Source organism: Chaetodon auriga, chromosome 16 (assembly GCF_051107435.1).
Source record: "Chaetodon auriga isolate fChaAug3 chromosome 16, fChaAug3.hap1, whole genome shotgun sequence".
Classification (NCBI taxonomy): domain Eukaryota; kingdom Metazoa; phylum Chordata; class Actinopteri; order Chaetodontiformes; family Chaetodontidae; genus Chaetodon; species Chaetodon auriga.
Window position 1 is genome coordinate 3272817 of NC_135089.1, and position 56502 is coordinate 3329318.

Below are 56502 nucleotides of genomic sequence, written 5' to 3' on the forward strand. Positions count from 1 at the left end.
TGTGAAAAGTTAACTGAGCTCTGATATATCATTAACAAAGCCCCTCTAAACACAACCCAAACAGTGTGTTGTGCAGTGGAAACACACCAAGAATTTATCCCTCATTCTACTAGCTTCCTCTGTGATTTGGGAGAGGCCTTGGCCTATTTGGAGCGCAGGCTGTGTTGATGCGAGCTGGAAGACAAAAGGAAATGAATGGAAAGCTGAAGTGGATGACAGCTTAATACGGTATTTAAAGCCGCCTTTGTTCACCAAACGCCACAGATTCCTCATCCCTAAATTAGAGTTGCATTTAGCAATTGTTTTCTTACGTCGAGGCTGCTTTATTCACATAATAACGATTCATTCAAATTATCAGCAAAGTTTACAGCAGTGCCATAAAATCTAATCTTAGTTTCGCACCCCTTTCATTCCTCTTCCAACCCTATTACCAAATCTTTCCCTTTCTCCTGCCGTGTTCATCCATAAATCTTCATCCTCGCATGTGGCAGAGAGGAGAGGGGAAGCGGGGGAGAGAGACATCACTGGTGGAATCCAAACAAGTCATAATTCTTATCATCATCTCTATAACCCAGTGTTATATACAGCCGTCCCATCCCCTCACATTCCCTCCACAGGCTTGCCTGTCTAATCCCTCAGTCCTCACCCACAGCAGGCTAAATGCATGACCGTTACAGCATGTATACAGAATAAATAACACGGGAATGTCGGCGCCTTTAAAGGTTTATCAACTTGACTGAGTGGGAGAAACACTGTTAGTGACCTTTTTCCTCTGAAGAAAGGTCTCTGCAGAGCTCAATGCATGCCTGTGAGGTCAAGATGAAACACAATGGAATAGTATCATGTACAGTTTGGATTGTGTCGCTCCTTCAACAACAAAATAAACACAAAATTATCACTAAATATATGAGTTTCTGAAAAAAATATCATCTAGAGACAGAATCTCTGATCAAAACAACAATAACAGACAGTTTGATGTGATGAGGTCTTTAAAATCTAGCTGCCCAAAATCCCCAGTTTCTATCATAGAAAGCTAAAAGAAGCAGCAAATAGACACATTTATGGAGCTCAAAGTGGCCAATTTTGGAGCATTTTTCCTTGAAGGACCACTGTGTAGGATTTAGTGGCATCTAGTGGTGAGGTTGCAGATTGCAACCAACTGAACACCCTTCGCCTCATCCTCCTCTTCCAAGCGTGTAGGAGAAGCTGTGAAACACTTGAAAAATGCAAAAGGTCCTCTTTAGAACCAGTGATCGGTTTGTCCGTTGTGGGCTACTGTACAAACAGGGTGGTGCAACATGACAGATGTTCACCAACCCTGACCTCAAAACCCAAGATGGCTGTAATGTTGCGATTAACTGTGCGTCGTGTCGTAGTTGCACCTTGAAATGGTTTGAATCGATCGATTTACGAGAATCTTAGCTTTCTAGCAGCGTGCTTGCTAACTGTGTGTAATATGAGTATAAACGTGAACGTAGCATTTTTGTCAACAGACGGGTAGAAAAATAGACAGTAATACATTTTCCTGTGGCCCACGGAGGGGACTGTTGGAATGGTAAGGGGTTTAGCTTTAAGGGTAGTTACACAGAGTTTCTAAATGAGATCACGATCGTTGTTTTTGTGCTTGTTTTCAGGTGATTATACAATAATTGAAACATAATTATGAGCCAACAGATCCCCCTAAATCCTTCACACTGGTCCTTAAAAAATGACTTCAGGTTGATTCTCAAAATAATTGGCGATTAACTTTCAGTCAATTGATCGCTTGCGTAAATGCTTCAGCTCTTTTTCTCTGACCAAACCGAACAGCAATTATGATATGAGCTTGTTTTTCTGACATCTTCACATTTTGTCACCTCATTCCAATAAATCCTTCAAAAAAAAAAGTCTGAGATGACAGATTTGACCAATGACTGCAGCTTTCTGTTCACTATCTGTAATTAATTTTTGGAAAGCAATTATGATCATAAGCCAAACCACAAATTTAATAAGAAGGATCTATTTCATCAAAAACAGTTGAATCCTCACAGGACAGGATAAACAGGCTGTATGGGAATGTTATACCATTGTCTTCTGGAGCTTAAACACCTTTTAACAAGCTCTCATAGAGGTTCATGAGAAAAGAAATCCTCTAAAATATTTAGAATATTAAAAATATTCCCTTTTCCCCCTTTTACTCGCTGAAGCTCAGCAGCCAAAAACAAAAAGTAGGTCATCCAAATATGCAAACATCTCTGCTGCTTCATTCCTGGTCAGTGTTCTTAAAACTGGGAGCTCTCACAGAATTAGAAGAGAAGAAAATCCAGCAATAATCTGGTTTCTGGGAAAATCGATCTGCTGTTTTTCTTTTGGAAGCATGTTCCAATAATTCTGCTTATTCATAAATCAGTCTAATCAGTAAAACGCTCCTAATTGGGTCTAAGTTTTGAGATCACCTGATTTTTAAATTATGCTTTAATACAATAATCAAACCGCACTTTTATTTTTGAATTGCAACCATGACAGTTACTGGAATCGCTGGAATATCTGCCCTCTGACGCTGGTTTTACAACAGCCATTACTAATCTGCATGTCAAGCTGCTATTTAATCTTCCTCCGACTTGATCCCCTTACCTTCTCCTCCCACAAGAGGTGATGCTCTATTCAGTACATGATGCAGCTGTAAGTCAGATCATCAGGACTGTCAAATCAGACTGGCAGATGATTAAGCGATAGGGAGGGCAGAGGCTTAAGTGTACTCCGATTCTGCCGACAGCATCGCTCTGCATCCTCATCGTAAAACGGTGAAACTCCATCAGTCACGCTCTGCCCCCAGCATGGATGCCAGCCAAGAGCCAATAATACCATTGATACTCATCCACACATTCAGGTTTATAAATAGATTGAATATTAATCTTCTTTTTATTCTCCACTGCCAATATTCTGCCGTATTTGAATATTATGCAAATTCAAAAAACACATCTCAGTCACACCATCATGTGGTTGAAGTACAGTAGCAGCAGCTTGGCCACGTGTGATCGTGGGGCACAATGATGGAATGAGTTGCTTTTAAAGAGGGATAAAGGTGCTTTTGAGGCATTGAGGGATTCTCCGTTGAACAGCGCTGGCAAATATGCGTAGAAATTGGAGCGGATTGAAGTTTTAGTTACTAGAAACATCACTCAGAAGCAAAGCTGGTCTTAAAGGAGTAATCTGATTGGCTGAGTCCAATCCAAGTCGACGGAGGCGAGGCCCACAGTCTCCCGCTCCGAAATTCATTATTAAATTTTTAATTAAATACCATTAGAAAAATCTGCAAATCCAACCAGTTTATGGCTAAATTGTTTTCTCCAAGGCAGCCAGGCTTAAAGCTGCATTCCAGCAATGTGCTATTGCTCCTCCATGAGGCCTGTTAAAAATATTCTGTGGCTAAACCCAAGCCGCGATAACCTGATGACACCAAATGTTAAAAAGCTTGCTCCAGAGAAATCGAAGACGTTTTACAACCGTTTTTACGGCCTGTGTGGTACGCAACACTAATCTTGATGCGTAAAATCGGTGCAGCGGCCCTTTAAAAATAATCCTCTCTTGTGCCTTTTCTGTTTCATCAGACTTGAGTTTTTTTGATTTTTGTGGAAAGTGATCTTCCAAAGTTAAACTGTAGGTAAGCTCTCAGAGAATGTCGGCACAGACCGAGATGAGCTTTAGAGATGTTTTTTCTTGGTGTTGTTCAGTCAGTTGAGATGCACAGATGTTACAATCTTATGAAACAGATTTTCTTGCGATATACCTTCACCATCTGCTGACAAACACCATCTAAAGGAAACAGATACGTCTTGCTGATGGCGCAAGTAATACAAGGATGATTCATGAGAAATATCCTGTGGTCGTTTGGCTCCGGCCTTTGAGGTTTAACTCAAACATTTTGCCTCCAGAGCAGGTCTGACTCCAAGAAGTCACTTATAACTGCAACCTGCTACTTGTTGGATCTGCATGTAGCTACAGTCTGACACACGCGGTAACACGAGCTTATAGTTTCACCAATGACTGACACGCTTGTTCAGCGTAGAGGGGTGCAACTGGGGTGCTGTGTAAAAGAGCACCGAGCAGCATTAAGGAAGTATGAGCCGGGGGAATATGTTACCACCAATTGGTGTTGTGCTCAGCCGGAGAGGCGGCCGCGTGGGCCCCACTCTCTAGTTAACACGTCTGCTGCTGCCATAGCTCACGGTTGTAGACTCGCTTCAGTGACTTAATGTATTCAGCAGTCCTCCGACATCAAGATCCAGCAGAAACAAAACTACTTAAGAGGTGCATTGCTCTGCAGCAGCAGCAGCATCAGATGATTCAGTCTCCTCAAGAGACATCTGCTCAGTATCTGGCATCAAAACACGCATCCAAACAAATGCATATGAGGAATTTGTGCCCTTTTTGGCTTTGTTCGTCCGCGAGAGGGAAAGATTTCAACATTCAAATGTTTGGCTTGGCCTGACTCCTCTGGCTTAACCGACTGAACAAGAGAGGAGACGTACGCAGCAAAGGAAGACAGGGAAATGTCAAGAGAGATTAACGAAGCACATTCCACAGAGGTTACCCTTCAAAAGCAAAACGGGAGGAGAGCGCTCGGAGAGAGAGAGAGAGAGAGGGAGAGAGATTATACAGAGGATGAGCGCAGCAATGTTTCTAATCTACTGTTATTATATTAAGTGTTGCTGATATTTTGTTTTTGATGTGTGATAAATAAGTCCATAAAACCATGAAACAGGTTGCTGGTTCTCATTGTACTAATCTCTGAGTGTTCGTTTGTGTTCGACGGTGTATAATATGATATGTTTACGATTAGAGTGTGATGAGATCAATGAAAGCCGGCTGGAGAGACGTTGTGTCTTTGCGTCTGGTGCGGAGGGTCTTAGAGCACCACGTCCATCCCACCTATGGAAGCTCCAAAATCCAGAGAAAATGCTTGACAGAGCACATCTCGACTCCTCAAATGTCAGAAATAATGGACGATATGTTGTTTGTCAAATGAACCAGCTGTAAAAACTGTCAATATAATTTACGGCACATTAACGATGGATCAGTGATTACTTGTTTGTGAAAGTGGTCACAGATTAAACCAAAGAGAATTTGAACTCTGCTGCCCCCCTCAGATCTGCTGCGCTCTTTAGACTCTATCAGCTCATTGTTTCGGTTCAGTCTACTGCTCTCATGGCGTTGTTTTCAATCGCAGCAGGCGAAAAAGATGTAAAAATAGACAGACAGACAGACAGACAGACAGACAGGTAGATACTTTATTCATCCCTGGGGAGAAATTCTCATGTCACGGCAGCAGTACGTGTGTGAACCTCACCGTACAAAGAATAGAACAAAAACCACATATCAAAAACGAGCACTGACGTAAGAGTTAAAAGCGAAGGTAAAAGAAAGCATGTCCTTTAAACGTGTGCACGCTCACGGCGTGCAGGTTGCTGTGATGTGTTTAAAAGCCCTCTTTATGCTGCACACTCTGCACCGAACAGCAGACAGCAAAGCTAGCGACTAGCTGGTGGAGTGTTTAGCAGCTAATGAGCCTGATACGTCATCAAAAAGAGAGTGAATACAGACTTATATTCATCAGCTGGACACAAACAGGACTCTGAATGGACAGTGATGGTGCTTCATGTCTCCTGGGCGGTTAAATAGGCAACTGTTTTCAAACAAGCATCAACTTAAAAGGTGGTAAAATGTCGGTGTGTTAGTTCTACATCCTGACCCGTTTAAAGTCAATCAAACACGCTGTTTTAAAATTCTCAATAAAATATGTAGAACAATTCAGTGAAATATATATAGAGTGTATATATATAGAACATTTCATGGCATTAAGTGGATGCCTTTATCTTAAGTACCTTGAAGATTGAAGAATACATACATGTTTTAGTATCTCTGTTCGAGACTAATCCCCAACCCCGTCTGTGTTACTGCTCTGCTCGAACAACCGAGCTTTAAAACCAACACGTACTTATTTCACACGCTCGACTTCGGTGCCATTGCTTAATCAGTTTATGGCCAGCGTCACATTGTATGGCATTAAATGATCTTAGCGATAAGCTTTTGGCAGTGAAAGCCGTCTATAATTATGATGCACAGAGCATCACGTAAGTGTATATTTAAAGGAAGTATTGACAGTGTTTGGGTCAGCGGAACCGAGAAAGTAAAATCCTCTTTCAGCATCTCACATGATATTTGTTAAATATAAACGGTGTATATCTCATCTGCAAAGAAGTGAAGAACCCAATCCTCAGGCTCTTAACGTGAGGCTTCATGCCATCCTTGACCCCCGTTGGCCCGGCTCATTCTTCTTTTACTTTCCACCTCTTTGCTCTCCATATTGCTTAACTCCTTTTCCCCCCTCCTTCAGAACAAAGTGGAATTAGATTAAAGTAGGACAAAGAAACGGTGGGACAAAAAAGTGCTGAGAGTAGGGATTTGCATTAAGTGAAAAGGAAGAAGGAATGGAGATCGCAAGAGACATTATCCATTTAACAGATACCTGGAAGACAGGGAGGCAGACGGCTGGAGAGTGAAATTATCTAGGCCAGAGAGGATCGTCGATGAAGCGTGGACGGTAATGAGAGCGGCGATGGATCCACGCGGACGGAGTGTTCATCAGCTGTGCATTACCTTCAGCATTAGCGCCGAGGGTTCAGCGGTCACAGGCGTCCTGGCTGTGACTTAGCGGTTTGCTCACAGCTTTTCCCGTGAAGCAGGACAGACAGGTCCATGATGGAGGAAGAGCTGACAGCCAACAGAGAGAGAGCGGACGTCATGAAGTGAGCTGAAGGAGAAACAGGTCACTGAGGGATAATTAGACGAAAGAAAATACGTTTTTTAAAAGCTGCACTATAGGCAAGATTTTCCCTTTTTTTTTTTTTTTTTTTCAAAAATACACCAATCTTATCAACTTGAATCACAAAGTGGAGCTACAGTAGAGAACAACGTCACACTTCATTAATTGAGATGCTGTAGATTTGCCCTATAATTAAATGTGAGTGTTGGTTGTGGAACTGATGAAACTTAAAACACCTTCTTCTGACCCGGACCGTAGCTTCCCATCATCCCCTGACGCGCTGCTCATTGGTGACGTGGCTCTGACGTAAATATCCTGACAGCTATCGGGTGGATTTCCATGACATTTTTCATGGACATTCATGCTCCTCAGAGGATGAATCCTATTGGTTTCGGTGAACTCCTCCTCCAGCACCACCAGCTGATTGACAGGTCGGTCTGTCAGTGATCCCTTGATGTTTCCACGAGCACAACCAGAGGGTCAAAACCTTCACAAACTCACTCAAATATCTCCACCACCAATTGAGTGCAGACATTCATGGTTCCCAGATGATGAACTGGGATATTGACATTGGTGGTCTTGAGTGAAATTCCCAGAAGATCTCAGTTTAAATACAGTGTAAACTGCTGGGTTGCTTAATCTATAACAATATATCATGATTTATTAATTGATTTCTATTTTGTATAAAAAGTCTAAATCTGCAAATTAATTCATAATTTCCTGTCGACCTGGAGTAGAAGTGTGAAGTAGCACATAATGGAAATACTCCAGTAAAGCACCTCAAAACTGTAATTAAGTGTCGTACTTGAGTAAATGCAAAGCAGCTTCACCACATCTGAAGAACTGTTGGATGGATGGCCGTGAAATTTGATCCAGATGTTCACGTCTCCCTCGGCACGAACTGTAATCACTTTGATGAACCCTCACTTTGCCTTTAGCTCCTTCATCAGGTCAAATTTTCATTCGTCCAGTACTTTAGTTTCTGGCCAAGTGCCTGCAGCGCCGATGACACTCCTAACTGTGATGTGTTCAGTGCTGATTAGCAAACGTTAGCATGCTATCATGCTAAATTATGACAGTGGACAAAGTAAACATTATACCTGATTACACTGTCAGCATGTTAGCATGCTGATGTTAGCATTGCTCTGCTCTCAACACTAAAGGTCAAACGCCACAGGCACTGAAATCACGCTGTTTTCAACGTGTTCCTAACGTGCACAGATGGAAACTTTCCGTTTAAGAGCAACAGCAGCTCAGAGACAGAAGGACTCACCATTGTTGGACTTTTATCCCTTTGCCATCCTGAAGCGAACATTAGGTGTTCTGTGTGTTTAGCATCACATCCCATCCTTGTTATTTCTGCATATTCAAATCCATTTTTTTTTTCAAACACTTACCTCTCATTGCCACTTGGAGCTGCCAGCATAAAATGTGCCTCCAATAGCTTTAAATATTTTCACTGTGTGGCATTTTTGATGTTGCGTAATCATTTGCATTTTCTTTTCTGGTCATCTGCATAAAATCTTTCACGTGGGACGTGCAGAGAAGTCCAAACCTCACACTGTAAACAATCTGAGCGGCAGAGACAGGCGATGCTGAGCAGCGAGAAAGTATAAATTAGATTTGAGAGGATGATCCTGATAACATGTATAAAATCCCTGTGTAATCATCCGCAGAGGAAGTCGCAGTGACATTGACGGTCTAAAAATTGTCTTGTGGAAACTCAACGTACTGCACGCAGAATGTTGCTGGAAGGAAAAGAGGAAAATGCATCGTGATCGCTGAGTCTCACCATCTCTCCTGCTTACAGTAAGACAGCACCGAAGGGTAAAAAGATCATATATCTTGTGCTCGTTGCAGCCAGCCGGTGACGTTTTGTCATCACATGTTTTTAAGTCCTGATGTAAAGACAAAGTTTGTCAGCTGGAATATGAATTAGGCTGTTTTTTTTATCCAGCTCTCAGAAATTAGCAAGTCTAATCTCCTCCAGCTCTTCAAGGTGTTTATTGTTTTGTTCATATATTGTTAAGGAGAGCGTGCACACATTTCGGCTCACGGTGACGGCTTTAATAAAACTGAATAAAATGTCACCCTACATGTGCCGCTCTTGAGGCTGAAGACAGTCAAGTCACAGTTTCGTCAGTAACTTTCTCTCAAATCTTGACGCCTGTGAACCAAAACTCTCATTTCAGGTCTTATATTGATCTGCAGCTGCTCCACTGACAATAAATGAGGCCATAAATGGTTATTCATGCAGTGACAATTGGGACCTTTGCATCTAAACAAGCTTTATATAACCAGTTTATGACATTTATTCAACACCCCAGTTGTCTCTCAGGGTGACGGCTGTTTCTCAAAAACAACCCCTCCTCCCGCCTTCTGCTCTGTCATGATGAGCCAGATCAAATCCTGCTTGTAAACACATCAAGGTAAAACAGTCAGGAAGACCCGAGGACCAGAAGAAACAGAAAGAAATCTGAATTTCAGTGACCGACTTCTCTCATTCGCAGAGGGGTGCTGGGATAGATGCCTCAGCAGGAAACTAAAGAAAGTTTTTACTGCCTTGTGCATCACAGATCCCCTCTTGGATTGAAGTGCTGAGAGAGACATTAACAGATTGCTGCCTGAAAAACAAACCATATCCAAAATAGATGTGTTGCCCCCCCCAACCAGTGTGCCAAACATAGTGTGCCAGCCTTGAGCACGAGCAGAGTGCCAAGGCCGAACCTTGATATCTTAGACCCACTGTTAAGCAGCCTCACAGGACACTCGCTCTGCAGTGCCAGTTGTGGCTTGTTGTTGGTAGTTTGGAGAGACGATAGCTGTCGAGACGATGTCCTCCTTCACTTCTGTGGCCGGGCCCTTTAAAACACTTTGCTACGTCCACAGCACCTCAGCAAAGTAAGGCACTGAAACCTCTTTTAACATTTAAACACGGGCCCAAACGAGGGCACAGACCTGCGAAATTATTGAATAGTTGGTTAAGATGTGAATGCTGCTAAAGCTGAATTATTGCTGTGCAGCTGTGTGCTTTATTTTGTCTGGCAGACAGAAACTCATGCCTAATCTGCCATCTCATTAGACACCCTTGAGCTTCTAAAGTAACCTAGATCTGGGATCCTGGAACTTTGATGTACTTATCCTATCAAAAGCATTTTTGTCTTTAGGCCGTCCCTTTCAGAATTTTTTAAGCCCAATTATTCCTCATGATCTCTGAAAAATGTACTTATATTTATCCCAGCCTCACTGTTTCTGTAAACCATGCCTCATTTGAATCGTGCACTATTCCCCTGTTGAAATCCAATATTCTCTCTTTTGCCAGAGGCAAACCCTACAGAAATCAAGAAGAGGTGCATAAAGCAAGGTTGCCTGAATGTAGTTCCCTGAGCGGGTACTTGTGAATGTGTGTTTATGTTCTTAAAATGAAACTGTTTATTTAAATGTCTTTATTTTGTGCAGTTTTTTTTGTATATTTAGAGGGGACCGTTATAAAGGAGTATTCATCTGCAGTGTGCGCTGTGCACACATTGCAGAGCAGAGCGTTCATGCACACATATATGATTAACAGAAATTATTATTAGTTATCGTCTCCTGAGGATTCAGATCACAAGATGCGGCTCTTTAAACAGTTTACTGAGTCTCACCTCTGAAAGCCGTGACTATCCGAACGCCGTGCTGCTGGTGTTGTATGATATGAAATAATGAGGATGTACAAATTAATTTACATAATTGTTGTTTAATTGCAGCAGCCAAGGGCGATAAGGCTGCAGCAGCCCCTGCTGGTAAGTGTCTTCATGACATCTAATCTTAGCCCACAAGCTGTGCTTCAGAAATCCAATTTATTTTTGAGTTACGCATACAGTAATCAGCTATTATACATTTAAACTGCAATAACCACTGAAAAGCAAATATTTTATTAAAGGCTTCTCATAAAGATAGTTTAATTTTCTCATAAATTTTCTTCTTTCTCTCCTTTTCAGACAACAAGGGTAAGAAAAACACACTGCATTCAGCGTTTTGTTGATGTAACCGTCCATACATCATCATCATCATCACTGTCATCATCATCATCATCATCATCATCATCATCATCATCATCACTGTCATCCTCATCCACAAATGATGTGTGTCTCTCCCCTCATTCAGAGAAGCCAGTGGAGGAGGAGGGTAAGACTCGCAGATGAAACAAACACAGAAGCACTGAGCTTCTGTGGTGATGGGACTGAGTGTGGAGATGCATGATGCTACACACACACACACACACACACACACACACACACATTATATACATACATACATAATATTCTTTTATTAGCTCTGAGGACTTGTTAAGAGTTTATTTTAAGCACTAGAGATGCTAATTAAATCATGTGTTAGGAACAAAATAGAAGGTGTTTAATTTATGGGTCACATGATAAGTATATGTGTGTATAATGTGTGTGTGTGTGTGTGTTTGTGTGTGTGTGTGTGTGTGTGTTTGACTTTCCTCTTTCAGCTTGGACATAATTCAACCTGAGAATACGTACAGGACATGCAAATTAGTCTTTCACATTTGTCCTTCAGCTACCATTGTAAAAGTGTCTCGTTAGCATTGTTAGCATTCCTCATGTAAACCTTATGGGTGCTGGCTAAACAGCTCAGTAATTACAATTAAAGAAGTTGTTGGTGACATTGAGGCAACGCCGCATGCACTGGATGGAAAAAAAACTTCTTTTTAACTATCTATTTATTCATAGAGTGTGTTTTTTTCTTTATAACCAAAGGAATGAATTCACTAAAATACTTTAATCACCTTAAAGAATGAATTAAAGAATAGACCATAATGCAATGCAGGGCACATTTTCATTGGTGATGTTTTTGTTCAGTAAATACATGTTTAGATAGGTGAGCTCAAGTGTGTCTCTCTTTGGGAACTCATTATTTTACAGGATTGTAATTCTAAAATAATTTCCTAAAAGCTTTCCTGGAAGAAACTATGAAATTTGGTACTAATTATGGGCAATACAGCGTACAGTGTTCACTCGCTGTGGCCCCGAATGATTAACCGAAATGAACTGCATCAGCACACATCAGGTCAGCTGAACATGCAAAAATGTGTGATTTCTCCAAAGAAAAGTAAACAATTCAACATGATGCAGATTGAAAATGTGTCAGACATCAATGTGAAACCATGTGACGGTGTGAACGGGGTCGCTCGCAGCGTCGAACCTACGGGGAATTACCAGCTGACCCTGCCGCCCCCCCCGGCTTCACAGAGCTTTACACGAAAATTCAGCTCATTCTTCGGTTTTCTGTTTCGGTTCGCTCTCACTGCTCTCACAGTGTTTTCAGCCACAGCAGGCGGCTGTTTAGAGACTAGCTGGTGAACGTAGTCGAGTATTAAGCAGCTACTGAGCCACAAATTTCCCTCAAGAGTTCAGAGTTAAAGAGAGCGAATATTGGACTTAAATTCATCAGGTGGCAGAAACAAGCCTCCAAATGAACAGTGACGTTCATCTGTAACTGCTGGATGTGTAATTCAGCGACTGTTTGCTCACAAGTTGCTGTACTGTATTAACTGTAAAAGGTGATCTCAGTGTTTGTTTACAGCTCGTTTCTGCTTCCCCTAAATGGCCTAAACACAAACAAGTAACACCCCAAACAGTTATTGCAGGTTTAATTTCGCTGAAAGTCAACAAATTTGACTAAATCCATAACCAAAAGAGCCTTGTCTCATTTCCCTGTAATTAGCACCAAATTACATAGTTATTTCCAGGAAAATGTGGTATTACAGACCCGTATAATTAAGCTTTCACATTTATTCAGTGATGGGGAGTTTTAAAACATTGTGATGCAGTGATGTGTAGGACGCTGCTGCAGCTCCAGTGATCCACAGTCAGCACAGTGCAGGGGACACAGTCAACTCACATGCAAACACTGCAGAGTTTTGAGTGACAGCCGTCAGTGATTTGTCGTTTGATTGTCATCGCGGCCACTTCATGACGACCGGCTGTGGGTCGCAAGATGACACTGTTTTGTATGTGTGAGGAAGAAGTCTGATGGCAGATTTGTGCTCTCATTTCAGTCAGCGCGCCTGGAAATCCTGACCTTTCAAGTCCAAACCAAAGTTGAGGGTAATGCATTTGGCTAAATATGCGAAATAATTGCGAGTGGGCGCAGTAGCCCACAGCAGAGCCACTGCACCTTATGTGAGATGTATGTACTGTATACAGATCAGGTAGGATCATGTTCTGTGCTGCAACACTGCAGCTTTTTAGTTGCGGAGCAGCCGCATGCAGAATGTATACGTGCTGTATGCTAACGGAGACTTCCTGTGCTCGTAGCTCGTAATAATTGATGAGTCCCCTGAGAGTAAAACGTACTTTGTTGTACATTTATGTGCCGAGTCTGTTTGTGAATGTGTACAGTTTCAGTTCACCTTGTTGGATTGAATGTCAGTTCATATTATGGAGCAGCTCAAACACAGGAAGGAAGCAGGAAGTTGTGCAGTGCGTGTTTCTGTGTGTGTGTGTATGCAGGCGCTATCATTCATGATGAATTATTGCATAAACTTTCTGTGGCTCGTTGAAGGTGATTAAATGTGTGTGTGTCTGCAGGTGCAATGACAAGGTAGAGCAGTGTTATACTAATACTGCGACTGGTTTCTGCTCAGGTGCTGTTTTTGAAGGGGAACACTGGCCAACCTGCAGTGATATCCCACAGACTTTATCATAAGCAACATAACATTTGACCTGAAGGAACACGGCTGACATGAGTTCAGTCTGTTCTTAACTCTCTGACCTTTTGTTTAACCTGCCATAACTTATTGACCTTAAAGGGCTTAAAGGGTCAATCCACTGATTTTCCACATCAGTGTTTCCAGGTGTTTGCAGTACTGTTGCATACATGCTGATGAAGTTGTATGAGGAATTGTGTGTCTCCAGAAGGAGCCGCGTGAAGAGAAATGTCCTCCTCGTGTGATTTGGCCTGAGTCAGCGCTGGTTGGGCTGAGTACAAGTTTGAAAATAAAAAAAAATCTGGGAGTGTGGAGTCAGGAAGGAGACCTCTGGAGCCCGCTCCTCATCTCTGCTTGAGGCTAGCAGCTCAAGGCAAGATTAGCCGCTACTAGCATAACACACCCGAATCTGTGACCGGTCTGTCCAAACTGTCAGTGCTGAATCTCGACACGTTTAACAAGCGGCCGTGGTCGAAAAGCACAGCAGTGTCATTTCATCTGCACTTAGCAGTTCAGACTCTTCTCCATCTCACTGCTGAACACACATTTTCTCCAGTGATGACTGAGATGCACCACATGCTTTGGGATCAGGCCTGCCTCGGGTCCCAGATCAAGTATCAGGTGCTAGGACCCAAGTGGAGCCATCAAGACCTCCAGCAGTCAAAGGAGAACAGTAACTCAGCATGGCATGAGAAAACAGGAACCAAGAGTTGCATCTTCTGTCATGTTTTATACACACAGAGGAAAGAGAAAAACATCCAAAATATGAATAAAGTCTGCAGGGAGTGTTTCAGTCAGTTAGTCCCTGCAGGCTATTGTACAACATCCAAAACATCCACACCCAGAGCCAAGAAGTTTCCTCCAAATGAACGATAATGGTGATCTGTAACTGCTGGGTGTCTAATTACACAACTGTTTGCTAACAAGTTCGCTTTATCAACTTACTGTAAAAGGTGATCTCAGTGTTTGTTTACAGCTCGTTTCTGCTTCCCCTAAATGGCCTAAACACAAACAAGTAACACCCCAAACAGTTATTGCAGGTTTAATTTCGCTGAAAGTCAACAAATTTGACTAAATCCATAACCAAAAGAGCCTTGTCTCATTTCACTGTAATTAGCACCAAATTACAGTTATTTCCAGGAAATTATGCTATTAAGAAATTACGGACCCGTAGAATAAAGCTTTCACATTTATTCAGTGATGGGGAGTTTTAAAACATTGTGATGCAGTGATGTGAAAATCCTGAAAATCCTGACCTTTCAAGTCCAAACCAAAGTTGAGGGTAATGCATTCGGCTAAATATGCGAAATAATTGCAAGTGGGCGCAGTAGCCCACAGCAGAGCCGCTGCACCTTATGTGAGATGTATGTACTGTATACAGATCAGGTAGGATCATGTTCTGTGCTGCAACACTGCAGCTTTTTAGTTGTGGAGCAGCCGCATGCAGAATGTATACGTGCTGTATGCTAACGGAGACTTCCTGTGCTCGTAGCTCGTAATAAGTAATGAGTCCCCTGAGAGTAAAACGTACTTTGTTGTACATTCATGTGTCGAGTCTGTTTGTGAATGTGTACAGTTTCAGTTCACCTTGTTGGATTGAATGTCAGTTCATATTATGGAGCAGCTCAAACACTGTGTGAATGCAGGCGCTATCATTCATGAATTATTGCATAAACGTTTTGTGGCTTGTTGAAGGTGATTAAATGTGTGTGTGTCTGCAGGTGCAATGACAGGGTAGAGCAGTGTTATACTAATACTGTGACTGGTTTCTGCTCAGTCTTTGAAGGGGAACACTGGCCAACCTGCAGTGATATCTCACAGACTTTACCGTAAGCAACATAACATTCGACCTGAAGGAACATGGCTGCCTGCAGCCCGCTCCTCATCTCTGCTTGAGGCTAGCAGCTTGAGATTAGGCACTGCTAGCGTAACACATGTCGTGCCCATCATGTATCTGATGATGTTATAGAAGTGCAATGCTAAATCTGTACTCTTTTAACAAGCAGCTGCGGTTGGAAAGCAAAGTCCTGTCATTTTTCATGCACTTAACAGTTCACACTCCATCTCGCCTCTGAAAACACACTTTTCTCCTGTGATGACTGAGACACACCACATGATTTGGGTCTTGAATCAGGTCCCAGATCAAGTGTCGGATGCTAAGTGGAGCCATTAAGACCTCCAGTCAGTGTGAAGAGAACAGTAACTTTGCATGGCATGAAAAAAAATGTAGATATTACATTTTGATTATGCTCTTGTAACAGGAAAACCACGTCTTCTGGAGTGGCTTCAGGGGGTTATTATGCTTTTTAAAATGTTCAAAATGGCTGCCTTTACTTTACATTATGCCATCATTTCAGTGGCAGAGACACAGATTATGTGCTGTCCTGGCTAAACTGTTTTCTGTGTGTGTGTGTGTGTGTGTGTGTGTGTGTGTGTGTGTGTGTGTGTGTGTGTGCATGCACGCTCATTTTCTTTTGCAGTTAAATTAAACACATCTATTATCTTTAAAATCATCAATACAACCACAGAACCATGGACGACTGATGAAGCCGAGCGTTATTCCATCACGTGTGTGTGTGTGTTCATGTGCCACGCTGACAGCACATTAAACTGGATCTGCATTAGCGCTCATCTGGTCCAGTTCATCTGCTTAACCTGAGCTTATTCCTCATTAACACACGTCCAGCGTTCTGCAGGGAAGCACTTCGCTCAGTGTGTTTGTCTGTGTACAAAAGTGTGTGTGCGTACGTGTGTGTGTGTGTGTGTGTGTGTGTGTCCCAGCCTCTCTGAAGATATTGTCTCATAGGCTTATACATTGTCTTTAATCCGATCTTTGATGAACAGCTTTTCTCTTCATAATCACACGCACACACACACACACACACACACACACACACACACACACACACACACACACACACGCACACACTGCAGCCTGCGCATATCAGAGCAGCACTGTGAGGAGTGATTTAACCCTTCACTGTCAACATGACTAATTTCCATGTACCAACTGTTTCTTTTCATTCAGACAGCAATGAGCCCAGGGATGGTAAGGAAACTACACGGCACTACTTCCCAGCCTGCTTGTGCTTTCTGTTTCTGTGCTTGGGTACTTGTTTCTGAAACTGCTCCTTCCACAAGCCTGGGATTGCTCTGGTGACGGCCGCCACTGGTGCTTAAGATCGCAGGTTTTCACTCAGCTTAGGGAGGCGCTCATTTTAGCGGAGACGCAGCCTTGAAGATCTCCGGACATTGAGCATAACAGCAGCGACAATGATAACTTTATTTATGTTTCAAACAAAAGTGACAACATGCCTCATAGCAAACAGATAAAAGCAAAGTCACGACAAGTTCGTCAGATAAACTGTCAGATGAAGCAGGGTGATGCGGAATGGGTAAATAAAACACAAATATAACAGACAACAGAGAAGTTCATGACAGCATCTTGCAGTGAAAACACGCTTTCAAAGTGATTAAAAGCGCAGCGTTAGATTGCTTCCACCAAAGCATCCGAGAGAACTTTTGAGAGTGTTTTCATGTGACTCTGATGAGGTCTGCTTTACGAAAAGTGATATATCCTGCCTGTACTGACGTTGGGTATATCTCATATGTGTGTGTGTGTGAGTGTGTGTGTGACATGTGGACATACTACAACATACTACTGCTGAATAATATCACCAGTAATACAGTTCTTCATATGCTGTATGTACAACAGGAGCTTGAAGGGATGTGAGACACTGTGTGTTCTCTCTGGTGGCGCTCTGATGATAAATTGATGAAATACTGAATAAGTAATAACTGTGAAATTACAGTATTATACACTCTATCTATAGTAGTGTATTTTATGGCTGGAATGGATGGATATGTTCCTATTTTAATGTAGTAATACCCAGTCTGGGAGAGAATATTTGATAAGCTCTTATTCTACCGGTCCATGAATCCCAAATCATTTCCTAATAATTATCTTTGAACATTCCTACAAAGCGTATTTGGTCACTAAGTTTGAGTAAAATATTCAATTGATAAACTACCAAACAATCAACTGAAAGCGAAGCTGATTTTTAAAAATCACTCTAGAATTTCATATTTATATGTGAGTAAGAGTATAATTAGCTGCGTGATGCTTCTACGCTTCCACCAAGTTTAATGAAAATCTGTAGTTTTTCCGTAATCCTGCTGAAAAACAGACAAAACAAACAGAAACATAACCTCCATCGAAAAGCTGACAAGTCCGCCGCTCCTCTTGGAAGGACAGCGTCAAACTAAATCTCCAAAATCTGTTTCTACTTTCCTAAAATTAGTGCTAAATTATAAAACTCTGTCCAGGAAAGTTTCTGGAAATTATTGGGAAATTCTGAGGAAATGCTGGGCCTGTACAACGAAGAATATCTTAATATGGACTCTTACAAACTGTCTTCATTATCCAAAATATAAATAGGGTCTGCGGTGGGGGGTGGGGGATGGAGGGGGGTTCAGTCAATTAGTCCCTGCAGGTTATTGTACAACATCTGAAACTTCCATTGGCTGGAGCCAAGGACAGTGTCTGGAGTTAATTTGATTGAGCAACCCTCATCCCAAACACAGCGAGTGTCCGGAGTAACAGCGTTGGAGTGTAAACATTAAAAAGTGTCCCCTGGGTGCCATTCCAGGATCAGCTTCACCCACTTAGCATTCTCACTGAAACCTTTTAAATCACGCTGAACATCTGAACTTGGATCTGTCCTCAGGGGCACTTTTGATTAAAAGATCAAATTAACTGAGCCCATAAAAGCAGAGAGAGCGAGGAAGAGGCGCCAACGGTGTGGCTCTCTGAATTTATGGAGGCGCGTGACCTTACTCGACCACTGACCCTGGATCCATTCTCTCAGCAACTGCTCTCGTCCAATGGATGTCGATCCCTGGCCTTGCTCACTCCACTCGATTGGTGGTCCGATGTGTCTTCATCTTTACCTGCTGCTTGTCCGTAAACCCTCCCTTCCTGTGACACTTACAGTCTGTCTGACTCAGGATGGAAGCAGTTCATGTAGATTATGTACGGCTAACAACGTCCTGATTTCAGCAACATTAAAGTGATATTTTGAACGTAACTCATTAACAGTGGTGTGTTTTTTAATAAACAACAAAATGGATTTGTTAATTGGACTTTGAGGAAGAACAATGTGGTTTTTTTGGAGTGTGAGCACGCTGATTAAACGTGTGAGTGTTCACCTGAAGTCGAGGTTATCGTTGGGCCAATTAACCCTTGTGTTTAACAGCACCGAGCAGATACGGTTCAGACTGACGTGTTGCCCGCTCTCTCTTTCTTTTCCCCCTCCGATGCAGAGTTGCCTCCTGATGGTAAGAGAAACGAATACGTTAGTGTCTCTGTAAAGCATATCAACTGACAAGCAAACACCTTACAGAGGTTACATCAATTTACTTGCAAAAGAAACAAGTGAGCGGATAAAAGAGCAGCTCGTTTTTTATCGCCAAGATAAGAGTGTACAGCTTCAGCTTATGTTCTGTCAGGGTGGCAGACGATTGCAGAGTCAACCCTAATGTGATGTCTTCAGAGGTGATCTGAGGAGTCTCTTTATTCCCTGGGGCCAGCCCGTTCCAGGGGGCTCCATGGCCGCCTGTCATTTGTCTGAGGGTCCCTAATGGTTTGTGCAGTGTAACAGCGAACGCATTACGCAAACTCGCCGAATGGTTCTGCCTCATGGAAAGACTGTTGCTCAGTTTAAGTGCTAAATAACTCTACAAAAGCAATAGATCCCTGAGCTCAGAGGGTGGGAATTAGTGGTTTGAGACTTCTTATCATCAAATTATACTTATGAATTTATCAGCAAATAGGCATTTCACTTTAAAAGCATCACGATTAAGAAGCTGCTGCTGGGGTGGTTTGCTTGGTCGACTTGTCCCCTGTTGTCGTCTCCAGTCTGTTTGTTGTGTCTTCATATGAGTGGAGCCCTGATCACGATTTCCAGCTTTAATTTGTCCTCTGTGATTCGTCTTTTCAACAACCATCACAGAACATGTACCAGGGGAGGATCCTCAGATGTCTGAGCTGTCCGGCCTGTTTGTGGTGAAGCCGGAGAGCGCCACAGCAACAAAAGGTCTGGAAGAATGATCTCCCTTAAAAAAAACCTGATTTACATCTAAAATGAAAAGATTGGTCCACTTAGTGCCAAATTCCTGCCGGAGTACAGACAATTAAACTATTTTAATTCACGACTGTGTCTAATTGTCGTCCGTGGCAGGCAAGGACATCACGTTTTTGGCCAAAGTTGACTCCTCAAACCTGCTGAGGAAGCCAAACATGAAATGGCTGAAGGGCAAGTGGCTGGACCTGGGCAGCAAAGCTGGGAAGCACTTGCAGTTCAAAGAGTCCTATGACAGGAACACCAAGGTGCGTATGTCCATACTGCATGTGTCATTATAGCCCAGAAGACGTTTGTCCTTCAGAGGGAAATCTGTAAACAACTATTGGAAGGAAATTTTGTTAAAGATATTCACGGTTCTTACACAACAGATGGTCCTCTGCACCACAATCAGCTCAAACTTTCACTTTGGTTTGTGACCAAATATCTGCACAACTAATGACATTGTCATCGGCCTCAGCTGGACTTGGTGCTTAGAACTGATTAGCAAGTGTTAGCATGCTAACACAGGAAACGAAGATGGTAAAAATTACCTACAATACCTACAATAAACATCAGCATCTTGTTGTAGCATTGTCACTGTGAGTGTAGCATGGTGATGCTAACATTAGCACTGCTGTGCCTCGGTACAGCTTCGCAGAGCCGCTAGCATGGCTGTTAATCCGTAGTCTCACAAAGCAGTAAAATTTTAAAGTACTCAATGACCGAAATTAAACAAAATACCAAAATAAACAGTAAAAAATATTTTTGCATTGAATATTGTAGAGCTATCTCATAAAAGCCGGATCGACCCGAGGGGCTTCATCAGCCTGCCGATATCGGTCGAACTGTGCTGCCTGTATACTCTGCACGCGTGTTTGAGCACATACTGCATATCTGTGCACGGCTGTTCATTTAATTGCGTGTGCTCCCATCCCCCCCCACCCCCATCAGATCTACACTTACGAGATGAGCATCATCAAAGTAGTGGATGGAGACGCAGGTGGCTACCGCTGCGAGGTCACCTCCAAAGACAAGTGCGACAGCTGCACATTCGAAGTCACCGTGCAGGGTAGGTCTGGAGACAGACAATCACATTATTGTCATCTTCCATTCAGCGTGTCCGCCATTACTATGTAACTGGCTTTGTCAGCCAATAACTCAGGGAGTGCGACACACATTAGATCCTATCATTTAGCGGCCTAGTGAGGTCATCAGTCCATTATTCCTTCGCGGCTCAAGCCCGCTGTGTAATGAATTAACCTAGCCGAGCTCTCACCAGTCTTCCTCCTTCTGTCTGGTTTCAGCTGTACAAGAGGAGCAGCAGGACAACATCTTGGAGGCGTTTAAGCGATCGTGAGTGTCAGTGTCGGCGAGGGTCTACTCAACATGTCACCCATCACACTGTCTCCCATATGCTCCTCTGTAGATCGCTGCCTCTGGGCATCTGTCAGTCTCCACGAGTGTCTCTGCCGGTGTCTCTGTCTATCCCTCAGCCGTAGTCGACTTTGTTCGAGTCAGCCTGTCTGCCATTTTTCTCAGTCTGTCACGTCTCAATGCGTCTGCCGCCTTGGTGTTTTGCTTCACCTGGAGTCCCTCATGGTTTAGCATCTTATGTATTTCGTCACATGTCTCGGTGACAGTCTCTGAAGGGACCTTTTCTTTTTTTTTACACATATCTCACTTTCTATTTCTGTCTCTGCTTCTGCTTGTGTGAAGTGCATCTGTGTATGTATCCTGTGGCTGTGTAGCTTTTTTAATGAGTTTTTTTTTATTTCAGCAGCTCTTAGCCCGCATACTGTACGTGTGCTGCGTAACCGTAAATCAGCCGACACTGACACATTGAATCTCCCGTATTTCTAATCTGTGTTTAAAAATATAATTTCCTTCCCTCATTAGAGCGGAGAGCAAAAGCACAGGTAAGATGAGAAACTCAACAGGCAAAAAGACAGAATCACATTGTGGCTTAGACAGGATGTCAGTGTGCTTATTTGCAGAATGCTGATATGAGGGAGAGCGAGGGCGAGGCAGAGAGGTTGGTGTGATAAATGAGAAGTGAAAAGTTGGTTAAAGCTCAAATATGTTGCTGGAGAGATGTGTGTTAAACAGTGGAGGTCATGCAGTCCAACCTCCAGAAGGTAAGTATAGAGAATCCTGTTTCCTATGGGACGCTCATCTGTGTGTTCCTCTGAACATGTATTACAGTAGCACCACCAAATACATGTGGTCTGACTCCATTGTTTAGGAAACTCACTGCTGTTCACTCAATGTTTCTCTTTAATACGTGTTTCATGCCTGAAATAGCCCAATCTCCCCACTGTATGCCCCGGGCATATCAGGCTATTTCTTCTTCTTCTTCATGGTGTCACTTTGCTGACTGATTGTCCGACGTGACAGGGAACATATTCTGTGGAATACATACTACATGCCTGCACTGCCGCCTGCCACTGTTTCTCACATTGTCTGAGGAACGGTGCTGCAAAAACATTTCCTGCTTGTGCTCATTTTATCCCACAGTTTATTCTCGAGAGCGTGCGGCAAGTCAGCAGACATGCAGTATTTATACCAGCGATGGGAAAGTAGATATTTTACTTAAGTAAAAGTAGCCACACCACAGCATAGAAACACTCTGTTACAACTGAAAGTCCTGCATTCAAAATCTTAAGTAAATGTGCAAAAGCACCAAAAGCAGAAGTGCAGAATAGCCTGCGTCAGAATAATATATATACAATATTATATTGGTTAGAATTATTGATGCATTAATGCGTTTATCACTTAGATGCTGCATCTGGTGACAGTGGAGCTCATTTAAATCACTTTACATGCTGCTGATATCTTAATCAATAAGAATAAATACACTAGTTGTTTTTGTATTTTAGATTGATAATCTGAATCACAGCAATCCTTCAACGTGGGTACAGCGTTGTGATTTTTAGAATGGGAGTCTGCAGCCAAAAACAGCCCTGTGTTAAAACAATGAAAGCGGCTGCTTTGGTCCCGTATGAGTAACAGATCCATGAGTTTGAAGGCTTGTCAGACACCCAAGAACGGCGCGATGGTTCATAAAACTCAGCGAGGATTCTTAGGAAGATGATCACAGCGACAAACATTTTACTTTACTATTTACAACGTTACAAATTAATGCATGAGGAATGGTCGTTAGCCTAAGCGTGATTGGCCACTGCACCGGTGCCCCTGCTGCACTGCTGCACTGGTCTCATTCTGAATCATGGTGCGTTGGTCCATCACGCAACATCAGCATCAGTTTGTGCCACAAAACAAGGTTTACATTTGAGTTTTTGTTTAACGGCGAGCATCAGCTTTATCTGGATGCAGCTAGAGTTCTTCAAAACGTTCATTTCACATGAAATGTTTCTAATAACGGGCCGTTGTGAGAAATGAGCATTTTGTGCTTTGCTCTCAATGCACATGCTCACACCATGAAAAAGAGCTCATTATAGTAATCCCCTGTTTCCCATTTTCATGAACTCCAGTCCAATTTGCTAGACCACAACAGCATTGGGAATATCAGTGTTTTCACATCACTGAGTTTTATTGTAGATTCAGGAGAAAGGCATCAAAACATACTTAGTGTAAAACATCCTACAACACCTTTCTTCCATGGTGGCAGTTATCTGATGCAGTATTCAAGAATCTGTCAAAAGTGCTCAAGGAGGTTGAAATCTAGCAATTGTGGCGGCAGTACACGGCTAACACGGTTTTCATGCTCACCCAACCATCCAGTGATCACGTGTGCCCTGTGAATGAGGGCATTTTCACCCTGGGAGAATTTACTCCCATCAGGACGGGAAGCACAACATGGATGGATGTTATCCTTGGATGAACCGTTCATCCATAGGACGAACAAGATCACTCAGAGTGGCTTTGAATTTATTGGCATTATCTTGGTCGCTGAGGGGTTCAATGAGCCTCAACCATGGCAGGAAAACACACTCCACGCTGTGAAGGAGCTGCCAAAGCCGTTCACAGTGGAAAACAACAAGCACTCGAGCCTGCAGACATTTATTGGCGTGTGCCACACACAGCACTTGTCACCTTGTTGAGCACAAGAGGGTGAATTATGACTCAAGACCAGGTGGATTTTTCTCATCACTTGCACATGTGAGAGGTAGTAAAGGGTTTATGCAGTGCAAGGCAGCCATGATTGTCTCCCTCTGTGAAGTTCACGACACATTACTCTGCATGAAACGGCCTTCTTTGTCTTGAGTGTTGACTTCCATTCACTGATGGCTGTGTCTCCATGTAACATCACCTTTAGCCAGAGCCACGCTAACAGCTTGGCCATCCTTCAGAGCCTGTGCATTCAGTCACCTGTGCTTCCTGTGATATGTACAATGTTTGTATGCTGTTTTGCTTATATAACCCTGGAACGCTGTGGAAAACATAAAGAAAACAGAATGTGATCACTCGCTGCTTGAACACAGCACAAAGTCAATATATTTAATGTTTGAGCTCATCGGCTTCATTGATTTTTGTTAACATCTGCTCATTCTGACTTTGATGCAGCAACACGTTTCAAACAAGCTGCTCCAAAAACACCTGTTTGGAAGATTCCACAGGTAAACAGGCTCATCGGTAACAGGTGATCATGATTGGGTATGAAAGGGGCGTCCTGGGAAGGCTCAGTCGATCAGGATGGAGCGAGGTTCACCGCTGTGTGAACACCTGACTGGATGAAGGAGATTACTGTTCATTTGCAGATGATTGCATTCTGTTTTAATTCTGTTTTGCACAACATCCCAGCTTTGTTGCAGCCGTCGTTGCAGCTCATCTTTGACATGTATGTCGCTCCCATGTGCTCGTCCACTGTGATCTCTGTCTGTCTGTGAATTTAGGGAATGGTAGCTTGTAGCCCTCATCAAACGCTCTGCTCTGTGTTCTCACTCATCCTATTTTTGCATCCATCCAAACGCAGGATGAAAAAAGGGTAAGCTTTAACGACAGGCACATTCATTAGACCTCTGATGTGTGCAGATGTATTACTCATATGGTCTTTGTTGGATTTAGAATTGTTTTGTAATTTCTCTGTGTATTTATAGGCCAGTTTAATGTGGAATAACAGTGGATGTATTATTGAATGTATGCTGTTTTTTTTCCACCATTCCTTCCACCAGTGTTGTAAATAGCTCAGGTTAATAAACATGCCAAGATAATCCCCTGAATCTCTTCTCTTTTAATTCCAGCGGGGATGCAGGTGAGGACGCCGGTGACCTAGACTTCAGTGCCCTGCTCAAGAAAAGGTAAGATCATCTACTTCAGCTACACGCTGACCTAAATCTGCTCGTCTTTAACGTGTTCTGTCTCTGGTTTTATCACACTCACACATAATCAGGGAGAAGAAACAGGAGGAGGTCAAAGAAGAGGTGGATGTATGGGAAATCTTGAAGGCGGCCAAGCCCTGCGACTATGAGAAGATTGCCTTTGAGTATGGCATCACAGACCTGAGGGGCATGCTAAAGAGGCTGAAGAAGATGAAGAAGGTGGAGCCCAAGAAGAGTGACGGTGAGGAGCGAGGGAAGAGACAGGAGAGGGGTTACGAGGCAAAAGAAGACTGTGCACTAGGAGTGAGGTGGCAGGCAGGAAACAAAGGCTCTGTGATGCAGCAGGCTGTAAAAACCAGCAGCATTTAAAGGCCTCATGGGAGAAGTCATATAACTGACACAACAGGTGGAACGTCTGTTAGCTTATAGGCTCGCTGCTGGTTGACACTTATGGATTATTTGGCTGTTAGAGCAGAGGTTGAGCTGTGCTAACAGGATGCTTTCTTGTCAGCTTTCCTGAAGAAGCTGGATTCAGCTTACTCAGTGGACAAGGGCAAGAAGATTCACCTCACAGTGGAAGTGGCTGACCCCGACGTCCAGGTCAAGTGGCTCAAAAATGGACAGGAAATCAAACCGTCGGCCAAGTGAGCAAATTACCACTGAACTGCATGTGTGTCTTTGTGAGTGTAAAATTGTACCTGAACCTGAAAGTGGAAGATTAATCTCACAGTTGTTGGTTAATGTAATGACGCTGAAGTATCGTGTAGTTTAAACAAAGGGACCAAAACGTAGTAAAAAGATAAACTGTGTGTGTGTGCTCTTTGAGGTTACCTGTAGGTTTCCTAAACTGACATTGCCGATGTGCTGATGTGGGTTTACCTCTCACTGCCATCTTGGTTACTGCTGCATCCAGCAAAAGATGCATGCACAGAGACTGGGTGGAGCTGAGATGCATAAAGCAGTGCACGACCTCCATAACCGAGGCTGAGGCTCCCGTCAATCAAGCAAAATGAAGCATGTTCCCAAACTGCCTCTCTTTAACACCAATTTAAAGCTGAATTAGCTGATGTTGTGGCCACTTGGGGGCACTAGAACACGCCGTAAACACAACAATGACAACCTAAAGAAGCTGACACGGATCGATCGGGTCATTTGTTTAGACACACGGCTCGAGTTTCTGACAGTGTGACCGTTAAATCTGACCCGGTGACCATCGTTTAAGACAAAAAAATGTCTGAACCAGGCCTAAGTGGCACAGTTAGTGGCTTCTAATTAAACAGATTAGTGGTTGTTCAGGGAACTTGTTGCACCATGACCCTGCACACGGACTGAAAGCCCATTGAGATGAGCCTCGACGTCGACTTCATTCAGAAATCTCGATGCTCAGACTGTGACTGTGGTTTATGACTAACAGCAGATATAAATGTTAGTTTGGAGGCTCTTTGGCCCGCTGAGCTCTCGTCAGCGTCGCAGTCGCTCTCCTCTTTGCTCTTTCCCCTCCTCCTTCAAAGGTTTCTTTTGGTGTTTTATTGAAGAGGCTACAGCTGTTGCGAGTGGTATTTTTTCAATGGCTCCACCATCTGCCATTTTGAGGAGCTTCATGCTGATCATTGAAAGCGAGGCAGTCCTCTTCCTGTGTTGATTAAGACAGTCGCTGAGGGAGAGTGGACTTTTTTTGCCCTGAACGGAGCCTCTCAGGAGGTTATTCGAGGCTGTGACCATCAACGTCCAACAGATCAGATGTTTTTGGTCACAGAGTTTGAGGATTGCACTGATGCGCTTCATGTGTCCAGTTCTGGTATTTTAACACTAAACACTGAAACTGGACAGGACTTCTTCAGTGATACAGAAAATTAGTTTAACTTTGTTTCTATCTTTCTATCTTTTTACTTGAAAATACAGTCTGCAAACGAGTTGTCTGCTCACACACGAATCATTTCGGCCAGCCTGTTACTCGGAACGTGTGTGTGATGAGCAGAAAATGTCTTTTCTGAGGATAAACTCAGTGCAGCGTTCGTGTGACTGGAGGACGTCTTGTTGTATTTCTGGTGTTTGATATATGGTGGTGTATTGTAAGCCCATGTGGGCTCGGCCAAATGTTTGGCTTGGCGATGAGTTGTTGTGGATTATTACTTTAAAGGGGAACTCCACTGATTTGACACATCAGAGCGTGCTCGCAGGTCTCGGGGAGCGCTGCTGGATGTGGAAAAAGCTGCACAAAGCCTGTTCGTGGCTCCAGAGGGAGCTGTGTGATGTCGGATGAATTGCCGCCAGTGATGTCACTTGAGTCGCTGTTGATTTGGACCGAAGACAAGTTTGAAAAATGAAAGCGAGACAAATCTGGAGGTGTGGAGTTGGAAAGACGACCTCTGACTCTGCTGCGCTGATTTTGGTTTTTTTTTTTTTGACTGTCCAGCGATGCTAAACTAAAAGCACCACCACACAAACATGGCGCCCCGCGGCATCCGTTTACAGACACTACATTCTAATTTAATGCTGTTTTGATCATAAACACTATGTTTGACTCCCACACAAACAACTGTTGCTCAGCCCGAGCAGGTAGCTCTTAATTCAGTATTCAAATCCAGACTTGCTATTAACGGCAGTGGCCACCTCGAGCTCCCGGACACTTGCAGCGTGTAACCATGGGACTATTTCCCATCACTGCCTTCTGCTGGGTGTGGTGACTCGGTGGCATCGCCGCAGTCCTTTGATTTTTGCGACCCAAGCGCACTCGTGTGGGAGCGCATGCTGAAGGTCTGTGCAGGAATGTGTGGATTCTCTGTCTTGGTCTGTGACTGTGAGTCACTCTGCTGTCTTCAGGCCCTCTGCATCTGATTGTGGCTGGATGTGCTGAAAGCATTTATTCATTACTCTCTCTCTCTCTCTCTCTCCCCCTTTGTCTCTCCCCTCGCTTGTTCTTCATCCTCCTCGTATAATCTTCCTCCATCATCCCTGCGCGTCCAGGTATGTGTTTGAGAGCGTGGGCAACAGGCGGACACTCACTATCAACAAGTGCAACCTGTCTGATGACGCAGCGTACGAGTGCGTGGTCGGGGAGGAGAAGAGCTTCACGGAGGTTTTTGTCAAAGGTATATGAGTCACTGTCTTTGGAGGAATCCTTCTTTTAGGAGGGAGAGGGTTTTTTCTGCTCGGTTTAGCAAACGCTGTCATTTGAGCGTTGAGAGGCTTGACAGCTCTGTTCCCGTCTTGTGTCTGTGTTTGTCATCTGTTTGTTTCATTGCTTTTATGCCACACAGTAGCATGCTGCTCTCACTCATTTTTAATGGGTACGTGGCAAGTGAAATTTTCATGTTTTGTTTATTGTCATGTATCACCGTTGTCACGCTGTATGTATTAATATTTATCAGAGTTTGATTGATATGTGTGTTTTTGAAGGACACTTTGATTACTGCTCAGTGGAAATGCCCAGATTTTGTGGCAATATTCAGTAAAGTGTTTCCTTTTTTTTGGGATGCATTTTAAATAGACAAGCGTCACATGATATTATGTATGTTATATACAGCTATGACGTTATCAGTCTAACTCTGGTGCTTATATCTCGATGGTCTCTTCTGAGTCCTTTTCTGTGTGTGAGTATGAGAGGTTTTAATAGATGTAATTGGGTCTGCTGCTTCTATATTAATCCCATGCTTTACTCTGTGCGCTCACTGCTGCCCATCCTGCTTTTACATCTTCAGAGGCCATACAAGAGGGTAAGCTCTTCAGCACAGACGCAGCTCCCGTGCAGCTACAGTGTGCGGCCGAGTGTCCATGAAACTATGGTTCACGCTGCTGTTTGCAAACATCACTGCCTTTTCTCGTCGATTCTTCTCGAGTGAGGGAGTTCAGCAAATGACAGCTCAGCAAAACTAGCAGTCATGGTACTTTAAGGGTCGGGGTTAGATGTTAGCAGAGGTGAAAATCATGCATCCTGATTCTTACTGCTCCCAGTCCAGCACTGCGTCTGTCATCTGTTGCTAGCAGGTTTCTAGTCCAAGCTTTAACATTGAGTTTAGTACAAAACTTGCTAATATACCATTCCTGGTCTTTAAATATGCTTTGAATGAGGAAGTGACTCACGGTGAGTCACAGCCGAGCTGACAATGACGCTCACCAGTGAGGAGCTCTGATGCTAAAAGCTAATGATTCAGTCAGTGGCGATTGAGTTTAGTCAGTTCAAGGAAAGAAAGACTCAGGCACCGGTGATTGACACGAGAACAAAAACTAAGGATTCACTTGTACTCGCAGGTAGCGCTGATAAACTAAACCACTCAGCAGGGAAAACAATGTGGCAACGAGTCCACTGCTGTCCACAGTCTTTATACTGTGCTTGATTGTGATGAGTCCCAGGTGTGTTGGAGCCGCCTGGAGAACCACGCCCACCCTCTGCCAAAAAAGGGCGCACAGGAAACAAAGCCCACGCCTCCACCTAACTCCATCTACCTCTTCAAACTGCTGCTGTTTTCCAGTTGTGTCTCCTCCATGTCTTCCTCAGGGAAAAGCACTTCTCTCTGTTTTAAAACCACAAATCACACCGAGGGCATCGAGCTCGTTTCACCAAACTTCGGTGAGGCCCGCAGTCAGATCGCACGTTACCTGTGGTGCTGTGACTGTGGTTCAGAGCTTTCTGGGCTCTCCAGCTGAGGCTGAAGAGAGCCGAGACGTCCCGAGGGGGGCTGGATGTTGACGATGACAAATAGCTGAGGCTAGCAGAGCATCAAGCATCACAACATGTGGTTACACGATGTGACTCCCACCACCTCAGGAGACTTGAAGGAGCTCCCACCTCGACAACACGGGTGTGTTTGGTGGCCTTGATAAGAACTTCAGGAGTTTATTGTGCTGTTATCTACAAAAAAAGGACGCACACAGGTTCTGTGCATTAGCCTTATCGAGTACACTAAACCACACGCCAACACCCATCCTCAGAGGAGTTTGACAGATCTGGACGGTACGGCGGAAATGAATATCACAGAATTAAAACAAATATTTGAATACACTGATGCTCTGATTCATGGAGCTCTGAGAGATGTTGACTGAATTCCATTTTTATGCATTACATCAGACAAAACTCCTCACACAAAACAAACACTTAACTCGAGTGTCTGACTTTGTTGGTTTTTAATTAGAGACTGCTCGGAGTCATCGATTGAAAAGACTTTTCTGCAGCCATGACACAACATACTAATGTTGCAGTGATACAGTCGCACAGAAAGACAGTGAACGATGACGCTGCTCCACTTAATTGTGCTTGATTTGGACTCTGTAGGTTTTCTATATTTTAGTCCAAATCAAGACTTTGCATGTGCCAGAAATGAGCATACGACAAAGGTTACTCACTCTGCTCAGGTGTGGACGCCCTGCAGCTCTGCTCTGTTCCTCCACTTGTGTCAGTAGTACTCTGGTGGCTTAGATACGTACAATGTACAGTAAGTGATTCACACAACACAGCGGTACAGTTTGTTGACTCAGTGCAACTCTGTTGTTTCAAAGTTTGACTCAGAGCTTTGAATCTGTCCTCAGAGCCTCCGGTCACCATCACCAAGCTTCTGGATGACGTTCACACCGTGGTGGGTGAGAGGGTGGAGTTTGAGGTGGAGGTGTCTGAGGAGGGAGCCAACGTCAAATGGTGAGCCAGCGTGCCCTTCGGTTCATTGGGTATCAGTCGATTAGAAAATGCATCAGGCTGGTGGTTCAGCTTACTGTATAGAAGAGTAGACTTCATCCACTTGGACACGAAACAGTCCTGTAAGACGCAAACAGAAAAAGTCTGATGGGAAATGTTGGCAAAACTCACGTTGTAGATTACTCATCATTAGCAGGAATATTTTCAGTTCAGGTAATAACAGCAAACATTCACGCAGTAAATGCCAAACTGTTCACCGCCACGGCGCTGCCAGATGTTTTCTCCCACCCTTTCACGGTGAGAAAGTTGAGCAGTCGAGAAGGACGTCAGAATCTGCTTTTCTAGCCGTGCAAACTTTTAACACATTAAAAAAGAAACTGAGGAAGCAGAAACAAAAGCCTTTATGCAAATAACTCAAGCCAGTCAATTGCTTATGTTCTGCGTTGTGGTAAATATTTGTTTTCTGACGAATGTGCAAAGACTGTGTTGCACGCTGGGTGTTGTTACAGCACACAACACTCGAAACTCTCTCTGTAAATTTCGGATATACTTTAGTTTTGGAAAGCTACGCAGGCTGTTAACTGAAAACTGTTTTCACTGAATAACAGCTTGTTTTTTTTACATAAACGAGCAAAATTATGTCAAAATGATTGAAAACATACCAAAACCCAAAACCCTAAAACCCAACAGAAAACATTCCCCTTCTGCACCGTTTTAAAAACGTCGAGCATGTCGTGTCCGTCAGCTCTTCCCTCATCCTCTGTGTGCAGAAGTGTCGATGAAGCATGTGTGTTTCTCTCCTCAGGATGAAAGATGGCGTCGAGCTGACCAGAGAATCGGCAGGTTCAAAGTACAGGTTCAAAAAGGATGGGAAGAGGCACATTTTGATCATAAACGAAGCTACTAAGGAGGATATTGGGATGTATCAGGTCTTCACCAACGGCGGAGAGTCGAAGGCAGAACTGGAGGTTGAAGGTGCCATTTGACAGCTCCTCCAAACGAGTGAAAGCTTTGTTAGCTGCATGCTTGTGGGGTGTTTTTTGACTAAGATGCCCACAAAACGACTCAAACTGCATGAGAGATGAAAATAAGAAAACCCTAAAACTGACTTTTTCCCATAAACTACAGAACTGAAAATGTATCTTGCTGTGAAATCTAACAGCAGCAGCTTAACGTTGATCAGCTGCTGAAGAAAATTAGCTAACAAGTGTTTCAGGCGTCGCTGTTCAATCTGGAGCTTCCAGATATCTTACACACCAGCACATGTTGATGTTTTTCATTCTGACAAGCATGAGAAGCAATAAATTAGTCATTACTCATGTCATAATTAATAGAAACCCTTGTATCAGTGCTTCATCACGCTGTTCGTCATGCTAATTTTCTTTTACACCTCCAAAATTGATGGTTGCGTCCTGCCTGTCCCTTCAGAAATCAGGCTGTCTCACTTGCTGCATACTTGTGAGCCAGACGACTCTCACAAATTGATTAGAGTGTGAGAAAATGTCTTTCCTCCCTCCCTCCTCAGTGGACACTCCGGTCGTAGTTACAGTACACCAGCTGATTAATATGCACATACTGTTGCAACCTACTGCTGAATAGACGGCCTGAGTAAGATGCAACATGATGGAGGAACACTTCATTAATGCTGTGTCCCACAGATGTTAAAGCTGACATCCACAGGACTCCCAAAAACATTGCTCAAATTTCGAATAAGTTGCAAAAATATATAATTGGATGACCAAGTAAGTTTAAAGGAATAGTTTGAAATATTGGGAAATAATTTGGTTTCTTGCAGCAAGTTTTATGAGAAGGTTGATACCACACTGATGTCTATAAAGTAAATATGAAGCTACAGCCAGCAGCAGGTTAGCTTAGCACAAAGACTGGACTAGACTCTGGGAAGTAACTACTCTTGGTTAAGAAGTATTACCACAAAATACCACAATAACCACAATGTGTCATTTTTACTCTCCACTTTTCGAGACATAATATGTTAATTAGTGAACTTTAGTGGTGCTGTCAGGAGGATTTTGTTACCTTTGGGCAGCGCCAAGCTAGTTGTTTCCAGTCTTTGTGCTAAGCTAAGCTAAGCTAAGCTAACTGTTTACTGTATTAACACAAGAGTGGTATCAAGTTCAATAACTTCAAAAACTGTATCATGCTAAGAAGATGGGTTTCTTCAGCAATAACATTACTATGCATTTCTAACCTATAGTTGCCGCCTCACACCAGCCAGAATAGGATGTCTGTCAAACATTTGCATGCTACAGTGCGTATTGATCCAGACTTTAGACTGCTTCTTTATTGATCTACTCTGTGTTGGTGTCTTTGCTTCAGATAAGGAGCTGCAGGTTCTGCAGAGCATAGCTGACCTGACTGTGAAGTCTGCTGAACAGGCTGTATTCAAGTGTGAAGTGTCTGATGAAAAAGTAACTGGGAAATGGTTCAAGGACGGCGTGGAAGTCCAGCCCAGTGATCGCATCAAAATGACACACATTGGAAGGTATTACATCAGACTGCTGCAAGTCCGTGTTTGAATATCAAAAAGCTGGTGTTGAGCTCTCCACCCGAGCCATCGTGTACAGTTACACACAGTCAAACACACGGAGCTATCACAGTAAGCGTGTCTGCCACGTGGCTTGGCAAACTATTACCAAAGGGTTTTCGTAGCTGGTTGACCCATTTTTTGGATAGGCTGTGATTTGTGAAGCTCCAACCTCTAAACGCACACTCACAGACACACTCACACACATCACACACACCCCGAGGGTCTGGGGTTTCTCTCGATAATCCCTCCATCAGAGCCGCCTATGGCAGGAGATCTGCCGAGGCGACAGCGGTCACACAAGGTGAAAGCCGTTTAGTACGTTTCTCACTCGGCCATATTGCCTCATGTCGCATGTTGCTAGGGCAACTGTCCCTTGCATAATTGTGGGTCACAACAAGTGTTGTCTCCTTGGTAACATCTGCTAACACGTCCCCAGGACCCACAAGCTGCTGATTGATGACGTGAAGCCTTCGGACGCTGGGGATTACACCTTCGTCCCTGACGGCTATGCAATTTCTCTGTCGGCTAAACTCAACTTCCTGGGTGAGAAAACCGAAAAGTGAAGGTTTGATGGTGATGAAGTCAAAATCTGTAGACTGACTCTGATATTTTGTCCCTCAGAAATCAAGATCGACTACGTTCCCAGACAAGGTAAGGGTTGTGTTGTGTGTTTCTGTTTCGTTTAGCATGTTCGTGGTCTGCAGAGGCGTTCAATGCCAACACTTTTGCTGGCGCCTTGTGGACACTCAGCCTTCAACATAACGCTGCTCCTAATGTTAATGTTAAATGTGATTTAAGGTTTCTACGCAGATTCCAGCATGAGAATAATTAAGCTTTACATGCTGATGAATGGCCCAGAAGGTAATCTTTGAGAGGCCTCAAAGCAAAGTGTGCCTCTAACCCGAATGACCTCTGTCTTCCCATCTTCTCTAACGCTCACACTGACAGACCCTCCCAAAATACACCTGGACACCAGCAGCACCGGCAGCAAGAACACCCTTACCGTGGTGGCTGGAAACAAACTTCGCTTTGACGTGGAGATCACAGGAGAGCCGGCCCCCACTGTGTCCTGGATGAAAGGAGACCAAGTGAGGAAGAACAGAGCGAGTCGTCAGTCAGCTCGTACACACTCAAACACACGTCAGATGCTTTCTACCTTTGTGCGTCAGTCAGAGTATCCAGCAGTTAGTCACCGAGCAGCACAAAGGAAGAATGAAACATGAGCTGGAGTGGGAAGGTTGACTCACCTGTCACTGTGGCAGCTGTGTCATCTTCACGCGACACCGCTCTCTTCAACAGGCGCCTTGTTCTGCATCTCTGTCTCTCTCTGTCAACCTGCCTGCTAGGTGGTGGCCGAGGCCGAGGGGAGGGTCCGCGTGGAGACCAGGAAGACCCTGAGCAGCTTTGTGATCGAGGGGGCGGAGAAGGAGGATGAGGGCTACTACTCCATCACCGTGACTAACCCTGCTGGGGAGGACAAGGCCAAACTCTTTGTCAGAGTCGTGGGTCAGTCTCACTGTTGCCTCCTGTTTTATTTTCATGAGGTGATGAAAATAACCCCAAATTGTCACCGTTGGAGCCATTTTTTAAAGTCAGAAGTTTAGGTCCAACCAGGTTCAATGCAGCCATTGTTTCTCATTTATTGTCATTTAAAAATAAACTTTCAGAGCTTTCAGACTTCAGCAAGGTAATCTGTCGCTTTTATTCCTTAAAAGCCGGGTTATTCATGCAGATAGAGCGAGAATGACCATGCAACCATATCAGCGTGCGAGCAAGTTTGATACCAACAGAAGACGACAGGATGTTCTTGAAGGAAGTTTCAAGGCTCTGCCCCGAGTTAGAGTTTCGGACAAAGAACGAATAGAAAACAGCGCGATGATTTAAAAACACATTTAACTCAAAACAGTACAACATGCTTTGAGAAATTATACCTCACAATCGCTTCGTCATTCTGAACTAAAGGCAGACAAGACATCCACTGAGATGAGTCTCACGTCCAGTCACAACCGCACTGAAACGAATAGTAACCAATGGCTGAAATGTGGTAGAAACATAATGAATATCTAAAATGCTCCAGTATGCTTCAATCATAGTGTTTGAACACTGTTTGAATAGAGGACTTACTGCAGCGCCTAAAAAACCCACTTCCTGACACTCGTGCTCATGCCGTCTCTCCATCTTTCCCCCCTTTCCATTTCACTGTAACCTGCCTCTCCAGATGTGCCCAACCCTCCTGAGAATGTCAAATGCACATCAGTTGGCGAGGACTCCGCCATGATCACATGGGACCCTCCTGCTTTTGACGGCGGAGTTCCCGTTAAAGGTAGCCCTGAAACACACGGCATCTAATGTTCACATCTGATGTCCCCGTCCCCGGAGGACACAGCGGTTTAGAATCCACTCTGTTTATCACACCGCGATGTTTTTGAACTTCCTTCTCAAGGACGCTGAGCCATTTTAACAGCTTCACCGTATGTTGATGTGGCTTCCTCCAGGGTACCTGATGGAGAGGAAGAAGGTTGGCTCGTCCAGATGGACCAAGCTCAACTTTGATGTTTATGAGTCCACCACGTATGAGGCTAAGAAGATGATTGAGGGTGTGCTTTATGAGATGAGAGTGTTTGCAGTCAATGGCATTGGCATCTCTCAGCCCAGTTCAAACTCAAAGCCCTTCATGCCCATCGGTGCGTTGCCATTTATCATTAGCAGAATGGTTAATTAACAGAAGCTTTTCACACAATGCTCATTTTGAGGCAGCTTAACCTACCTCCCATCCCATTTACACCGGGTATTAACGTATTAATTAGCTCCTGTCTCTCTCAGCCCCCACCAGCGAGCCCATTCGTCTCACCGTGGATGATGTGACAGACACTACCTGTGCACTCAAGTGGCGTCCTCCAGAGAAAATCGGAGCCGGCGGCATCGACGGTTACATTATTGAGTACTGCATAGAAGGAAGTAAATACATGCAAAATATTTACTTAATAGTTATTTTGAAACTAATGTTACTAATAAAAGTAAACCTCATCATATATATTTTATGCTCATTCAGGTGATCAGTGGGTGCAAGCTAACGAAGAGCCAGTGGTAAAGAACCAGTACAGGGTGAAGGGTCTCCCAGTGGGGGAGAAGATGCTGTTCAGAGTGATGGCTGTCAACATTGCGGGCCGGAGCCCCCCCGCCACTCTGTCCCAGTCCGTCACCATCAGAGAGATCATGGGTCAGAGACTCGTTTTAAGTTTGTCACCTGTCCCTTTAACAGATGGGACATATTTTAATCAGAGCATCCTGCTGGTGTTCGAAGACGTCGTAAAATATCTAATAAATAATGTAAAGTGCATCGGCGCCAGTCAGTAACTGTACTCAGCCTTTGTTCATTTTTCATCACGCTTACCTTTCGCTCTCTGCTGTTATAAAAATACTGTACATTTATTTTTTAAGCACAAACTGCATCAGTGGAATAATCCCACTGTGCGTTTTCACATCTCTGTGTATTATTTATAATTTACATCTCTTGCACACACACTTTAACATCGCATGCAAATACTATACATGTGTATCTATCCCACACCACCCACTCAAAGTCTACTTCCTTCACTGTCTCTCACGCTTCCACCACACAGAGCATCCAAAGATCCGCCTGCCTCGCCATCTGAGAACCAAACTCATCACATTTGTGGGTGAGAAGGTGAACTTGGTCATCCCCTTCCAGGTTAGTCCGAGTCTGGCCGCGCTCTGGAGCGAACCATACGGCGTGCTTGAGCATTACAAGCTTACTTCCATGTTGACCTTGTACTAAACGGCTGTTTCAGACTCTGAAGCGTTTAAAATACAGATTTCTTCAGTTTGTTTTATTCCAGGATTTGAGGGAAAGGCAGTAGAGTTTGGATAGAGCCTAAAAAGCCACTCCATGATCCACCTAAAATGGGTCATTGCAGGGGGGTTTGGAGTGAAGCCTGGAGTGGTTTAGTTAAAGTAAAAAGTCAGCTGGACTAAAAGAACAGCCAAGAGATATCATGTTTGAAACAGAGGAGACCCTGTTTTAATTCACGGTTGTACGTGTGTGTTGGTCGGTGGACGTGGAAGGCAAATAAATGCATGACAGTTTCCTGGTTTCAGTCTGAGAGGACATTTGTTTCTTCGTCTGAAATGCAAATCAAATCTGTAAACTGTGCTAGTAAGAGAGAGAGCGCGAAACAGCTGAAAGGGCACGTGGAGCATCGCAGCATTTGACAGCGACTCGCAAATGATGGCACAGGTAAAAAGAGGTTAACCATAAGTAGCAAAGGGGAAGCCATTGTTCTAAAGTAAAAATAGACAAGAAAAAGTGAGCCATGGCTCTGCTCGCGTTTGAAGAAGCAGATGAAAAGACAGAGGACGTGGCTGCATGATGTTCTCCAGGGAGAAAAGAGCACCCACATCTCTGTCATCTTATCCAAGAGCTGGACAGAGTCTGTTCCAGCGGCTGCTTTCACTCTGATGGAATATGGTGTAACTAAAGCTGAGACGTGTTTAGCTCGAATAGGGTGCCCTAAAATATTCACAGCCAAAACACAAAATAAATCTTCTGCTGCTGATGACTAAAAAAGGCCCGCCCGTTCACAAAAGTGTTGTTTACCTTGATAATCACCAAACTGGTCCACCAGTGACAATTAAAACTGACCTTCCTGTGAGTTTTTTTCCCCCGCAGCGCTTGTTTTTGACTCACGCCCATCGCTCTGACTGCAGGGCAAGCCTCGCCCTGTTGTGACCTGGTTCAGAGATGGCGTCCCCCTGGAGGACAAAACGGTGGGAACTCGCACCAGCGAAGTGGACACCATCCTCTTCATCCGCTCCGCAGAGAGAACCCACTCCGGAAAGTACACGCTGTCCGTCCAGATCGAGAACATGTCGGACAGCGCGGACATACACATCCAGGTCGTAGGTCAGTCCCATCATGGCACCTCTCAGCTTCACCGACTGCCAGAAAGCCTCCTGCTGCGCGCGCTCTAATTAAGATTAGAGCACCGTGCGCAGTTCATAGGCTACTTCACAAGGTACACTCTTAATAACCTGTTTGGAAGGAGATGATGGCTTGAGCCCAAATCTGTGACATGTCAGGTTTTTTTTCAAATATGATAATTCCTAATTTCATACTCCTGAGGATCTGGGACTCAAAGTGGCGAATCATCAAAGCGCTGATTCCCCTCTCTCGCATAATCCCGGCTCCTGCGCTGCCACTGTGGCCGCCAGCTCATTCCTCACGTTACGGCTCGTCTCCCCGGGTCAGGGCGCCGTGTGGATTATTTGGCGGGGGCTCTGCTGGGATTATTTGCGTGTAGACTGGGATTAGGTTTGGATTTTGAGGGCTACTCTGTCACTTCCTGCGCTGAGAAGGTTGAGCTAATGAGGGGCTGCAGCTCCGCCGATCAGCCCCCCCCCACATCCTCTGTCACTGCACTGTTTCAGCAGGAGACAGTGCAGGAAGGATTAACGGGCGAGAACAGTAGCGCTGATCACTGTTTGTACTGTACTCCACAGAGGAGAGCGCGCAGAGCAAGATTAATGAAAAATACATTACTGTGTTGTACAGTATTTCTGTACTGCGCTGCTGTGTACAGCACAGGCCACACAGAAAGATCGATGATAAACACACTGCATTCTTCTGCTCTGTAATCTGGGCAAAACACACTATTTCTCAGTTTGTCAGTTCTATGCCAGCGCACTTTTTCTAGTAATGTATGCAGCTATCGCCGCCTTTCCTTGAACCTTTGACTTTTGCTCTGCTAATCTGTCAATCTTTGCCAAATCTCTACCGCTGCGAGTGTTGATTTCTTTCTCTCAGTGGGACTTGCCTGCTCCAGATCTGTTTATCAGTCTGCCTCTCTCTATCTCTATCCTCTAAAAGCTTGCCTGCTCAGGCAGGGCAGAGAGTTAGTTATCACTTATTTCCCTGCTCTTGAGCTTTATGGATTCCTGCTCATAATTGTCGAACAAGCCTGTCTTGTTAGACAATAGTTTCACACCAAATCCTCCGACTCTGTCCTCTCGCGAACCCAACAGAAAAGCCCGGTCCTCCCATTGACGTGCATATTACGGAAGTCTGGGGTTTCAACGTTGCGCTGGAGTGGAAGCCACCCAAGGACAACGGCAACTGTGAGATTATCGGATACACTATTGAGAAGGCTGACATGAAGACTAAGGTAGGCATGGTGGAGAGTAAAGGAGGATGCAGAGACGTGTACATGTTGGAGGAGCTATCAGTTTTAGACAGATCTGCCTGTTGAGTGTATGATGTGGTACAAACTGTTATTAGCTAATCCATCCAATAGAAGCCAACATGAGGTTCTAAGTTTGGAAGAAGAAAAGAAACAGAGCATGCTGGGTCAGACCGACAGGTGTTTAGGTCTTATGCTTTGCAGGAGGAGCTAAACAAAGCTTGTTTACAGGAACCACTTGCATCATTGCTGTTTCCCAGCATCCACGAGTGTCCAGTGGGCCCTCATGACGGGGGGATTTGTCACGCAACTGCAAAGCCTCGCTATACTGTCACGGCCAATATGTTGCATGAATCGACAGGAAGTTGGACTAGAAGAACGTGGATGCTGCCATGGAAGTTCTTCAGCTTATATAGATCTCAAGCTTGGCCATAAGCCTCTTCGAACCTCAGCTTCTCCTGTTTCTCTCTCTATCCGTCCCTCTCACATCAGGAATGGTTCATGGTCTATGAGCACAACCGCAGGCCCAGCTGCACTGTGTCTGACCTGGTCATGGGCAACGAGTATTCCTTTCGAGTGTACAGCGAAAACATCTGTGGCCTCAGCGAAATGCCCGGCATAAGCAAGAACACTGCCGTCATTACCAAAACAGGTAATGAAATCCCCGCAGAGCGACGCACACCGTTACACGATCGTACTGCTTTTGATGCCAAGGAACGTCTAATGCATGCCGAGCTGTGGCTGCACTGTGTTAAGGTAAAAGTGAGCATTATTATACGTAATTGGCACAATAAGCGGAGGGTATTGGGAATTGTTATTAACATTACACATGCAAAAATACAAACCGTGATATGATCAGCAGAACAGAGTGATAACATTCGAAGGACTTGTGATTAATTGCTGGCTGAGATCAATTACTTGAACATAATCTAAAGGAAGATTAATTCACGCTGATTATTCTAAACAGAAATATTCTTTGACAGAGTGTTAAATAACATTTAATGCCGGCCGCGCATTATGAAAGCAGCTAGGCTGGGAAATTAACACCTGCCACCAGCCAATGCTGCGACTGTTGTTGTGTTGTTGCATTTACTTACTCTACCAGAACATTTGGCAGCCAACCAGCCGTCTCTTTGTGTTCCAAGCAGCAGTCTGGCCCATAAAACTGTGAGGACGGTTGATCATAGTACCAACCTGACATCATGGTGAAACAAAAGTCCGTTTCCTGCCTCCAAAATTCAAACGCTGCTCTGCAAATTGAAACAATTTCCGAATTTCAGCGGATCTGACATGCATGTTAAGAGCAAAACAATCCCAGAGCAGCTGAAAGAGAGGAAGTTGGTTACTGCTTAAGCATCCCAGTCGTGGGCTTGGTGTGGGTTAAACTGAGACGTGCATCAAAAGTAAAACACATCACACGTCGTTTCTCCAGCACACCATGATTAAAGCTTTCCTTACACTGTATCCTGTCTATTGATCAGTGATGTGACTGATAATCAAAGATAGCAAGTATGCAAAACAACACTGTCATCATTGTTTCCTTAAAAAATAAATAAATAAATAACAGCTTACAAAATGCAAATATTCTCAGTGGATACAAGAATGTACCTGGTAGATTTAAGTGAAAATACGAAACATAATCTTTAGCGTCTTTTCAGAATATTCACTGGCAAATATGACTTCTGATCTCAGCCATCAAAGGGTACAAAGGCTGAATATTCATTTTCATGACCAACGTTTGGTGAATAAAGGATGTTGTTGCATGACGTGTTTTCATTTTTATGGACTTAAAGCTCACGTCAGTCACCTTCTTTCTGTGTATCCTCAAAGCAAAACAAATCGAGTAACACTTCTCCACCTGTCCAGGTTTGGCCTACAACCCTTCGCCCTTCAAAGAAAAGGACATCACGCATTCTCCCAAGTTCACAGCGCCCCTAGTGGACAGAAGTGTGGTTGCAGGTTACTCCACGGCCATCAGCTGCGCTGTCCGCGGCTATCCCAAGGTATTTACATCTTCACAGTAAACACGGCTTCATCACTGAAATTATTTATTTATTAATCAGCTGAGGAGTAGTACTGACTTCACACAGTACCTTCAAAACCCCGTCAACCCCCTGTCACCATTGCTGGCTCATTCATGTGGGAGACAGTGTGGCCACATGGACACCAAATCCTGGTTGTGGTTTGCAGGTTCTCACCATGTCCGAGTGTCTCCAAAACCCTTCTCACTCTCACTTCTTCCTTATCAAAGCCGCCGAGTCAAATACCAGCCAAGAAGTCCCAGATCGCTTCATCAGAATCATGGCCTGCGTGCCATCCCAAGCCCACCAACAGAGTCTGAACCGGTCTGCTCTCGAGACCTGCAAATGGTCACTGTGTCCTCAGGAAGGCTCGTGGGGGACACAGAGGCAAAGCTAGATCCTCTCCAAAGCCCCCCCCACACCACACACTTCATATTCAGTAAACAATTCATGTGCACCTCAGTTGATTCCTGCAATTATTTATTTATTTCTCTGTCTGTTAGTGATTAAGATATCTAAAAAATAAAGACCATGTTTCAGTGAACTCTGGTGGTAAGCTCGTCCATGGGCCGTGGAACAAGCTGTACGTTGTTGGTGCAGATCCAAGAAAGTTGAACAGCACTCTCAACACTTTCTATTCTGCTCTGAGAGTCGTCCATTGACGCCTGAATGGATGAAGAAACTCTGTCAGTATCTGTGTTTTGACTTTGTGGATTTAGAACCAGATTATCTATAAAATATCAGTTTGGAAAAAAAAAAACAGCACAAAATATTTGTAAGAGTATCAAGTAAAAAACTGGTAAAATAAGTAAAATATTGATGAATGAGGAAGTACTTCTGTTGAAATACAGACAATGGGTGGGATCAAGTGTACTGCATGAGTCAGAGGTCATGTGACAACACAGTCAGTATCCTCACTGTATCTCGCAAATGAGCAAACTACACATCACATCATACACTCGCTTTACCTGCGCTGGCCCCTGATAGCCCTGCTGCAAGGCTGCGCCTCAGATTTCATACTCTGTGTTTTCAGAGAGAGCGAACAAGTTCTGAGAGTCGAGCAGCGAGTGTAGAACAGTCAGGGAGGATTTTGATGCCTTTGCAGCAGGAGTGTATTTTTACGTCTGAAGATAGAACAAGAGGTGGAGCAGAAAGATCTTTGAACACACTTTTTTTTTTTATCCCTCCGAATCGGCAAAGATTTGTCAAGCCGAAATGTTGACCTAATTTCACCTCTCCCCCTTCCCTCCTCCCTCCGCTCCTCCACCCTCCTGACATCCCTCGCTCTGTTTATACGCTCCCTCCCCCTCCCCTCTCCTCCATCGTTTGCCTCCTCCTCCAACAGCCAAAGATCATCTGGATGAAGAACAACATGATCATCGGCGAAGACCCCAAGTACCTGATGCAGAACAAGCAGGGCGTGCTGACTCTGAACATCCGCAAGCCGAGCATGTTTGACGGGGGCAGGTACTCCTGCAGGGCCATCAACGATCTCGGGCAAGACGAGGTGGAGTGCAAGCTGGAGGTTCGAGGTACGCCGCGTGAACTCCACGTCCCATAATACCCTGCTTTCAAAGTAGTGAGCGAGAGCGCGGCCCGGGCCGGGGCAGCTCTCTGTGACAGTCTTCAACAAGGCTCAGCATGACAAATCTCCATCTCCTCAACCCTTTGACTGAGCTCTCGTTGCAGAACTTCAGTTGAAATTCTAACCGCTTGCGCTAAAAATACATCACCCCACTGTATCTGTCAGTTAAAGTTTCAGAGCCACAGATGACTCTGAGTGCTGTAGTTTCCTAAAACAGGATGATCTACTGGCCTCTCATGCTGATTTGAATTTCTCTTTTTCTCCGCAGCCGTACAAGAGAAAGGAGAGGAGGCGAAGAAATGAGCGACAGCACGAAACAGCAGAGGATACAGTTGAACAGGAATAGTAATGGATTATGTATAACGGGATAGTCATGAATAAATATGATTAGAATAGATCACTGGTGAGGCTCTAAAGCCAATCCCCCTGCCTTCCCCCTTCCTCCTGTATGCTTGCCTTTCACTGCTGCTATGACGAATGCCACATCAGTAATATACCATAAATTCTTACAGCAAGCTGCCACCTTGTCACATCCTGACTGAGAGAAGCCACAGAGTAGTGTAGTAGCACTGCCCCGCTGTGACCACACACAGATGGATCCTTCTTATCTGTGAAGTGGACCTGTCACTTATAAAACAGCCTTTCATCCATTACGGCTCCCCGTGTTGTCTGTTTTGTGTCTGGGACGTTTTTATAGGCTGGGATGAATTTATGATTGCGATGCAGCCGTAGCGCTGAAAGCTCTGCAGTGTGACCGAGCGGCTGCACACCTCCGCTCGCTCGCCGTGGTGTTAGGTGTGTGATGCGTGAGCGGGGGCCCCGTCTGCCCCGCGATGGCTGAATGGAAGGATCAGTATTCAGCCAGGCATGGCCGACATCATGGCGCCACCAGGATAAAAGGCGCTCTTATACACGGATATAGACCTGCTGCGCCCTTCATGCACACACACACACACACACACACACAGAGGACACACATGTCGACTCACAAACACACTCTGCTTGTTTTAACTCAGTCCCACATGCTATCTCACTACATTCCTCATGGCATGACCTGTACTGGTAGGCCTTCACAGATACATGGCTTACACTCATGCACATGCAAACACAAACACACACTCCAAATCAGGGTCTCATTAGCATCACACACTAGAGACTAATTAATGCACCCATCAACACTGCCCTAATTAGCTCTCCCACGTCATTACTGAGCAAACGAATTACCGCTAATTTACACACCCGCAAAACAAACACAGCACCGTCTCTGCTGGGAGAGTCCGCCGCGGCTCGCCTCGCACACTAAATTAAAGCCCCACCGATGTGCCGCAACCCAGACCGGCGTCCCAAGTGACCCCGCCCTCCCTTACACACGCCCCTCAGTCGACCGTCCAGCAGAGGAAGACTTGGAAGAAAAAGATGGACTCGGAGACAAAAAGCAGGAGTTGAGATCGACCACATCCGATTGTTTGTGGAGTCGCCTGCTGCAGAATAAATACATCACCCTCCTCTGGAGAAGTGGGGGTACTTTACACTCCAGGCCTGTCCCACCTCTGACTGCATCGGGTCCTGGTCTGCAGTCTCTCCAGCAGAGGGGGTAAGAGCACAGTGACAAAGACCCCGACTGACCATCACCTGGGTCTGCGGTGTGACGGTGAGTGACAGGTTATTAGGAACTATTACATTACCGATGCATCTCTGACTGGAGCTCCAAACCCGCCAGCCTAATCCTGACTCTTGGCACTCACCTTGAAACATTCAGCACTTCTGAGCACAATGGATTGCATTTCGCCCTTTACGTTGCAGTATGTTGTTAAAGATGAGCTGAAACAGGGTGAGGGCATTAATGCCCAGATAAAGCAGGGAAAATCCTCCAGATACCTGAAAGTAGGCCACGATTGGCTGCACAGTAGACCTGCAGTGCAGCACAAAGCTTAAATTTTGAACCCTGTCGAGCAGTAAATTACTCTGCGAGCGTGTGTGGCTGTGTGTGTGTGTGCGTGCGTGGATTATGTGTGGTGTTGATATAATCTTATTGTCAGTTAACCTGAGACACAGCGTGGCGTGTTACTCCGCTGATTGACACATGAAAGCGGCGCTGGAGATACACCACATGCTACTTTGCATGGAAGTTTTGGGAAAAACAGGTTCTTCAGAAAAACAGTGTGTAACCTCGATACTCCACCTGAGCTTTACCCTCTGTTCCCTCTCTCAAAAGTGATGTTCAGTTGCTAAGCAATCAAACTAATTGTATCTACTGGCATCATCCGCGAGCCTTGTGAAACTTTCAAAACATGAGAAGATGCGGGTTTACAATGCTGCTGTCAGTGTTTGTGCGCCTCTCCCGATCTCACACAGTCTCAGAGAGCTTTAAGTAGTAAGCCGGGAAAAAAAAATGAGCATTTTGTTTTCCCCTCATTCCCTGTGACACACCTTAAGGCTCTTTAAGTTTGTGATGTCTGAATGAATAATTAATGAGGAAGCATGGCAGCCCAGGAGTAAACCATCGGCTTCTTCGCGCACACTGTATCTGCTCTGCTGTCTTTCCAATATTAGAACAGGCCCGCCTCAGACGAAGACGAGACAAAAGAGAGCGACAACACAAGTCTTAGCACCAGGCGGAAGGGAGGCAGAGCCGGCGCGGTGCAGGCGCTGCTATGTCTGCGCGTGTGCTCAAGAAAAGAGAAAGACATGAGACACCGAAGAGACAGAAACAGACCTCCTGAAACAGTAGGATGGAGGGAACTATAATTATGCAAGTAATTATACATGAAATCACAGACTTGGATTGAGCGAGATAGAGAGAGGAAGAGCACTGGAGGGAAAAAAGCCTCGCAGTGAGTCTCATCCATGTAATTACAGTATGAGAACTGAATGAAACGGAGAACACACACATCATATAGGGCCATCCACCTGCGCTCCAGCACCGCACACAATGTCCGTCCACCCACTCTCAGGCCACATCCTGACCGCCGCACTGTACGTTACGCCACCCTCGAACCCACACGGAGGTTTTGTCTTCATCTTCTGTTGCTCTGGGGGCTTTTCCGTTGCCATGGTATGCTCCATTGAATGCCACTGTGACTTATACCCTGTGTCATCGTGTTCATTGATTAAAGAGCCCAAACCCTCCCTGAGCTCACGACCCACATAATGAGCACAATGTATCCGCGAAGGGGGGTGGAGGAGAAAGCTGCCCTCACTTCTCACAGTACTGACAACTTCATGACAGACACGGAGCTTCGTCTGCACTGAGGGTGGCGCTATGTTGTTTAGGGTCACATTTGAGTTTTGGTGCAAGTAAGAAGGATGAAGTCAATGTTTCGCAGGCCAAACGCAAAGACACGCATGGTCGTGACGTAGAGGTACGAAACATAAACCAGAAGAACGTTTTTAAAATGAAACAAATGTTTTGCAATTTAATGCAAATCAAGTGCTGTAATATTCAGCTTTTCCATAATTTTCTTTCCTACATCATCCATTTTCCCGCCACTCAACACGGTCCAGCTCACGAGGGAAGCAGGCTAAGCATTTTGGCTCAAACGTCCTTCTCCTCCAGCTCCCGGTGCTCCTGGTCTATCCCGAAGCATTCTCAGTCCAGAAGGGACACAAAATCCCCTTAGAGGGTCCAGGGTATTCTCTGGAGTCTCCACCCATTTGGACATGTCCAGAAAACCTCCACAGTGAGGAACCAGAGGTGGTCAGAGGCTCTCTGACTCCTAACTGGAAGCGAACAAGCAAGCAGCCAAACATCAGTTTGTTCCAGTTTTTCCCAGCGAGGAAGTCCGAACCTGCTCTGTCAGCGAGCTAAGAATACCACATAGCATCAGACACGGAGGTGTGGAGGCTCATCATCTCATGACTGAAAAAAACATACCTGCTAAATTAGAAATTTTGTTCCAAAGTGACTAACATGACAGGAAAAGGTGGAGCAGACTGTTAGGATTTAGGGATTAATGTGAGTTTAACCCATTGTAGCTTTAGGTTGCTAATCAGCAGTGAGAATATGGGTTTAGGGAATAAATATAGCCAACAGAAGGTTCTCATAAGTAACATGTGTGGGTGCACACACGTATTCATATGTGTGTAGGTGTTTAATGTGTTGGCACACACAAATGAGCCACATATTGTGTATGTAAATCCATCTGCGTAGTGTGAAAGGAATAACAGTCTGGAAAATCAAGAAAACATATGCAAAACACTGACAAACAGCGCTGATAAAGCCAAAGAGTGGTCAAGACAGACACCTAAAAGGATGCCTGCTGCACGGTGCAAAACTACAGCCCAAAAATGATCCAAAATGAACTCCTCAATGGCAGCAAAGTCTCAGTTAAACGATAGATTGGGCTTTATGAATCACCAGAAGAGAAAAGAAAGATGGCTGAAATGTAAAGAAACAGATTTCGGTTGGTTGTCATTCAGCCCAGGATCGGCCGTCAGCTGAGAGACATGACGGTGGATTTATAACAGTAACAACGGTCAGTCATGTGCCTGCAATATGTCTGATGATTGATCGGCCTGGTCATGTAACAGACAAGGACTACGAGGCCATTTCAAATGGCAGATGCAGCCTCAGGTGCAAACACTGCTCCATCATGACGTCTCCACGCTGCACAAGACACTGCTGCATCCACTCACAGCCGCACGAGGCGAGACTCTGTAAATATACTGTGACCTGATCTGAGATCATATATCATAGCTGAGTGTCTGCTGTTTGCATCCTAATGCGGACTGAACTGCAGTCAGCGAAGGCTCAGACCTCGATGTGTAATACAGATGCTTCACACCAGTGATTTCCAACCAGGTACTTCTGCAGCTGCCAGGAGGTACGTGGGAAGACTGTGGAGCAGCTCGACTAATTAAGAAAAAAAAAGGGAATTATGAGTAAAAAAAAAAAAAAAAAAAATCCACATATTGAGTCAGCTTTAACTCCTGACCAGTGATGCGATTCAGAGTGTAGTTAAGAAGAGAACAGAAAGTCTAAAAGTAACAGCTGGAGTTAAAAGTAATGCGCCACAATAGTTGGCTGAAAGTTGGCTGAAAGGTCGAACAGCCCAGTTTTGAAGTGGTGGACGTACGGCTGCAAGCACGGCCACACTGTCCAGGTCAATCGAATGAAAACACATATTTACATATTATAATAAAATATAGTGAAGGGGGTTAAGTCAGTTCAAATGGAGCGTCCCTGGTGTTTCCACTGAGGGTCACTGGTCACCTGACAGGGCTGCGTGGGCACATCAGGCCACGACTGTGCAGGACGCGTTTGAAAAATACTTCATTTTTAATGTCTTCTTTCCTGGAAAAATGACCGATTCAGAGAGCCTGGGACAGTTTTGTCGCAGGAAACAAAAACTTGATGAGCGGCAGCGTCGTCTCAGCCAGCAGATCTGAACATCACTGAACTTTCATCAGAAGCTTTTCCCTCCTCCGTCATGAGGAGCTCCTCCAAGACTCGGTCCAAGAAACTGCATGAAAGCTTCACAGGGAGGACTGGAGCTGTTCTGAAGCCAGCCAAAGGTGGTCTTACTCCTTATTAGCTGCTTGATATGCACATATTGTCGGGGTCCTTCTGTTGTTTTGTCAACCCCCCCGGAAGGCGTTCATTTTGTTCTCTCTGCGTGTGTTTGATCATAATGTCCTCACCTCCGCTGGCTCCTCATCATTAACTCCCAGGATTCCTGCAACCGTTGAAGTTTGTCTCCTCAGTCTGTCACGGGGCCGGATGGGTCTACGTTACGATCCCACACACACACGCACACACACACACACACACACACACACACACACACAACACTCCCCAGAGAAGATGAAACTGGCAGCACTGCCGACTAATCTCTGCATTTTGGGAGGGTTTTTTCCCCTCATAGGCTCCTCTGCTACGGAAAACTCGGGCTGTTGAATTAGATTTGCTTACTCGCCCTCACCCATCTTCAAAGGACTCAGATAACTGAATATACCTTTTATTCATTTCATGCCACTGTAATTGTTTTTTTTTTTTCCCCACTGAGCAAATCCTGAGCAAGTCTTTGGGGAATAGACTGGCTGTGCTTTCATCTGCATTATGTTTAGTAATTGTTTTATTATTTTAGGGTATTGTTTTTGTGTGTTTATATATATTTTTCTGCTGTTACTGTGCTTTTTGTTTTTGGGCACAGCCTCGCGCTTCAGGTGAGGACTCATCTGCTATCACAGGGCGGAGGAAAAAAAAAAACGCCTTGAGGTCTTTTCATTAAAACAATTACGGTAATTTCACTTTACTTGCTAAAAAATGGAAATGCTTTATTTTAAGGTCGGGAAAATTGGCCATAAAAAAACTGAAGAAGACAACAGAAGAGAGAGGAGAGTGTTGTGATCCGAGCAGAGGAGTGATTAACGCTTTATATATGTTTCATGGCTTTCTTTGAAGAAGACAATAAGGGCAACATTAAAGGGATACAGAGATTTCTCCCTCCACATATCTGCACTTCCTCCTTTATCATTAAGGATGGAAATTATTTTATCTCGCCAGCGTCGCGTTGAGAGTGATGTTATTAGTTTCCCTGTGCTTGTATGACCACAGCCTTACAATTAGATCTTCCAGATAAAATCAAAGCCAACTGTCACATCAGAACTGCGGCGAGATATCAATTATTACAGAGGGATCTAAAATAGGACAGATTAAATTTCACAGTTCTGGCACTTTTTCCCCCCCGTCCCTTTTTTGGCACACGAGAGAAGTCACACACAAAGCATTGTTGGTTGCATTTCTGTATAAATGTTTTCTTAATATCTCTCGTCTCAGTCAGTACTGTCACATTCAAAGGCCCAGTGTTAAAGAAGCTGCTCTGATATGTACCTCAAAAAACAAAAATAAACAACTTTTAATAGCTCTTTGATGCTAAGTCAGATCCAGCTCACTGTTCTCATACAGTGCAGTCAAGCTGGGACTTCTTTTGGTTTAACTTTCACTCCCTCCAACACATTACCACACAAAATGGCGACGCAGGAAGTTTCATACTGTCTGTGTTCGTGGTCATCCTGTCCGACTGTGTCTCACCCAAAGGGGATCTGTGGGAGTCGGTAACGAGGCCGCGCGTGTTCGACTCCACGGTCGGCTCAGACCTTCACCTCCTCCTCCGTCACCAAGCGAGCGCTGCAACGACACATTCAGGGTCTCACGCTAATTGGTGCTCATTTCGCTTTTAAGATGCATTTGGCAACTCGCCGCATTCACGGGTCCAAATGGAAACGAGACGAGGAGGAGGAGGAGGAGGAGGAGGAGGTTTTCATCGGTTTCAGCTACCCAGACATCGTGCAACACGATGGTATGCGACGTGCACATGGAACCATCATGGTCACCGATTTTCTCCTCTTTCAGTGATCAAAATGTGTAAATACACGACATCAAAAGGCCACTTGGAGCCATCGACAGGCAGACCGAGACCCTCACCTCTTGCTTCCTGTGTCGTTCAAAACACAATAAAAATGGCCTCCCTTCTCTTTCTGGGGCTGGATGTCTGTGGACTCCCCCACAGCAGCAGGTCCAGGCCTGGGACTGGACTCCAGTCTTAGTCCAGTTCACATCATCAGGTGCGTCCCGCGGGAGGAGTCAGACGTTTGACGGACAGGCACCTGCTGTAACACTTGAGAGGACAAGCTCAAGGTAAGAGGTGGAGGAGCAGAGGAGCAGAGGAGGCTCAGGCACCAGGCGCGCGCACGTAATCATGTTTGCTTCCTGCAGAGAGGATGCAGCATGCATGGACACGAACACGTGTGTGTGTGTGTGTGTGTGTGTGTGTGTGTTTAAGACGCTGGGCTCACACAGTCACACCAAAACCAGATCAAAGCTCAGAGCCGCGCGCGCAGGTGCGGCGACGGCGATGTGCTGTATCACACACACACACGTGCGTACACACGCACAGGTCGACTGCGACGGCATTATTGCCTATATTGAAGAGGAGAAAGAGGAGGGAGTGAAGATAGCACGAGGGAGAGGGAGGAAGGAGGAGGAGCGAGGGGACGAGCGTTTGGCTCCGCTCAAATAGTTGCCATGGTTTCGAGATGTTTCCATGGAAATGCTAGCTGCCAATAAAATGAATTTGAGGAGGATCTTTGCAGCAGGTTGGCAGGAGGTGAGAGCGGGGGGGGCTTCAGAAGCTTTGCTCATGCACCAGTCACTTGCATGGGCGGACGCAAGGAGGGGTGGGGGGTGGGGGGGTAAACGAGGTGAGGGAGCAGGTAAATACACAGGAGCCACGTGTGTGTGTGTGTGTGTGTGTGTGTGTGTGTGTGTGATGGAGGCGGAGACTCTGACGCACGTTTGTTTATGTGTGTCCACGAGTGTTTAAGATCACAGTGTCTCAGACTTCAGCTGCTCCTTCAAAGACTAAACCAGGCTTTAAGACGTGTCCTCTCCTCTACCCAGCATGCCCTGCGTCCTCTGCCTCCCCTCCTCCTTTCCTTCCTTTCCTTGCTTCCTTGCACCCTTTGTCTCACTCCATCTCTTCCCTCCATCTCTTCCCTCTCTCTCTCTCTCTCTCTCTCTCTCTCTCCCCTCTCTCCCTCTCTCTCTGAAGGACAGAGGTATTCCCACATTTCTCGGTCGCCATGGCAACGCTGCAGCAAGAAAGAAAGAGAGGCCGCAAGAGTAAGGGGGTGGCGGGGAGGTGGGGGTGGTTGGGCGGAGGGCTGGGGGGGGCGAGGCTGGGGATGTGTGAACAATGCTAATGCTACTCCACTGATCAACGACTGTGTGTGTGTTTCTCCCCCTCTCCCACCCCCATGCCCAACCCAGACCACTGACCCCCCCCCCCACCCCCCACCCCCCACCCCCACATTTGCGTCCCTCTTTTCCTTCTCCTCGCTCTCCTCTTATCCTCACTGCTCCGGCGCTCCGGCCGGCGTCCTTCTCCCTGTGGTTTTAAAGCTCGATCTCCACACAGTGATGTCATTGTTATCATTATTATTATTGGCTCATTTAGCAGGCAGCGTTGGTATCCACGGCAACCCACCGGTTCCTTGGTGAATACCAATATAGACAAGCATCCATCAATATCCCAGTGACTCATTACCAGTCTAATGGCGAGGCCGCTGCTGTCACACCGGACTATAAATAATGTCGTCTCATTAGGCGCCGTTGCTGTCGCCACCGCTCCACGCGTAAACGGGTCCCGTGTGTGTGGTGCCCCTGCACGGTCACCGGCGCTTGCGTATGCACGAGAGTGTGTGCTTTTGTGGTTGCGCTCAATTGCAGGGGGGCGCGAAAGCTGCTAAAGTGTGGTGGCTTAGCACGCAGTGGCGGCAGAGGCAGCCGAGCTGAGGGGGCAGGCGGCTGCATCAGAGCCTGACTGAGGGGGCTGACTCAATAAACCAGGTAGTGGAGTAAATAAGGCTCTCGCACTCCCTCGCATAGGTGTGCACGACTGCAGGCTCGGCCCCCGTGTCTGCTGCCTGTGGCCCTATCTGTATCGCGCTCGCAGGCCCACGCGCACACACAAACACACACACAGGCGCTCCTGCAGGACCGCAGTGGCTGCTGCCTGTCAGTACTCCTCTGTAGCTAATCGATGGATTGAAGACGCTGATGAGACTCAGAGAGAGAGAGAGATTCACCTCAACCGCTGCCTCCTTGTCTCAAGTCATTACCGCAGCTACTTGAATCGTTTAGCGCTGCAGCAGGGGGATGGCGGGGAGTGGTGGCAGCAGTGACCATGTGCAGGCGAAGGTTGCACGCCGCGCCGTACATGGGTTTTAAAATGTACTACAAGTGCACGCTCGCATGTCGACGTGCACCATCGAGCCAGTCAATTCACCTGGGGGAAACATACACAGCACCTTTATGTAAGCAGGAGGCAGACTGAGGAGTGAGAGCAAGTTGGGGGTGAGGTTGGGAGGGGTGAGGGTGGGAGGGGTGAGGGGAGGCTCGCTCTACTCTACACAAGCAGCTTCTGTTTGCATGTCAATCATTTCCAATGTGTAAGAAACCTGAGAGGACTCTTAATTCTGCAGGGTTGCGCGACAAGTCATTGCGTGTTGATTGCCTGTCTGCTGGATGATAATGCATTCATAATCGCAACGTGTTTGTTTGTACGGATCGTCTCCCGGTTGTATTGCTCCAGTCTGGAATGCTGAATATCAGAGATAATTATCCAAGATAGCAGGCAGCAATCCGGCGGGCTGAGACGCTCTCATCTCCTCTGACAGAGTCCTGTCGGACGTCAGGATTTGAGGAGCTCTGTGGAAACGGATGCGTGGACGCGAGCCCATTGCCGAGGTCCAGACTGAAGCGTGTGATAGCGTCATATCACAAGTCGACATGCTGCAAACACTGTGCACCGCGGAGAAGGCTCTGGCGCCTCCTTAAAGAGCTGTTTTTACTGCGCACACACTCACACACGTTGGCTGGTGTACTGGTGTTACGTTGATGCTTCCACCGGTGTCTGACAGAACATATGCTTGCTCTCAGGGAAAAAAAAGACATCTCTTCATGGATAGCTGTGCATGAAATAGTGTCCCTGGGTAAATCCTTGTTATAAATTACATCTTGTGTTGTTTGCTGGGTTTTTTTTTGACCTTCTCTTGGGATGGCATATTCTCTGCTCTGTCTAACCGCAAAGCTGCTGGTGTCATACCTGCCCTTGTACGTGAGCCACATGTGGCCCAAAGCGTGTAGGTTTTTTCGTTATGTTACGGCGTGTTTAACAGCGCAGTTAAAATGTGTCACAGTCAGGTGGAAAACGCTGTCCCCTGTGTGTCGCCTTGCAGGAGTTGAAATGAACGGTATTGTTTTGAGCTTGACCGACGTGCACAGCCTCGCGGCGCTACCCTGAATCTTGTGAACTTGGTTTCTGCAAAAAGATTTTAGTCTCCAAAACATCCGGTGAGAATCAATTCCTGGCAGCCGAGAGTCGGACAAATCAGCAAATTAGGTAAAGTGGTTTATATGACGGCAACAACCAGCAGCATTTTGAGTTTGAGCTCGCTCTGTCTCAGCTCCTGAGCACGTGAACATGCTTCTTTGTAGATCCAAAATAAAGCAGGATTCTCCAGCTTTTCCGTCATGATTTCCAGTTGGGGCCGCTGAGCCGTGTTCATCTACTCATCCAAAAAGGGTTAATTCTGAGGTCCCTTTGAATGTCAGTCGTCTGTTGGTTTGTTGAAAGGCTAATCCAATCATCTGCAAAGCAACCCTGGTCTCCTCCCACTGACCACACCCCTGAAACAGGCCAATCAAAATGAAGGATTCATGATCACTGTAAGCGTTTTGGAGAGCCCGATAGGTTGTTGATGTCAGCGCGCACAGACAACCGCGCGTCCCTTAATCTATCAAACATCTGAAGTGCAAAGCTTTTCACAATTTGCGTCACCTTTAATCATGTGTGCATGTGACAGCGTGTACACACCACGTTGCACATATGTTACACAGGCATGCCTGGGTATGCCCGTTATACAGTATGCAGGATGTGTCATAGGTTGTACGTGTCATCCTGTCTTCACTCTCTCTCTCCGAGTCGCATTACCTCTCCCCTGCAACCTGCTTTCTAATCAATAACTCATCTCTCGATGTCGATTCCCCTCTACCCCCACAGGAAAACAAACGTCCTTCCACAGGACAAACAAAGAGAGGGGAGGATGGGAGGGGGGAGAGAGGGGAGGTAAAGAGGTAGGCAGATAATTGAGAAAATACCGTAAACCCAATGAAATGCCTAAATAGCCTGTTGCGGCGAGGAGGAGGGGAAAGGTGGAGAGGAGGTGGGAGGCGAAGGCGAGGAGGAGAGGTGTAAAGAGAGGTGGTGGGGTGGAGGGAGAACGATTGAAATGGGATGGATGATTAGCCCCTGTCTCCAAGGTTACACTTTACAACTGTATCACTGCAGAATGGCAGAGCGGCGAGGAAGAGCGGGTGGGGGCGGTGGAAGGGCGACACGGACCGTTCATCACACGAGACCGAATTAAAGAAGACAGAGGCACCTTTTCCTGGCTCTGACCTTCACATCCAGGAGTAACGCCAGCCTCGACCTCCAGACGAAGCTCACCTCCCGGAGTAACCACGCCGGCGACGCCGACGCAGCAGGAGCACCAGAGCAGAAAACCAGAGACAAATGGCAGCGAGGAGGAGAGTGACATGCGACAGGCCCCAGAAGGGAGGCGCAGGGGGAGAAATCACTTAGATTCCAGCCAACTGAAAGAATTGGCCTTTTCACGAGAAGGGGAGGCAGAGAACGGAAACTTGTTTGCCGCTCATCGTTAGGACTCTCCCCTTCTCCTCCCCCTAAAATCCCCATCTCTGTCCTTCCACCAGGTCTTATTTTTACCTGACAGCCCCCCCCCCCCCTTCAATCACAACTATTTTAACCTAACAGGAGCTGAGAGAGACATAGAGCCTTGTGATTGAGTTGCGTGCTTTAGCCTCGCTGCAGTCTGTTCCAATCTTAGCTACGTACTTGCTGCTCTACCCTTGAGTCATGTAGATACGAGTGTTGGTGAGGTGAAAATGAGAATTGTTAGGCAGTTCTGCATAATCTATTCAGCGCGACCGTTGACTGCACCCTGGATAGCATGTATGCGAACGGAGGCGGTGCCGCATCAGCATTTTAAAGTTCCAACACACGAGTCCTGCAGGAAACGCCGCCTGCATTTTCCACACGGCGATAACGCTCCGCCACGCACGGAAGCTCATGCACCCATGCGGAGAACACGTCACACTTTTTTTTTAACATGATAATACAAATTACATGATGCTCATGCAATTAAAACCCCCTATGCTTTAACGTGGATTGTGTGCAGACATCATGCAAAAGAGGACAGTGCTTGTTTGCATTTTCAGTTTTTCGCTGCTGCTGCTGCTGCTTCTCATGCACACGCCCACACAAAGGCTGGAGGAGTAATACATAACGTGTAACTGGATTACAATAATCTGATTACAGAATTTACTGAATTTTTGGAGGGAAAAAAAGAAAAGCTAAATTGCTAGATTACCAGCTTTGAAAAAAACAAATGAACGCTTCCTGGTTTACATGTAAAAGCCGTCAGAAGGCAGACGGGAGAGGTCACGCGGTCAAATAATTATGCACGATTTTAAATAGTTGTTGGTAACACAGGTCAGTGCAGTTTATACAGTTTAACAGCTCAGCTGTTTCAAAGTCTTTTGGAGCAAGTACCAGGTCGAGTGTCAAGTCCTCAAGGGAAAGTCCACGTCAAGTCACCACTCGTCACATCGCGAGTCATTTGCAAGTCTCTCAGGGCTGAATGTGTTGTTTTTGAACATTTTCCTTTCAAAGCATGTGTTAACTGTGATTTTTAGCCAGGCGTGCCTCCAGATGGCAGCCACTTTGGTCCAGACTGAATCATCTCAACAACTGCTGGATGGATTGCCATGAAATTTTGGTGAGACATTCACGGTCCTTAGAGGATGGTGGCGATCCTCCTACTTAAATGTCTTAACTACCTTTGGGTGGATTTGCATTTAATTTGGTGCACATATTTACATCCCACTGAAGGATGACCTGCACGCTTTGACTTTTCATCTGGACAAAACTTCACATTGTCCGAGGATAAAGGTGAGCTGTACTTTGTGTTTAGTGCTAGTTAGCAAACGTTAGCATGCTAAGATTCTAAACCAACAT

General features: G+C 45.2%; 1 protein-coding gene across 1 annotated transcript; it reads left to right on the plus strand.

Moving 5' to 3' along the window:
- The first annotated feature begins 10956 nt into the window (after positions 1-10956).
- Positions 10957-43545, plus strand: mybpc2a (myosin binding protein Ca). The gene is made up of 27 exons (XM_076753368.1): positions 10957-10972; positions 19532-19615; positions 19760-19908; positions 20594-20711; positions 20947-20995; positions 24844-24900; positions 24993-25162; positions 25433-25565; positions 27889-28013; positions 30448-30553; positions 31356-31525; positions 32888-33053; positions 33535-33641; positions 33720-33749; positions 34047-34186; positions 34445-34604; positions 35317-35421; positions 35594-35782; positions 35922-36056; positions 36151-36318; positions 36722-36810; positions 37827-38022; positions 39141-39280; positions 39788-39947; positions 41162-41298; positions 42662-42848; positions 43170-43545. The coding sequence occupies exons 2-27, from the start codon at positions 19558-19560 to the stop codon at positions 43202-43204; spliced, it is 3279 nt and encodes a 1092-aa protein (XP_076609483.1). The 5' UTR covers positions 10957-10972; positions 19532-19557; the 3' UTR covers positions 43205-43545.
- Positions 43546-56502: the final 12957 nt, after the last annotated feature.

Coding starts and splice junctions, on each gene's coding strand:
- mybpc2a (XM_076753368.1), top strand. CDS start 19,558: ATGTCTGAGCTGTCCGGCCTGTTTGTGGTGAAGCCGGAGAGCGCCACA. Junction 33,054..33,534: donor AAAATGACACACATTGGAAG/GTATTACATCAG, acceptor ACACGTCCCCAG/GACCCACAAGCTGCTGATTG. Junction 33,642..33,719: donor GGCTAAACTCAACTTCCTGG/GTGAGAAAACCG, acceptor TTTGTCCCTCAG/AAATCAAGATCGACTACGTT.